This window comes from Pelmatolapia mariae, linkage group LG16_19 (assembly GCF_036321145.2).
Source record: "Pelmatolapia mariae isolate MD_Pm_ZW linkage group LG16_19, Pm_UMD_F_2, whole genome shotgun sequence".
Taxonomy (NCBI): domain Eukaryota; kingdom Metazoa; phylum Chordata; class Actinopteri; order Cichliformes; family Cichlidae; genus Pelmatolapia; species Pelmatolapia mariae.
In genome coordinates, this window is record NC_086241.1 from 16,852,790 (window position 1) to 16,924,878 (window position 72,089).

General features: G+C 37.8%; 2 protein-coding genes across 5 annotated transcripts; both read right to left on the reverse strand.

The window, feature by feature from the left end:
* Positions 1-39,158: 39,158 nt before the first annotated feature.
* Positions 39,159-49,378, reverse strand: lnpa (limb and neural patterns a). 4 transcript variants are annotated; one of them, XM_063498076.1, is made up of 13 exons: positions 49,284-49,378; positions 48,482-48,587; positions 48,012-48,053; positions 45,713-45,900; positions 45,570-45,628; positions 45,421-45,461; positions 43,339-43,422; positions 43,096-43,147; positions 42,766-42,987; positions 41,554-41,644; positions 40,848-40,918; positions 40,390-40,533; positions 39,159-40,142 (listed from the first exon to the last, which is right to left on the reverse strand). In XM_063498076.1, exons 2-13 carry the CDS (start codon positions 48,506-48,508, stop codon positions 39,970-39,972), a joined length of 1,194 nt encoding a protein of 397 aa, XP_063354146.1. In that variant the 5' UTR covers positions 48,509-48,587; positions 49,284-49,378; the 3' UTR covers positions 39,159-39,969. The 4 variants fall into 4 exon arrangements, with proteins under 4 accessions (XP_063354146.1, XP_063354144.1, XP_063354145.1 ...); XM_063498074.1 differs by having other exon boundaries at positions 41,554-41,659; XM_063498075.1 differs by having other exon boundaries at positions 43,090-43,147.
* A 15,562-nt stretch (positions 49,379-64,940) lies between these two features.
* Positions 64,941-67,097, reverse strand: evx2 (even-skipped homeobox 2). The gene is made up of 3 exons (XM_063499968.1): positions 66,704-67,097; positions 66,102-66,343; positions 64,941-65,555 (listed from the first exon to the last, which is right to left on the reverse strand). The coding sequence occupies exons 1-3, from the start codon at positions 67,095-67,097 to the stop codon at positions 64,941-64,943; spliced, it is 1,251 nt and encodes a 416-aa protein (XP_063356038.1).
* Positions 67,098-72,089: the final 4,992 nt, after the last annotated feature.

Here is a 72,089-nt window from a genome sequence, read left to right on the forward strand (position 1 = left end):
TCTCCAGACCTGAGATGGACGAGCAACCTTAAGACTACCCCACGCTGGGCTGCCCTTCACGATAATAAAAAGCCATTACCTTGACCGCTGACACGAGGCCAAGTGTGAGGGTCAGAGTGATATTTATTGATGAAACTCTGAGCTCCCAATCTGCTGCACTCAGTGCGCATCATACAGCTGTCAGCACAGACAGGGATCAGGCAGCATGATGGCCCTCGACATGGCCCATCTATAATTTATGAACTACACAGAAAACAACCAGGAGACAACAGAGAAGCCCTGGCTGCCCAGGGATTACCCTCCAGCCCAGCTAAAGAGATCTGAACGAGAACCATCTAAGGGCCACTGTGGGCCACGCTGATATGGGGCAGCAGGTAAGCACAATAGCTGGTGTTCCATATTCAGAGAGGCCTCACCGGGATCCATCTCTCTGGAGGACAGTGTTGTGAATAATAGACAGTGTTTACAGTGGGGATGTAAAGTGAGTGCGCTGGTGCATCACACACCCCAGCACACTTCAGCTGAGCCCTGTAAATGAGCTAACAGAGGGGCAGAGGATGTAAAGTTTCACAGTTTATTCTACAAAAAGCTCTGGGATCGCCCAGTACCACGGACAGTCAAAGATGACCCTCACAAGGTGAAGGTGTTTAGTTCGTTTTTCTCTTGATGATTATTATTTTGAATTATTATTATTATTGTCATTATTATTGCCGCTAATAAAACATAATTATAGATTAATATGCAGAGGGTTTTCTCCATGAATTGTTTCATAACTTTTTTCTTGATCATCAAACAGCAAAAGAAAGAAAAGCAAAGGGTGGAGAATGAAAGAAATATTGAGTTGATAATTAGTTGCAACTGGTTTAAAAATTGATCAGTTTTTTTTTAGTTGGAAGGTGGTATTCTGATATTAACAGGGGTATTTAGCAAATAGAAAAAATGTTAGTTAGTAATAAAACTGATGACAAAGTGGGAAAATTAAGCCTGAACTAATTTAAACGATTTCTGCTTCTGTTAGTTAAAAAAAACACAAACATTTTTTTTTACTTCTACAATAAAGTAAACACGGATTATAGTAGATGGATAGTATTTTTTTCTCTTTTTAGAAAGTTTTCCCGCTGGTTTATTTTGGTATTGTTATGTGTTTTTTCTTTCTCATTTTAAATCCCACTTGACAGTTCTTTGTTGAAAACTTTAATTGCAAATACACTCCTTGCCCATTTTTAACACCAGGGTATTCTGTCTCCATTCTTGAATTCCCACCCAGATCAAATGCAATCCTTCATCGGCCAATTTCACTGACACTTTCTTTTTATCTTCTGAATTCATCCTTACATGCGGCAGACAGACATATATTGTTTCTGATCAATAAATAACCATATAATTGAATACTGCTGCATCTCAAATGAAGCCCTCATTTACCAAGCTTCAGTAAACAGGCTAGATTCTTTGCCTATCTAACGCTGACATTTCAGAATTCAAACACATTCGGGGCAGTGTCAGTGCACAGTGCTTCTGTATCCCACTTAGGCTCTCTTTTCAATATGGAACTATCTCCACCCAATAAATTATTCTGGGCATCTCCAAAGTCATTACACATTTATTTTGATCTCGCATCATAATTCACAGCTTGGCGCACAATGCATTTTCTCAAAATGCATGGTAATTCCTTGGTGCAGAGCAAAGTTATGATTCATTTATACTGGAGTGACAACATAATGCAGAGACGTCAAAATCCATTAAACTGTTCAATGTCTTGGGGTTTATTTTTAGATTCAATTGAGATTTAACTGATGGTGAAAAATACACAGTCAGGTGTGTTTACCTCACCTTTAGAGAGAATGTGTTATGGTTCCAATTAATTTGTTATTCCTGTCACTAAAGGCATTGTCTATGTCAAAACTGTCACAGCGCTTTGGGCTTTGTTTTCTGGAGAATGGCATTTAATTTCGCTGTATACTTTCATAACTATACTCATTTAAAAGGTGTGCATTTTATTTGGAGACACTTAAATTTAATACGTGCTGATTTGATTGCTCATCACAATGGCAGATTGCGAAATTGCTAGCTGTTACCTTGACCACTGAGCTATGATCATCCACAGTTTAAAAGACATTCAATTATCCTATGTGTGCCTCTAGAGATGAGTGCTGAGAGGAGGATCCTACAGTCTGAGTGGATGCTAAATTGCATGACTGTGGATATAATGCTACCACTTAACATTGTTAGCTTTGTGAGCTTTGTTTCCAAAGTAAAACAGTGCATACGCCCATACTTTTCTGTGGCACTGCACACTGATATTTTTTAGTACAATGCATATTAATTCCCAGTTAAGTCGGTATATCTGCAATAAAATACAATCAAATACAAGCTTAGTTTGATTTTAACATTTAAGCGAATAAATGATTCACAATTTATTTTTGTACTATTTAAAAAAATAGTAAATATATATAGTCAATTAAAACAGATATTTTGCTGTGTAGCTGTGCACAGCTGCCCATGCAAATTCCACTGAACAGAGACTGTAAACTCCACATTTCTGCGGTACTTTATATCAAAGCCCAGAAGTGCACTGACTATAGCTAGCTGCTGTCTGATATGGGGAAAGGCAGGCAGGAGGGGATTTTTTTTTCTTCCTTCTACAAGGATTTTTTTGTGTGCAGTTATGGTCCATCATTATTAAATGTCTCTTGTTGGATGGGAGAGGCGCTTTATCAAAAACAGCCATTCATCAGGCGCTGTGCAAGACAGCTCACATCTGACCTCTGCGGCAATAATGCCGCATCAAGTAGGCCAACTACCTAGTTTAGCGGCAGAGCAGGGAGCAGGGGCCAGCTCCAAGATTAAGTGCGCTGTTTCAGGTTTTCATTCCCAGGGGTTCTGCTAGCTGATGTTGTATTGATTGCAAAAGTTTACCAGTAAGTATCACAAACAACAATAGCCAGGTCAACGATCGGTGATGCCTGAACTGCTATTCCCTGGCGGAGGACTACACGTTCAGGGCTAAAGCACTGCCATCATCATGGCTGTGTGCAGGGTGCAGAGAAGGCTCTCTTGAGTTGGGGGAAGAGAAGTGCATTGGCTGTTCCTACTGACATTTAGGAAAGCGATATGTCAGTGTGAAATGAGCGTGCGTGAGATAATTATAAGCCTTTGCATTATAAAAGGCTGCATCGACAAACTGTCGGATTGGCCTTCCACAGAGGCACCTAGCCCTGTTAGGTACTCCTACATAGGTTACCACTTATCCCATTTAATGGTTTCGTAATTTATTTTAACATCAACTGCAAAGCCTTTCTATGCACACATGTAGCAGATCCAAGCAAATGATTCAAAGTATCAGCCATTTCCAAACAGCTCTGTTCCTTTATTTACGATAGCATGTCCAAGAAAAGAACTGTTACCCCTAAACAATATTTTTTAGAAGGAAACTGCACTGCTACAGTCATAACATAAGTGAAAGGACTGAGCAGTAAAGAAGACGATTCACCCTGAGGCCATCTCCAGCAGGCTGAATGATGGTGCATCCTTGGCCCTGCATGGGGGACAGCACACAACCCTCCATCACAGTGCCACCGGACCATTACCCAGGGACTGTAACGGCCAGCCGCTCCAACCGGGCCTCCTCCACTGCCCCATGAAGCTAATCATGTGATTTGATGCAATGACAGAGTAATGACACAGATTGGTGGTGTGTTCAGCTTCCCCTCTGCTGGAGGCAACAGAGGAGATGGTAAACACACGAGACTGCCTGAGCCACAACCAGAGATACCACGTTGCAGAGCAAGTTACAGAAGATATCCAAGTGCTCTCACAAGTGAAATCAAGATTAATGGTGCTGCTGAGGGATTCTTTTATGTCCTTCAGTAACTATATTTCACTTAATGAGGGACATTAGCTGTAATAAAACTACTCAGAAGTACAAGCCGTTAATTAATGCATCCACATTACCACTGAATGAAAATAACTGAGTTGTGGGACCCATTGGACCAAATATTAAAGGTGCAATCTGTGGAGTCATAATTTCCACTGCTCTGTGCCTATTCATCATTTCAGCCTTTAAGTAAGATGCCTGTACTAAAAATTCTAAACCAGTATTGTGAAACTTACTGTGCTGCTCATCATTCCTTATTAGACTCAGGCTGGATTTAGCAAGGGTTTAAATTATCATATTGGTTTACCTTTTATTATTATGCATAGGTTGCTTTTAAGAGTGCATAAAGTTGAAAGTAAGTGAACAGCTAACGACCACTCCTGTTTGATTCCAGCTTTGTGCTGCTGTTTCTGTTCCTGCACAAGGCATTCAAAAAATTACTTCCAGATCTTCGCTTAACTTAACAACACAGAAATACATCTCACTAACCTCCCTCTAAGAGCACCTTTATCTGGGCTATAATCCTGGCTGTAATGTGCCCTCGTTAGGAAAGCACTGCTGGCCCACACCAGTAGTAACACAGGGAAGGCCTCAGGCACCACTGGAATTAATTACAGACAAAAGCGATGGTGTTTGCAATTGTCATGCCAAATTTATCACTAGCCACTTAATGTGCCTCATCTTAACTGATCCACACTAGCTGAATTGCCCCAGGGCATCTATTCTTCATCTTCCAGGGGTGAGGTGGTGTACTCAGAGACCGTGTGTCTGTGTGTGTGTGTACAGGGCAGTCTGCATCTGCTGGGGGCCTGCCTAAATCCTATGCTGGAGGCGGTGTGTGCTAACAATGCCCCCAGCAAATACAACATGTAGAAGTGTATAACAAATGTCAACACCCCCTAACCAGCCCCTCATTCTCTACCCACCCAGCTATGTCTCCAGAGGGAGGTTCAAAGCCAATCTTGACATCTTTAATTCTGTCATTTTTGTGATGATAATCCTTGATGTGCTTGGATGTGCTGTCTGCAGTCATTTGCTCCCCACCAAAGTACATCTTTACACAGGCTTGTGGTGCACAAAAAAATACTGTCGATTAATAAAAGATTAAATCTGTGTATGTTTTGTCAAAAAGTGCATGAAAAAAAAAACATTTTAGAGAAATAAGAAGACAACTAACAAATGTTTTCTGTTCAGCTTTTAGTCTATAAAATTTGATAAATTTCAACTGCGTTTGATGCAAAGTCATCACGTCTTTTGTGTCAGTGTGTTGGTTTACAAAAAAATCCCAAAATCTTTACATTTGAGAAGCTGGAAGACGTGATATTTTTGATATTTTTACTTATTAATTACTCAATTATAAAAAGTAGATAAAGTTAAACATTTAATCTCTGTGTGGATGCTGAAGATTGTCACTGTAATTTAGGCATATTAGAAAATCAAACTGTTAAACTGTTAAGTTAAACCTCTGTCTCCTGTTCAGTGAAATATTTTACAATGAATCCTGTGAAAATCTCAGCAGTAAACTACAGCGTTATTATTATTATTTTTTATCACTGAACTACTTTTTTTAATCTTGTCATTTAGGTGGTTGCTCATATCAAAAGCACAAAGACTGTCCCAAAAGCGTACTTACACATAAGCCACCATTATCTTTCTGCTTGTGCAGCTGAAAACCTAATACCTTAGTTCAATAATAATGCAGAGGGGACAGCTCATTGGTAGCCCAGTGGTACAACAGAATAATGGCTCCAAAGGAGTGCTGCCTCTCTAAAACAAATATGCAGGTGCTTCGGTTCAACTTGAAAAAATACACGAAAATATTGTATCCACAAGTGCATAATGCCTCATCAACACAAATCGGTTATCAATTAAAGCAAAAACCATCTCATTATATTAATGAATGGCCTCAGCCAGTAATAGCCTGTCTTATTGATGTTTGAACAAGGTAAGCACAAACCCCCTTACACAGCACCGGGATCCACAGCATCAGCAGCTGAGAGGAGATTTGCAAGGATGAAGAAAACAACAGCAAAAAAAAAAAAAAAGAAACGCAAAGAAGAATTGAAGGGCACAACAGGGTGCTCTCAGAGGGACTGCATTTATTCCAGCAATTGTCATGCAAGCCTTGTTGTAAGTAATAATGTGGCCTTTAATGACGGAATGATGGACCTGCCAAACACTGCCTCTGCTATATACTGTCTGCATGTCCCCGCCGTCCGCTTCTCACATACCCATCTGGGACATATTAGCATATCCTCGTCAATTCACAGCCCGCTTTAACATAATCCATATTTGTTGGGTAAAGTCCAACAGCAAGCCTCCCATACAGCGGTCATAGGATGCTATGACACACTTCAGGAGCCCGGCCCACATAAAGCATGCTTGGGCAGCTAAGCAATTCAGAAATGCAAAATAGTAGGGCACACCATCCCCTGCCTTGTACCGAGAGGGACAAATCCCTTTTGGCCAGACATCTCCAGACTGTTACCTTGGTATTCCTCCACAACAGTACTTCTGATTTTTATTCTAAGTGTTCAGGAAAAAGGAGAAAAAGAACAAAAAGCAGCCTGCTGTCATGGCTGGCAGTGAGTGTGTAGAATACATTGGGTTGCTGAGGCATGTCAAAGTAAGTATGCTTCACCTATCAGAGAATAATGCCATATTTTGATACACATTTGCTTGGTAAATATTCTTATTTTTACTCTTTATAAAATGGGTTTGACTGCAGAAAAGCACAGTTTAAAACAACCTCCAAATAATCTGTAAAATAAATGTATTTAATTACATTTCTCTAGCAAGACCCTCAGCTTCTGCAATCATGATATAGAACATTACTATATATAAGCATGCATATTAATGAATACATACCTGAGTGATGAATAATATAAGCAGTGTGAGACAAATGCAGTTGCAGTGCATTAGGTCACAGTAATGCCTATTATTTTTGGATCCATGTGGAAATAATTTACTTAGTGGCTCATCTCTTAGGAGCACAATAATCTTTATTGCTGAGAAGAAAAACACTTCTCAGAAGACCTGAAATTTATGTAAACACTGATTTTACTGAGTGAAGTCAGGAAATGGGTTTAAGCAAATGTAAACTTCAATTTTAATCAATACACCAATCCAATCATGCTTTAAAATAAAATAAAAAGTAAAAGAGAAACTGAATAACATATATGGTTTACTAATAATATATTCAACTGATGTAGTTCTTTGAAGTTCTCTGCAGTAAAGACATTCAGTAGTATTCCTTCACCCACTTGAAAGCAATACCTGTCATGAACCATCATCACAAAAGCCTTCTGAGATATAATCTCAGAGAACTTTTAACCCAAGAATTTCAAACCTTCCTGTCAAAGAGAAAGCAGAGATCTTGGGATCATGACACTCAGTCAGCAGCAGTCACACAGCTCTGGGCCGGGTGCTTCTCAAGTGCTGGACTATGTAGCAGCCAGCAGAGCCAGAAACTGAGTTTCACAAGTCCAGAGGAATCCTCTTAATGTACTGCAACAAACATGAAAGCTATGTTCATATAATCCAGTAATATCCATTTGTCATTTTAGTAATTATTAAGCAAGGATTCAATTCAAGTCCAAACATCTAGGCTTGCGGTGTCCTTTTTTTATACCAAAAGAAATCTACCACCACTGTTTGGAGGTAAACAGAGTGGAGCAAATTGTAAACATCACGAAAGCTATAAATATTTCAGCCGTGTCAGTTGTCAGACCCACCTAGTGTTCAGGCCCGAGACATCTAGTTATGGCTGAATTCAAACTGAGGTTGACTTATGATAATAAGATTCATTCACAGCACGATCTGCTGTATGTATACAGGATGCCCCCTTCATTTCATTAAGCTGAAACTTCCTCAACTTAGTGAAATGAAGGATGTAGTTTCCTTCTGTCTGTATAAGCATTTTTTTAAAAAGCGGATATCTGCTATGCATGGCTTCAGTGTGAAAAATTACATGAAGCAAACAATATTCCCCTTAAATCAAAGACCATTTTTATTTGTGTTCCAGAGAGGTCAGCAAGGGTTCCTAAGATTCACTCGCACCCCCACTATTGCTGCGAGTGGGACGCTTCTCTAAGGGATGTCATGCTGCATGTCATCAGCCTGGTTAAATTGCACTGCCAGTGGGTAAGCAGCAGGGGTCACATGAGGCTCAGTGTGGACTGCAACATGTAACGCATGGCAGACCACAGTCTGAAGACTGGCCTGTAATGACTCCAAAACATCCCGATAAAGATTGAGGGGCAGCTGTTTTCATCTAAAGTATCTCGTCTCACACACACACATGCACACTCACACACACAATGAAGGAAAGCTCTGTAGTAAAACATTAAAAGGACTATAAGGTTTTGCTTGTTTGCCCTGCAGAAATCAATATATCAATACTGCATCAATAGAATCCATATATAATAGAGTAGTTGTTTAGGGGGTAGTCTGCAAGATAATTCTCATTTTAGGAATGATTATACAATCCAATATATCAAGCAAAAAGAAAAATGTTTGTTTCAGGGGCGAGCCCGAGCATTTGCCCTTGTAAACACAAAGCCCACATGTGACTGGGAGAGGCCTCAGTTGGGCAGACAGCAGAGGGAGTTAACAAAGCTAATTAGGAGAGGCTGACATGTTAAAGTGAGCTGCGGCTCGGGAGTCAGCTCTATCACATATGTTTCCTTTGTGGCGGGTGAAGTGGCTCCTTTGTTTGTGAATTGATGGCGTTTCGCTCTGCCGTCCCTTTGGGTAGAGGCACTGACCTGCGGAGGCCCCGACAGTGTGAAGAGGCTCTTTCTCTATCTCCCCAACGCCTCCTGCTCCAGCTGTCCCACTCCCTCCCCAAACCTAAACCTTCCCAGAACCGTGGACTCACAGTGAGATGGGCAACACCTGTAAAGGAGCGAATACCCCCTCCGCCCAGGCACCTCAAAGCAGCCTGCCCACCTGCTACTGAGCTCTCTGGGCCCTGGAGCTTAAACGCTCATTTTGTGCCTCTCAGCACGGGACTTATTGATATAAATAGCTGTGCACAAAGTGCACACTCTGTTTTCTCTTGGTCTGATGCAGTAGGTGTGTATGTGATTATACTCAATGGCAGCCTCTTTCAGGTGGGGATGAAATATGAGCAGTTTGGACACTGGGTAAATGACAATCTCTGTTAAATTCACTGAAAATGATTATTGTACAATTGACATGTATCGAAATGGACAGCATGATTTGGGCCCCCGTCTTAAACAAGGATTCAATATCTAATATGTAGACACAATATGCTCTGTAATAAACCTTACAGATACTGCAATAGATTTAATGATGACCTTACCATTTGTCTTTATAAAGCCTGTCCTTCCTCACTGGTGAATCATAAGGTTTGTCCTTGAACAACACACTTTATGGTTACAATGAAAAAAACATTAAGTCTATATACTGCAAGTCTTCCATTTGTTATTATGTGCTAATTGTAGTTTAACATACACCAGACTATTTGCTATGAAGTGTATAAGGGATGCTTGTGTGTGGATCAAACAGAAACAACAAAAGGGAACTAAACACACTGTATAGCATGTCAAAGCCTGGTCGTTAAAGTGTTAACTTGCCCTATAAGCTCACAAAGTTTGAAAAAAGTCAATCTCTTTCATTCACCTAAGCCAGCATGGCAACAGATTAATCCTCACCCATTAAGATGACAAGACAATTTGTGGAGTAGTTGAGTGTAAATAAATATGTTGAGGAGGAGATAATACATTAGGCTGCTGACCGGGCTATTCCATTACGGCAGCACATTTGTTTCCCTACACGGAGGAAGCCATTCAGCGGATAGCGTCTTTCCTTCATGAGGTGAAAGTGGAATCTTGCCTCTGAGAGGAAAATAAGGACATCAGGACTCCCCAACATTAACTTTCATCACAAAAGTCATCTCATCCACCAGCGATAGAGGCTCTCTCAGGCTTGCTCATAAAAAGGAAAAGATATAATACACAGCCTTCAGTTTAAGAGGTAACAATAGTTTTGTCTCCATTAGGTGCTATAAAACAACAGCAGTGAGAAGTGCATCTGGTGCCTCCCCATTTCAGAGACATGACTGTAAAACACTACCTGCCACTGATGCTCCAGCATCACAAAACAATACTAGAAACTTTTTTAGATGTTTTATATGCATGTTTAGATTTACAAGCTTCTTTACGATTCCAGGTGGTAGTTCTGCTGGAAGACAAGAGGCAGTACAAGCCAAGTGGCTGCATTGATTTTGCAGTAATTGATCTGATGGTTCCTTGTGATAATTGACAATTATCCCTGATTACCAGACAGGGGCTTAAAATCAGTCTAAGAAAATGACCGGCATTATGGGATGTTGTACAATGGCTGAACAAAGATAAATCAATACACCTCAGAAACTGCTTACAAAACAAGACAAAAGAGAGTTACAATGGACCCCATGCTGCAATCCCTCATGATATACTACTACATATACACAGTGCTACACATAAAGTAATAAAAAAATAAAAGGAGACTAAAATTAACACAATAGTTGTGTAAGTGCATGAAAAAAGCTGCTAATAACTGTCAACACGCACACATGCGAACGTGCATATGTCTACACGTTTGCATGTGTATGCGTGCGTGCGTGTGTGTGTGTGTGTGTGTCCATAAAAAGCATGCATCAGTGTGTAGCTACATGTCTATATTTCTCTGTTACTATGTGTCTGACCTCGGTTGATTGGTCCTCTTGATTCAACCAGACAGATGCAACTCATTGCAGCTTAATAAATATAGGGGCCCAAGGGATCTGCGCTAAACAGTTCTATTAAGTTGGAAACATGTCAGCCAATATAAAAGCAGCCTGACCCCAGGAAAGGTCAACAGTGACACGCATGTTTACTCAGGAAAACAACCCGAGGCTGGAAGGTCTTGTTTTATCGGATGTCTTCAAAAGAGAGAGAGAAAGCAAGCACGTCTGGCTGGCCAATTGTTAGTTTTACGTGATTTTGGATCTTTGAACCCACAGAGGAAAGGGCTGTGTTGCCACTGAGCTGTCCTGTACACACATAAGGCAACATGCATGCAGCATAGATAGATAGATAGATAGATAGATAGATAGATAGATAGATAGATAGATAGATAGATAGATAGATAGATAGATAGATAGATAGATAGATAGATAGATAGATAGATAGATAGATAGATAGATAGATAGATAGATAGCACAATAAATCCTGTCACTCAAGAAAAGCAGAGGTGAGAGACCCACTTCCTGTCTCAAATAATCTGCCTCCACAATGTTTAATCAGCACATCAAAACATTGAGGGAGAGGAATTTCCGTGCTTGGTGAGCATATTAGGGATGCAGTCGCAGCGTTAACTAGCATTGATGAACTGTTTGCTTATGCAGTAATAATTAACTTCCATTACATTACTTTGTGTGATTACTTTCTTAATTGCCTGAATTATGCATCAATTTAATATCTAATAACCAGTCTTAGACATTAGACACCGTTCAGACACATTGCTTATAGTTTCCCAGCTTTAATTAAACACACTAGAATAAATGAAACCGTGTAGGATGGATGTCTTGCAGTGATTTCCTGGGTGCTTAAATATGCTATTTATTATAAAAGCATATACAATTCACTTTCTCCTCAGGAAAGCAAACCACAAGATGCCAATTATAGAATGAAAGTTGCTTTGCCATGGCTTTTTGAGGATCTACACTAATAAATTTGTTGAGTGGGACTCATTGTGTATTATGCAAATACAACACTGTGCCAATTTTTAAGTTTCAAATCTGCAGAGCAAAAGCATGTCCCCAAAGATGATTTTAATTATATAGCAGAATGGTCTCCTGTTTTGCATTGTTATTGTCCCACAGTAAGGAACCAGTTAACTGGAACAATAAATGAGAGTGTACACTGATATTCAAATTATTTTTTATATCATTTAAATGCAACATATCTCACACATACTCTTTGCATGAAATATGGTCATGTGCTTACTGGCTGAAGCTACAAATAGATGACCTAATCAGGAATATAAAAACACTATAAAGGTATTACAGACAGAGAGCAGCATAGGAAAGCTATTTTCCACAGAAAAGCCTTTCACTCGCCTTGTCTCTTCCAATGCAGCAGAAAAATAAACATTTTAGAATTAGGTCATCTTTCTCAATTGAACCTTCATGTTATCAGATGTAAATTTGATTTACAGGTACTGCATGTCATATGAGCTAAATATAATTAAAAAGCCAGCCCCTGGAAGCACCACGTCATTCAGTGAATTGATATTAACTTTTAGTCCCCTTGCATCATCATTTTAGCCTCACTAGAAAAGTGACATATCCACTTAAAAAGAAAAATGAATCCAATTTTCCTCATCAGCAGTAGTTTGGTAAACATTCGTGTAACAGTAAAAGCCACACTAGCCGCATCTTTCTTTTAAAACCCTTTAAAATAATAAGACTTAAAAACCACACTTTACATGAATTATTGTAAATTATATGATGGTAAATCAACGCAAAAGTCACTAGGTGGTAAGAAAAAAAAATCACCTATGGCTAAACTAGAAATCTATTTAGCTTATCTGAACTGATGCAAAGCCTTGTGACTGGTGTTAGGTCTGGCAGCATCGTTAGTCTGCCTTTTAAATGATTTCCAGAGCTGGTGAGCTGCTGGCAATGCAAGGTTAGACAGAAAATGATGGCAGCACGCGGATGCTTCACAGACCTCATGATAGTTTCCGTCTGTCATTATTTACGTCTGACTAGTCGCGTCATGTCAGCTACCTAGAGAGACACTTTTAATGTGAACCCCCCTTCGTTCTCCTATTGCTCTTCACAAGCAGTGTAGTATACCATTATTTCTTTGCTTCAGTACCTTTAGGTGAAGCTCGCCCTCCCATCAGCCAGAATCAAAGACAGATCCCCTGCTTGATATTGTACATGCCCGTGTTTTTACAGAGCTGGCACAGAAGCTACACAGCTACCACAGTGAGGAAGGCAATTCTGTATCTCATTTGACTAATTAAATAAAACGGGGGAAAAACACGGGGTGATATGGAGTTTGGGGATTTAAAGCTTGGATGTTAAAAGATTTTGGTGGGCACATCACATCTGCAGCAACAGTTCCATAATAAATATCTAAAATGATTTATAGCTACCTTTATACAGTACTGCTGCATAATCTACAGTTATTAGCTAACATAGTATCTTCTCCTGAGCAGGAGAGTGCATCATAGGATGCTATGAGCCGTTGAGACTAATCAATTAATGAAACACTGAAAGCAAAGCCAAAAGTATTATCGTATGAGGTCTCTTTCACGACATACAAATATTATTTCAAAACAGTTACCCTCAAGCTCGATACAATGGCCATTTATCACAGCAGTAGCCATGAATCAAGTCACGCAGTAAAATCGATCATTGATTCACCTTATTCCCTTGTTTTTCCATCTGAGCCACATAATGATCATTAAACTGACCACAGCATGTCCAAAAAATGGATTTATAATACTCTGAGCACAGCTTGAAACATCACAAGAGTGGTATCCTGAGGAAAAGTTGACACAGATACAGAATACAAAAAATAATATTAATTTGCAGTTTCTTATGGCTATGCAACTTCTTCCTGCAACTTTAGGTGCGGCACACTTGTGCTGTGGAACTATCTACTATAGGACCAAGACCTCTTGGCTAGAGTCCATCTCTACGCTTTGTGCACGTGATCCCAGCCTAGATGAGCATGCTTTAATGGGGCTGCTTAGCCCCATCATGACCCAATGAGTGCCGGCTGTGGAGTGGATGTGCTTGGTGTATGTGTGTGTGTTCCCAGCAGGGAGACAGTGCCTTATGAAGGTCAAAACTGCAGTAGTCTGGGGCTCTCTAAGTGAACCCTGGAGAGGATAACAAGCCACATCTAACACTCTCTTTGTGCTCTCACAGCCACTGATTCACCTGAGAATAGTAGAAGCTAAAAGATAACACACAGAAAAGCAAAATTCTCAGGACTCGGGATTCTAAGAAAAACATTTTCAATTACTACGCAGAATTATTGTCTCAACCCAGGAATAAAACGTATCAGTCTTGACCCAAAATGAGAAAAGCGGTGTTTTGCAAAACAATTCCTGTGTAGACTGTATATAAAAATGAAATAAATAACAAATACCGTTCGCCTCAAGGGAATTTCAGTTTAACCACAGCGTGTGACAGTATTGCCCTGTGTTATGGCCACCTAATGGACAATGTAGCATTAATTCAGCTTCAGATGAACAGGCAGGACAGCAGAATCAAAAATGAGGAGGGGGGCCCTAGGTGTATGAATTATGCATATTACATTACCATAACACTACAATACACTGTGCGACAAAACAATGCGGTGAAAATTGGGCTTCGACTGAGATATTGAACAATTTCCTGCATGGTTCTTGCCTACCTTCGAAGTGGAATTGTATTAAGCTTCCTCAATAACAGCAAAACCCATATGAGATTTGTATGTTCACATCTAGGCCAGTGAACAAAACACTATGTAAACAAGTCAGGGATAATTGAAAAGAAAGTCTCCTGACTGCTTTCCCTGGGACCTATCATTCAGGTAGATGGGAATTTGGTTAAATGGCAGGAGAGAAATTACTTCTTTCATTGATTTTCCTTTAGACTTCAAAGACAGATAAATGAAATGGAGCAATTTATTTTATCAGGCCCTGAAATGGTATTCAAGAAAACATGTCAGAAACTATTATTTGCAATCATGTTGCTCTTATTAATCCTGAAGAAAAATGGATAAATGAAAACGCACAAAGGGATTTACTGGGCTACAACACATTTTCAGTCTGTATTAGGCCGTAAACAGTGTTGAGAAACACGTGCAGTCACACAGAGTAAATGAAGGGAAAAAATTTTAAACAAAGTTCTTACATAAACATCACAGGAGAATTGGTTTCTGAGATCATTGTAAGTGAAAAAATTATTTAAGTGGCATGCCACTGAGATTAAGATTTTTTGTTTGGAAGACATCCCATTACACACCCAACACTAAGGATTTTAAACCATGTTTAAGTTTTTTATCGATGTCATTTAATTACAGTGTAGTCCTTAAAAACAAACAAACAAAAAAAACTACAAGTCCGATAATATAAGGCTGAGCCTCCATCACTGATTTGTAGATGAACCCTCTAAAGGAGACAGCCTTAAGCTGTACCACACACTTGCAGTGTGCTGTGTAAAACAGTATGTGGTATTGGTAACTGCTTCTGTTCAAGCCTTGTAATCATTACCTGGCATCTTATTGCCTCTGTGGCTTTTAAAGCTCTTGTCTCACGCCCAGAAAACAGGGAGTTATAGCTGATCTTTTATTAAAACTTTAGGAGAGCGTCCCTCTCTGGAGGGGGGCGGAGGAGGAGTGGGACAAATTAGTGTTGACAGTAGACACTTAAAGCAGGAAAATCACAGGCCCACTGGGAGGCAGGAGCCACATGGGGCTCCCCGCCTGTGTAAAGAACACTCCAGATTTCACTTGAGATGCAGTCGCCTTTTAACAGGGCAGGGGGAATGTCAACAGACTCTCTTGAATGAACCAATAAAGCCACTAAAAGGAGAGGATTAACCAGCTGATATCAGGGACAGCGGTTTGTTTTGAATGCCGCTCCTCCTCTGTGGAGCATGGCCTGAAACACACTGGGCGGAACATTTCCTTTGCCAAGCATGCGATTACACTGCCAAAATTGTGTAGTTAATTGTGCTAATACTTGATTGTGGTCACGCCAGATTTAACCACGTAATTTTACTGACATTACCGCTGCTTATTCGGAGCATAAAAATATAACTTTGCATTAATTTGTACGTGACACAAACTGAATTTCTTCTTTTTTCTTGACCTTAACTTTTGATACAAAAAGCACTCATTTCCAGATCAAATCCTTTGCATTATAGACACTCTATTGTTGCTTTTACTGCCCATTCATCAGAGAGCACGGCTGCTGGTAAGTGCGGCTACACAACATGAAACAGTAATTACAAGACATCAGGGGCTTTCAATCTCCTCTTAATTTCCCAACAGCTGTGACGAAAAGCCCTTAGTCCAATTAATGTGTCAAAATATCACCAAACAATGTCATGACCCTCTCACAACCCCCTAAGCATCAAATAAAGAAAAAAAAAACAAGTTAAATTTGATTTGTTTGAACTACAGTGACAGCGTTTTCATTTTTGTAAAACGAGTCAAGGTTGCTGCTGTTTTTGGTGACGTGTAACAGCTGCAGGTCACTAAGGCAGGTATGGGAGGGTTTAGACACGTTTAATTACAAAATATCTTGGCGAGTAAAATGTTTTAATGTTAGGGCCTGTTCAGGCTAAGAGAACAGTAACAGGTTGGGCCTTTGTGAAATTTGTTTCGACAAAACTTCATTGATATGTTAATGATCTTCTTCACATTTGCAGTTAAACTGTTTATTTAATTAAAATGTAAAAGCAAAAGTTGTTACCTAATATTGTGTCTTCTTTTTAAGTAAATGTAATTATTTAAATGATTTGTGACATTATTATTATAGATTTTTCAAATTAAATTAATTCACTCTGAATTAATTCACAGTTTCTAAACTACAGAAGTCGGTAATGCACAAGCACTTGTCAACACACAATCTTGTGTCTGTTCTTCTTTGCGTTATGTGGCAATGTTTGCATGTTGATTACTATCTAATGAAAAAAATGTTGAGGAAATGTTTTTTTACTCTGCAGATAATGTAAAGTATCAAAGTATCAGTACCTGTTAAGGTCTCGAAGGTCACAATGGCTCAACATAAAGTGCCTTTTTTTTGTCAACATAAAATCTACAATTCGAGTTGTGGAAAAATGTGGGCTAAATTACGATTAGTATTTCTGAGCACTGATACTGGAGACTTTCTTCCTAATGTCAAGCCAGGCACAGTAAGATGAATTTAGGTATTTGCAATGTGCAACTGATTTATTATGGAGAAGGTGAGGGTAAAACATTGAGGGATTTCCCTTTAATCAGATCTCTTAGGAGTCTATGTAGTAGACCAATACCCCAATGAGTTTGCTTTTAAAAAGCTCCGAATAGATTGGTTGCATGCTGCCACAGTCTTAGCCTCAATCAGAGGGAGTTGAGGAGGATTTTGTTAAATCTAAGAGCCTTTTACATCTCTGAAAAGTTCATTTCTCTTCATCTATTAACTCTGAATAAAAACCTACCATCATTTATGCATTTGTCCATTTAGGAATCCTCAAGCTCGTGAGCTACAGATCTGAGGCCAAATTTTGAGCTTACGGATGACCAATCAAAGAGTTGTATGCCTCAGAGCTGAACCACAAATGGATCCTTCACAGCATTGTAAATCAGGACCTCAAAGAGTATTATTTAGCCTCAAGCAAAGAGTGGTGGTTTATCAGATGGTGCCTGAGTCTAGGATAAAAACCTCCCCATAAATCTGGGTACCTTTTATGTGCTCATGGAGACTGGCTGGCTCATTCTGAGTTTAAGGCTTTCAAGAATGCAGAGGTAAGCATGGCATTCATGTCAAAGAGTAAACATTGTATTACGAGGTCCTGAGGGCAAGTTTACGAGATGTTCAAACATAATCTAATCGTCTTAATGTATTTTTAATGACACCTGTATCCCAGTGTAGCTTTGCTGTGACAAACAAATAAGAAACCACAAATCAGTGACAAATCCTAACACTTAAAGGGTGAATTCAAGGTGAATCTTCAGTCTGGCTAAAACCTTTGCATTCATGATTTAGTGTATGGAGTCAATATACAGGTTCAATAAGCACTGTCAGTAGGTGCTACACTATATCCAACTCTGTGCTAGATGTAAGTTATCACGATTGCGGCGCCCCGGAAGGTAATTTTCAGAACATTTTATTTCGTTATCTGATTTATTGAAGCTCAGACATGGCATTGCCAAGCCCCAGATGATAAATCAAACGTGCAGCGGCTGCCTCTGATAACTCAATAAGCACCTGGACTCCTCCTAACATGTCACACCTGCACTTCTACATATACCAGTTTCATTCTCGAGCCTCACTGGGGGGGCTTAATACACCTGCCTAGTGCATTTCAGCAGTCTAGCAGCTGGGAGAGAAACATCATGCATGCTTAATTAGGAGGATCGAGGAACCATGGGAGGAGGCAATTTTTTTAATGCATCTTATATATACTCTTAACAATTTGAAATGCAATGGGGACCATTTTGCTGGAATGACACTCACCCTCCCTTGTTGAGAAAAGAGGCACTGCAAATCAATAGAAAGTTGTTTTCATGGTTCGTCTTTATCCTGGGATGAATGATTTCTATCTTGATGGGAGTGGTTTCATCCAAGATGACAATGCTCCTATACACAGGACATAGGGGGTTACCAAATGATTTAAGAACAATGAGAATAAAATTTTAGGGCTGTTATGATCTCTGTCCAACTGAACACCTATAGAGGACCAGCGTGTTAGGCATTGCACCTCACCACGTAAGGGAATAACAGTTGGACTAATCATGTTTCTTCCCACAAGCAGAGCTCAAACGACTTGTAGCATCAATGCTATGGCACAGTGAAAGTGCTCTGGTAACACGTTTGCCTACAAACTTAAAACGATATGTTTTTTCCTTATTTTTTGTCCTTTTGTATGTAGTATTCCTCTCTCAATCGGCACTCTTTCTCCACCTTTTCCACTATTACTTTAAACAACCATGAAGGATTTAAAGCATATTCATATTTTATTTATTCAATTTTATTCACACTGCAGAGTATTAAAAAGACTTAATTTAATGAGCACATTTGAGCATATTTAAAAAGAGAATACCAAGGGGAGACTTTGTTGATCGATACTATTGCATATTTTCTGGCCAATCAATTTGGTGCCTGCTTAGGAGCCATTACCAAGAGTAATGAATAGGGGGTATTTATTAAATTTCATGGAGACTTTTCCAATGTCATATATGGGATAAAGCCTGTTCAATGGATAGATTGTTCACTCTTTGAGTGTCAACAAGCCAAAATTGACTTTCAAATCCTCCAGCTGAATAATAGGAACTATAAGAATTGTTTTTATTTCCTATAGTTCATATAGTGCTCTTTTTGAAGCACTTATTCCAATAAAATTTAAGAATTCACAGCCATATTTGTGCTGATCTGCACAGAGTTGATAAGTAAGAAAAGGTGAAAATAGAGGAGATTCAGTATACAAAGGTTGTTTGTCTGTAGGCAGATACCCGTGTTCTGAATTCAAAGATACGAACATATCCTTGAGCTGAGATTTTATGCCCTGTGGAATATCACTTGCTGTAGTTGTGTCTGTGGCAACATGCACAGAGGTAGTAGTATCTAAGAAGCCATTTCAGACAGGTGAAATTTCCAAATGAATTTTTAGTGTTTTACAAGGACAATCTTCTGCTTTAAGAGTACTGCTGTTGCAGAATGACTCTTATCAACACTTCACAAGCTATGTGTTTATCGCAGACTTACAATCATACACCCAAATCTGATGTGGGCTCCAGCATTGCTACAAATGCTACAAACCCTATAAGGGACTGAGGAGGGAAGACGCAGTATGATAACTCAGAATGTCCTGCTGTAATTATGGTATTCATGAAAAGATGAAAGTGAGTGCAGACTAAATCTCTAGCTGCGGGCAAAATCAACAGCTTGGCATTACTCCGTGACCCCTGCCTATCTTGAGGATACAGCAAACATACCAAAACTTTGCAGCTTTTTTTCATCAGTCAAGAGTGAGGGAATGAAGTGCATCGATTGCCTGTGATTATTAACTAGACTGAGATAAGCCCTCTCCTTATTATGCAGATTACTGAGGCTCCCCGCTCCAGCATATTGTACAGATGCAAGGGAGCAGCTGCTCTTACAGATGGTGGGTACACGGATCTATCATTATGCCTCCATTGTCTCCACTTCAATTGTTTGGGGGACAACAGAACTGCATCAAAGAGGAATCCGACTGCAATGAATTAAGAAAGAGAAACGAAAACCATCAAGTAAATTTATACACCGGAGGCCGTGGAATGGAGAGGAGCGTAAAGCTGAAGCTATTTCATATATACAACCATGGAGTCACCCAGTCATGTATACTGTACCCAAATCTGTTGGATGCAGCACTGTGCACCAAACATATGTTGTTTTTAGCAACAAACAGACATTAATTTAGGAGTCAGATATTAATTCAAATTTTAAAAAAAACTACAGCTAAGCAAATAAAAAAATCATTGAACTTAAGTTTTCAGAAATTTAAACAAAAATATGTAAACCTCCTCTTTGGAGTAATTTCAAGTAACTACTCAAATAAAATAAAAAAACTCAGATTATGCACTTTCATTTAGCACACAAGCAATAACTGATCACAGTTATTATTAGATCTATGAACTCATCCCGCAAAGGCCACCGCAGTGAAGGGAGAATATGCAGACAACATCAGTTTTGCCCTTAAGGGGAACCTCTGGTTGTCCATTTGACTCTCCACACCTCCTGCTGTGTGCTGCTCAGATCAGGACACTGGTACCTCCTCTGATCAAACATGACATTACACTGGAGGGAATTACATGCTCAGATTATACAGGAGAAGGTCACACCGAGTTGTAGATGATGACAGCAGTCACACTATTTCGCAGTTAGCGACGGGTAATATTACTTTAAACATTAATGCAGTGACATTAACCCTGGCACAAAACAGGGTTCCAAATCTTGTCAAGGAGGCTGGTAATTTAAGGTTGGATAAAAATGTCCCTGACATATAAAGAATTTACACCCTTAAGCGTAAGTAATTACAACCTTTTCCCTTACACATCCAGCAGCCACAATGGGTGACAAAGATAAAGCGTAGGATAATGCAGGCTCATAGAGAATGTCCAACACAACAGGAGCATATGAATGAAAAGCTATTTTAAACTAAGAAGTACAATAGGTATACTAAAATCAATAGATTAAACTAATCATGGTGCTTTTGATTTTTGAATATGGATTAGTTGAAGAAGAAGGTAACTGAATAACTGATATATTAAAGCGATAAATGTTGTACTGAATAGTCCACTCTTTCAACTAGAGTATAACATAGCATTATACATAATTTTCTGCCAGTACATTATCTATTTTTTAAACTGAAGTTTATGGGAATTTCTACAAAATTTCAAAATTCCATGCATAACAAATGCATAAAAATATAAGTAAAAATACATAAATAACACAGAAAGTGATTTCATTGTAAAGCAGTACATTGAAACTGATTTTAACAGATTGTTATTTATTTTCACTGTAGCAGACTTACAAGAGAAAACAATAAAATCCATACGATTACTGTATTTCTTCTTTGTTGGTTGTCATTTAATTCCAATATTAAGCTTCAATCTTTGATCTTTATTGGTTTTGATTCCATAATTCTCATAACAGCTGCTATTGAATACAAAGACAGGCTTAAACTATAAGCACAAAATTCCCGCTACCATCCATATATTACAGTAATATGCAGTTTAATTCCCATAAGATAGAGATAACGTACTCCTCCTTATGGGAATTAATTATTTGCTTCAAATAGAAAATCAATTCCTTAGCAGAATATATTCAATTTTCAATATCCCAGAGAAGCTTCTCTCAGTATCATTTAATAAATTCCACCTTAGCAACTTACTGCCTGTTTATTCAATATTAAAGCAGAATTCATCCTTCTAACAATAAAATTCATGCAAATATAATATGTGTGTGAGTAAAAGCACAGTGTATAGGAAAATATGCAGATATATCCCAGGAGGTCAAAAAGCTAACATTAATTCCTTAACTTGAATCTGCTATATTCCAATAAATAACAGTTTTCCTTTCTTGGGTCATGTGTCATGGGTGGATTGAGCTCCTGTCAGAGCACAAAGCTCCCCACACAAGTCCACGCTGCCTCGTCTGTTGTTAGGACCTGGTCCACATGGGGCCAAATTTGATTGGAAAGCCCAGAGGGAGGAGTTCCACCAGTCACAGGGGCATTGTTAGCGCCTCCAAAATGGCCAGAGAAGAATGACTGATTATGCAACCACAGCCAGGGTTACTAATAGGAATTCTATTTGAATTTCTAACATAACAGATGTTTGCTGGGCACCTCCATGGAGTGTGCATACACAGTTATGCTAATTCACCAGTGTTTCCCTTCAAGTTAGCTCAGAGTCATTAGAGCACACAGCTAGCTTGGATCCTTCTGTCAAAATAATAATTGGCCATTATTGATATTAATTAACATTTTTGCTCTCTATGTCCTTTTTGACCCACTATCTGTTAGTAAATCCAGTTACCGAGCCCTATTAGGGCAACAAAATCCACGGGACTCTATAGTCGGTGTGAGTTATTTATCAGAAACAGAACATAAAGCCAATTAGGAATGGGTGCAGACAGTTGTCTTCATTCTCCACTGACTACTTCTTGATCTCCATTATAAATTGCTAATAGAGCAGATACTGGTTAACAAAAGGGGGAAGAAGGGTAGGTTAGCATTTCTCACTCCCACCCCGATGACAGGTGAATAGCACCAATTACAGTATTTTTGCTTGATGAGGCTACACCATCAGCTGTTTTCTTTCCTTTTTTTTCCCCCTGTAGTTGAGGGGCACATGGTGCACCTTTCTCTGTTCTGCTGGTCAGCAGGGTTAATTGGCCCAAAACTTGAATATTACTGCAGGCCATTGAAGTGTTGATGGTTTGTCCTCCAAAAGTCATAGCTTTTGGTCTCTGTGCTATTATGACACAACGAGCAGGAGAAACGCTTTATAGGCTCAGATCAAGAAATCCTAATAGGTGTATATTGACTGGTTTATTTTCCACAAAGGGGTTGGTGGCTGCAAGAAAATATATCAAAAAGGCTATCAACAATGGTTGGGTCTTTTGTGTTGAATCAATAGTGAGCCATAGACGAGCTGAGTTTTCACCGTTCTCTCTCGTCATTTAAAAAGACTGTAGACTACATGATGGAAGGACTCACACGACTTTTTTTTAACATAGTATTCACACTAGACAGCAGGTTATTGTTACTCTAATGTGATGCTTGGGAACTATTTGTTTAGTATTGTACAACAAAAGGACTTAGTAGCATGAAAGATCATGAGTTGGTGTTGAAGCAGGTAGTCTAACATAACCTATGTGAATTAAAACTAATGTCCCTGCTCCCTGAATCCAGATGCTGCCATAGTAGCCCAGGTTTATGACAAGAGGTATTGCGGTCCCTTAAATGAGCAGTATTTAATAGCCTGGATTCAAGTGTAAAGGCTTTCTCCCTAGTGCATTACTCCGAGAACCTAATTACAAGTTTCATCATCAATCATGAGCATTATTTATTCAGTGAAATGAATTTCTAATTAATAACTGATGAGCATTATGGCCTCAAAGACTGTAAAGTAATTAATTATAGTTGGCAACAGGGAATATCCCTGTAAAGGACTATCTGGTGCACAGTCACAGCACAGCAGTGCCAACAGGCTAATGTCCACAAAGAAGATGCACTGATTTTTTTTTCTATCCCTTATTGAGATAATTACAGTCACGAATGTTGTCTCAGGCTGGCATACAATTGGTAATCTAATAAAAAAGTGATATTAAAATTTTGTTGCCTCCCTTCCATCATTCTCATAGATGGTTTTGGCTTCCATTTGCTTTAACTGTTAAGAAAATACAGAAAATATTTGGTCTATGTAGTTTCACAGAGTCAAAAGTAAATGGACAAAATAATAAAGATTAAATTTAAACACTGATGTAAATCTTTTGCCATCAGTGGCTGCCTGACGTTGGGAACCCATGAAATCTTCTTGTTGGGGTCCTTTGCTAGGCCTTTACTTTTTGTGGATTTTTGTGGATCTTTCTTCAGTTTTGTATTCAGTAAAAAAACAAAAAAACAAACTCATGCTCAGATTGGCCGTTGAAGAACATCCCCCTTCTTTCCATAAATAACCTCTACACTGTAAAATGTAATTCTAGCTGTTTGTTATTTCAACATATTATTCTATATCAGTTTGACGATAGAGGACTGAAGTTGTTGTTATAACATAGAATTACAAGTTAAAAACGTCCCAATTACACCAAAAAAAGCTAACTTGAAAACTCATGTCCAGCTAAATCAGAAACTTATGTGAACTTGACAATGCGGGTAAGTTGAGCACAGCAGGATTCAAAACTGCCTCACGTGACTGCTACCGAGGTGCATCATGGGGAATTGGCGGTTAACGACATGCTCACTTTACTTGGACGTTTTCTAATCGTCTTCTTTGGAATATGCTTTCAAGGTGAGTAACATTGGTTATAACTATAAGGAAAGAGAGCTACAAAAGTTGGAACATGTTTTGAATTTATGGCATGACGTGTGTTTTTCTCTTTTACCGAAATGTTTGCTTTAGCTAATGTAACTTTAGCCGACAAGGTCCAGCTTGTGTGTCATGACCAAACTTGACCTAATAAACTGACATATGGCCTTTTTTATGGGTTTAATGTGGCGCTGAGCAAATCACAAGTATTGTGCCGCTAGCTTTAAGGTTGTGCACTCACCCTGTTGCGATATTAGCAAGCTAACTCAGCTAATTAATAAAGCTTATTTCATATTGTCTCTGTACTTGTAAATTCCTTTCAAGTTCACAGGCTGTTGTATTTTGGTGGAAGTTCATTTTGGCAATATTTCCAATAACTGGCTGGGTTCAAAAAGACCTTTTTGGCAGGACTCGGATGCTTGTTGTCATCTGTTTATCCCTATGTAATCACTTAAGGTGTTATTAACTGCTGCATGCTAAGCTGCAAGAGTGCACTGAGGACAGAGACAAAATATGGTCTACAAACCAGCATTATATTAGTTTTTATCAGATAGTCCTCCAGTGTGCTTATTTTTTGCTTTAATTATATTGTGCAGTTATTTGTTACCCTGAAATGCTTTATGCTTAACAACAGTTCACTATTTTGACTTATTTTTGAACTCTTGTGGTGGCTGTAGCTCAGGTGGTAGAGCAGGTCATCCACTGATCGGAAGGTTGGTGGTTCGATTCCTGGCTTCCCCTAGTCTACATGCCAAATATCCTTGGGCAAGATACTAACCCCAAATTGCTCTCCGATGCATCCATCGGAGTATGAATGTGTGTGAATGTTAGCTATGAAGCACTTAAAAAGATGTGCTTGTGTGAATGGGTGAATGCACAAGTTGTGTAAAGCGCTTTGAGTGCTCAGATGAGTAGAAAAGCGCTATATAAGAACCAGTCCATTTTACCATTTTTTTTTTTTTACCATCAGTATGACTAGATTGTGTGAGTTTCCATACTAAACGAGCTGTAGTGATAAAATAATTGGCATCAGAGACACTGATTTTTGGCATGGTATACTGCAGAAGTTTTTTTTTTTTTTGCATAATTTACCTTTTAATTAAACTGCATTCTCTGTATTGTAACAAAACTAACATTGTTTATATGTCAGAAAATTAGCAAACATGAATAAATGGCGAAAACAATATAATTATAACATATATTTTTATTTTACTTATTTTAGGTCTGTGAAGCCAAACTTGATGCTGGGGATTTATTTTTGTCAGTGGAGTCAAATGGTAAGTTACAATTTGTGCATTTTGTCATACTGGAAACACCTCAGATTATATTGTAATTTAATAGCTCTGTAGAACAAATGATATAAAGATTGTAGTGTCAGGGTACTTCTTAAGAAGTAATATGGCACTATTGATGATCACATGCAGGTGGCATAAACTAAATATTCAGACGTGTTACCAACAAATGATTCATTAACAAAAGCAATGGAGCAGACTGTTTAGGTTCTTGTGGTTGTAATAACATCCATAACTGCAAGTTTGTCATTAATTTATTTTCACAGGTCTAGATGATCACATTTGACTTTGTCATTTAAATGAGGTGGACTTGCAAACTTTGCGCTCTTTGGGGTAAATTGCTGTCCACTACATATACACAGAATCTGCACAGTATTTCAGATCTAAAAAGGGAGTATGTAATGGACTTGCTGGCTTTAATGTAAAAAGCCTGTTGTGTAACTTTAATGAGGCAGTTGGACTAAAACAGTATTGCTCATCAAGGTAAACATCTGAGGAATAAGGAAACTGTTACTTGTCCTTTTACTCAGTGTTCTTTTAATCGCACGTTTACTAAAGTTTTACATCACATAAGTCATTTTCACAATCATTCTACTTTAAAAGATTTCAAGACAGAGCTTATTGTTCTCTGAACTTCCTTGTTTGCTGAACGGCAGGTAAAGTGCATCTTTTTGTTTGTTTGCTTTTGTGTGTTTGTGTTTTCTCTAATGGGCCTCAGATGACTGTTTGCTTAAATTTGGGTCTCAAAGAATCTTTTTTTAATTCTGCCTGTACTCTCCACCCCTCTTCTTCTATTGCTCAGGTTGAAGCAGAATTTGCCCGTCTTACATCTGTTGACCTGAAAGGGTTCCTTTTTGCTGTGCTTGACCATTATGGAGAGGTTCGTGGAGCTGTACAAAATCAAGAGCGGCATAGAAAGGCTAACTAGGCTCATAAGATGCTTCGGAGATGATGTAAGTGTTCAACTGCGAAATCTAATCCTTTGTTTAAGTTTTAGGTTATCCAGTTCAACTGATGAACTCATTGAAAGAAAGCTGATAAGTAAAGTCTGTCATCATATTTCACAACTGGACATTTAGTGTGGTAACTTTTACAGAATCTATGTATATTGGTGGTAGGTTGGATATCATATTCTACTTGAATGTCCTGATAAGCCTGATTCAAAATCTCCAATGATAATCATATATTGATGGAATTATGCATCAAAAAGTTGTGAATTTGGAGCTGTCTACATGCTTCATAAACACTGTTTAAAAAGTGTTTTTGTTTTCTTTTTGACTTCTTTGACCAGAGCCCTACACAAAGGAAGAGGACAGAGGACCTCATTTTCTAAAGGAAGATCCCTCACACACTTTCAAGACTGTGAAGGTTAGCATTGTTTCTTTTAGTAAATTTAATAATGACAGCACCACAGTGGATTTTAAATTAAAAAGTACATGTGTACTTTTTCCTCACCAAATGTATTATTACAAGATCTTTGACACTGGATTTGGTCTGGGTTTCAGAGAAACTAACTGGCAAGCTAGCATTGATATTATTAGTGTCTTGTGTTTATTCATGTCTTCACCAGGGTCTTTGACATTTCGCTGCTGTACTGTTCACTTCAGCTTTACGTTTGATTTCTCACATTGTATATTGTAATGGCAGAGATATTAGGATATTTAAGGGGCTGCAGTGGCTGCTACAGCTGTGGGGGGCAATACTTTGGTGAAATGTCCTGGACCCTGGAAAAGAGACTGTGTAGACTGGGTAAGCAATTAAAGGTTACTGGCCGAGAGTCATTGGGCAGCTGGGTAAAGGTGGATGTTGATATTCAGTGCCAATTATGCAACCTGTTCAGCCATGTCTATATGCTCTTTTTTCATGCTGTTAATATAGGGGGAAAAATAAACTTTAATCAATAAACTGATTAAAGAAGCATTGTCTATGGAGCCATAATCTGATCCTGTAGTGTAGCTGCAGTTTGCACATTTCATGTATTCTCAGCCAGATTTGGTTTAGAGCACAGCCAATATTTAGCATAAGTAGATTTAAATTCACACACTGGTGATGGCAAGCTACATTGTAGCCACAGCCACCCTGGGGCGCACTGACAGAGGCGAGGCTGCCGGACACTGGCACCACCGGGCCCTCTGACCACCACCAGTAGGCAACAGGTGAAGTGTCTTGCCCAAGGACACAACGACTGAAACTGTCGGAGCCAGGGCTCGAACCGGCAACCTTCCAATTATAAGACGAACTGTCAACTCTTGAGTCACGATTCAGTCATCCACCCATGTGTGTGAATGACTGAATGTGTAAAGCACTTTGGAGTCCTTAGGGGACTAGTAAAGCACTATACAAATACAGGCCATTTACCATTTAAATTGAAAATTTTGTTTGAATTCTGCAATTGAAGACATGTTCAGTTATTTATGAACATGGTCTTTGTTTAAAGCAAGAAATGGATTTGTAACATGGGGGTGCATATCTCATTCTGAAAAAACTTTAACAACTAATAAGTGTTACCCAAAGCCAATCACCATCATCCAAAGCATCAGTATGGCTCTTCTTTGGAAAGACATGAATTGTTAAGCACACGGGATATTGTGTAATTGTAATTGTGTAATTTTTTTTTTTTTTTTGTCTTTGAACCCTTTTATAGCCGACAGGTATTGAAGACACGTTTTCTAAGAGGATGAAAGTTGGCATTGCGATGGTGAAAGAAGAAGACATCGATGTGTTGGTTGTCCTTGAGGCAGCAGTAATCCTGTCTAATCTGAGGGATGTCTCAAGTGCCATTTCCATGCTGATGGGCCTTCTTTTTGCCCTCAACATAGACTATCCAAAGGAACTTAAGGACATCTTTGAAGTCATTCAGAACATCCTAATGAACATTGGTGGAAGACAGTGCATCTCACTAGTGCATGGTCTAAGAAACAGACTCTTGCAGAAAGCCATGCAGAACTGTAATTGTATGATCCTTAGTGTTAAGGACAGTTTTTATTTTACTGTTTGTTTTTTTATTCTTGCAAGTTCTCATTCTCACTTTTGTATGTCACTAAATGACTACACTTTACATTCCAGATTAGACAATTACTCATTTGTTCATGGTTTAAGAAACTTATGTGAACAACAATATAATGCTGGACTTTGCAGATGCTTATCTCATGCAAGTCAGTAGTTTTTCCTTTGTTTTGCAATTGAGCAGACTCAAACTAATGTTTCTGAAATATCCATATTATCAAATGTTTCAGAAGCATGCACTCATTTTCAGAGATATTGGTTCTGTGGAATTTGTTGCAATTGTAAACGAAGACAAATACAAGAGTTTGATGTCTTAGTTGTTATAAACTGATCTTTACTGTCACTTATCAAAGGTTTTGTACTATTTTAATATTTCAAGTTTTATGCTAACAGGTGTGACTGAGCACAATGAAGTTTAAAAATTTTGTAAATGTAAAGAATAACTTTTCTAAAATAGCAAGTGTCCCGTTGATACATTACATTAATGCAGACTTTATGTTGTTACTTCACAAGAATCACTACTGCTCCTAGAGTATTGGTCAGAATTTCATCTTCACCCAAACTGGGCTCAAGACCAAGTTCAAATTTATTGTTTCACAGGGAGCAGCCTTTGAGTTTTGATGGATTGTGAGCCTGATGAGCTACGTCACTGATTTTTCTGTTTCTCAGATGACTAAGATGGCACAATAAATGGTGAATGTTGGGTGCTCATGAGTAATTGTCTTGTCATGTTCTTAAAACAAACTTTCTGTATGAAATGATCAGATAGACTTTAATGGAATCTGTGGGGTTTTATTTTTTTTCTGTAAACAACAGAAAATTAATTTAAAGGAATGTAGATATTTAAACCTGAGATCTAAGATAAACCTAACAGGTAGTTTTGCTGAAATGGATGTTAGAAAGCCAAAAAAAAACAAAACAAAACTTAAGATGTTTAATACACATTTTTCTTTACATCCAGTCAATCAACTCTGATAATTAAAATGAAACTGATTTACAAGTTCACTCAGCTACCTTAAGGAGCTCAGTTAATTAATAAACTTAAATCAACTTAGCTAACAGATTATGTTAGTTAAGCTAAAATAGATTCCTAAGTTAAAAGAACTACTAAAGTATTTGAATTAACTAAAAAACCCAAGTCAACTGAACTAGGACAAGAGTTTAAACAATAGATTATTTTAATTTAGCTGAAAGGGTTTTCCCAAGTAAAGATGACAATTAAAGGAGTTGAACTGACTAATAAATCTCAGTCAACTAAACTAAGATGAAAGTTTAGACAACATGTGATTTTTCATTAAGATAACAATTGGTTGTGTTATAAGAACAAACTCTATTTCTTGACTTAACTTAAAATTTTAAGGCAGCCCTTTACCTCATATTTTTAAGTTGAAACAACAAGTTATATTTTACAGTGTAGGGTTGCTTTGCTGTGTGTGGTTTTTTAGGGTTTTTTGGGGGGCTATCCCATCTGTCACAGGGCTAACACAGAGAGACAGAGAACCATTTGCATTCACACCTACTGGCTGTTTAGAGTCACCAATTAATCTGATCACACTAACTGCATGTTTCTGAACCGTGTGGGATGCTGGAGTACCCGGACAGAACGCACACAGACACAGGGAGAACATGCAAACGCCACACTGAAGGGCCTTGGCCAGATGGTGGATTCAAACCCAAGATCTTCTTGCTATAGTGCTGACCACTGTGCTGCTAACATATCCAAACATTGTTTTTTTTTTTTCTAAAAATAACATTAAAAACCAAAACAAAAAGCAGTTTGGGGGGGGGGGGGTTACAAATCATTTCTGCACTTGTGCATCCAACATTTCAAAAGACAATGCACAATTGGGCTATGCATTCAAATATTGACTAAATATTTTGTCATTTTTTTAATCTCTTATCTTTACCTCTTATTACTTTTCATCATGTTTGAAATATTAGTATTCTCTTCTTCTTTCTTTTTTTACACAATTATTTTTTGGTAAATTTTACCAAGAACTAACTGCATTTTGTGATTACCAGACCAAATCTAAATTGAAATACCAACCAGTCTATGAACTGTACAAATTTAAAAACATCCATAACAATAAGAATGACAGAGCAGATAGAGATAATATACATAATACTGTTTCTATTGCATTTATTTACTATTAATATTAGCTCCTAACAATCAAAATGAATATTCCCCCTTTGTCATAAACTGATAGCTAATCAGCTGTTATTTGCTCAAAAGTAGATCTTTCATAGGTTTAATCTGTTCCAGACTTACAAAATGCAAAAGGTTTTAAAGTTTTTATGACTGTTTTAAAGAAAGGTCACAGTTGAGGAGATAACATTCACAAGAAAAAGAAGACACAACCGCTTTTGAAAAGAGAAACATGATTACATAAAAGCATGTTTGTGGAATACTATGGGTCGTGAGAAAAGATTCAGCACTGATTCCATTAGCTTGACCTCCTTCAAGAGGGTTTTACAAAGTGGATCACCTAGTGCCAAATGACCACACTCACTTAAGACAGAAATATATAAATAATTGCAGTACACGATTTAACTTGTTCAAGCAAATGCAAGTCTCTCTTTTGAGGTGAATTATGTGCATATAATAAACCCTGTGTACTGGTAGTTATTACATATTAATGACTCTTTTGTTGATACCATTAATGACTATTATTAGATTTCTCACTGCCACAAACATAACACTGGACATTTTTTTTCATCACTGCAATTTTGCCCAATTTATACACAGAATTGCATCCTCACATCACTGTAATCATGTTGTCCTGAACTAATCCTTTTCAAGGCTCATTTCAGCTGTAGTATATTTGGAATAACCACAGGTCAAACATAAGATTGGTTAAAATGAAAGTAGATGATTGTGCATCTTCCTCCAGACATTACAATGAAATAGAGACATTATGAAAAAGGCACAGACTGTCAAAATGATGATAAAGAACCATGAGAGGCTGTAATTCTGTCATTTAGAAAATGGAAATCACCGATGCAGCTCTTTAATTTATCTGTTGTTTCAATTCAGCACAAATTTTTGCACATTTGTGGCAGTTTCTTTTTTTTTTTTTTTTTACATATATTTATCTCACACAACTCCACCTGCAAAAAACAGAGATGGATTAAGTCATGCATGGCTGTTTAAGCTATTCAGAGTAAATGTAATGAATGTCCATGGCTATAATGCTGAACTGCAGCACCTTTAATATGCAGCATTGCATCCTTGCAGGTTAAAAGATGCTACAAGATAATGTTCATGCCTGCTCATAGGCAAAACATGACATAAAAATATAAACACGACAATGGATGCCACTTAAATAGACTTTAGCAATGGAGACATTTATAAATTTGACACCATCACATGAATTCGATAATACTCTCTAACCATAATTTTCATAGTTTTAAAGGCAGATAAGATCTTCCTTGTGTATGATAACAGTGTACACATTTGTAATTTAGATATTTTTACACAGGTCATTATGTAGTAACTAAACATCATGCTATAGTTAGTCTGGTCATACATTTGTACTTAATTTTTAAATCATTTTAGCAGAGCACGAATTATGATATCAATAAAATATTAAACACTTTTTCTTAGTGCATCACACATAGGGCCTCTGTACAAGCAGAGAACATTAAAAAGTAGGTGGAGTATTTGTAAGACGTGTATATAAGGATTACTTACACAGGGGAGAGAATTGGATCAAACACCACCCTACTATAAAACAGGCCTAAGACTTCTATAAGCATACTGCTAATGTGTCAACCGTGCAGTCAGTGACATTTAAACTAAATTTAACGTGTCACAATGTCCTTTTATATCCTTTTATAGGGTGTTAATTGTTTTTAAACACACGACAACAGAGCAGACTGGAAGATATAATTAAGGCACAAAGTTTTCATGCAGATGTTTGTTTAAAAATGTGGGTGCTTTGCTCAAGCATGATCTCATAAGATGATAAAACAGGAACACATCTGCTGCTGTTCAAGCGGATGTTCCAATCACTCTATTAAATCTAACTTTGGAGTATTGGATACTTTTTGCCTTTTAACTTTGACTTCAATTTTAAGTCATTGGGCATTGTTTCTATTTAAAAACAATAGATGAAAGTGAATGAATTATCTTGCTTTCATATTTTCAGTTTAGCTTGTTTCAAACTGTCACCCAAGGGACAAAGTATCTGAACTGAATTAAACTGGGAACCAAGTGAAACACATAAGAATGAGTGCACAAGTAAAACAGTAAAAACAGAAAACGTCTTCTTTATTTCACCCCTATTTTTTGTTTTCGTGGTCAATTAAAAAGCAGAGATAAAACTAACAGAAAAATGTATTTAGCAGGCTCGATTATATTTAATCTGCTGTGCACAGTGGTGCTGTGCAGATTGATAAAATGATAAAATAAAATAAAAAACAAATACCATGCAACGTTTTAGCAATCATTTGATAGTGAGGAGACATAATGAAGTAGCTGTACTCTACAAATACAGAACTTTATGCCAAATGTTTAGGCTACTGAACCCATTATACAGTTAATCTACATTAAAAACTGCTAAATATGGAGTTCCCATAGCTCCTTTATTAGCACACTTTTGTAGTACCAGATAGGACCCTCTTTTACCTTCACTGTGTTAATTCTTCGTAGCAAAGATTCAGCAAGGTGCTGGAAACACTGTACACTGTGGTGATAAAAGGATGGACGCGGTCAGCAACAAAAAGTATGCTGTGAATTTTAAATTATGTTCAGTTGATGATTGAGGCACAATGTATCAATGCTTTCATGTTGTTTATTACCAAATTCTGATCCTATAATCCAAATGTTGCAAAATAATGATTAAAATCAAATAAAGTTCAGCTGTTCTAGTAGGACTTTCTGGAGGTTTATTTAGTTGAATCTCATAGCAAAAGCCATGATCTGCAAAGAGCTTAGAAACCATTGAAAGGATATCATTGTTGAAAGGCAGCAGTCAGGTGAAGGGGACCATCCAAGTCATCAAAATGTACCAGGAAGCCCAATGAAGACAATCAACAACAATAATAAAAAAATATATCATATTATTAAAAATTTAGCAAAAACGTGGTTATTTAAGGTACGTTTGGCACCAACACAGCTCTGCACAACACCAAAAGAAGACCATACCTATGGAGAAGCATGCTGATGGCAACTTTGGGGTTCTTAAGCTTTAGTCAAGGTGGAGGGGATTATGAACAGCTCCAAATACCAGTCAACTCTGAGACAAAAAGACATCTGATAGAAAGCTGAACACTATAAATAAATTGAAGATAAATTTGTCTTTTCAGAACAACAATGATGACAAAAAATGGCTTCGGTAGAAGAAGATTAAAGTTTTGGAAGGGCCCAGTCAGAGCCCAGACTTTTCAAAAAATGTGAATGGTGCCCCAAAGAGGGCTGTACATACAAGATCCTCGCAATCTGACAAATTTGGAGTGAATTTACACAAAATAGTGGGCAAATATTGCCAGGCAAAGATGTGCAATGGAGATGAACTCCTACCCAATGAGACTAAATGCTGAATTACATTTTTTTTATTCATTTTTTCTGCCTTAAAGATATCCCTTTGTTTTTAGTATTTTCAGCTGTTATAGATCACATTAAAGATGGTAAGCTATAAAATTATACTTACTATTTAAAGAAAAAAAAATCACAAAATCCTGGCTCTTGTCCTCCAAATAAACAACTGACTTTATTGTTATTAATGAGACACATTCCTATATAAATGGCCAAAAAACATAGTAATACCTCTAGCAATAACTTTTAATTACTTAAATGACCTAATTTTATATTTGTCCAAGACTTAAGCAATTACTTTAGAAGCAGACTTTTTACCATAGTTACTATAAAGTGTACAAAATCCCCCACAGAGAGTACAACATACAAGACTCATTTTAAAAGCACTAACCTTTCTGTCTTTGAAGAGCTGCTCCAAAGGTTAGCTCATTTCGCTCCTTATGCTATTGTTAGCAAAGTAGTGATAGGAATTTTAAAACAGAGCTACATTTTTTCCCGACTAGAAAAATTTTTCAAATGCTATGTCTTTCAGCATTCTGTAATGTTGACATACATAACATAAATCCCTCACAGCTAAAAACTTGTTGCTAAGGCTAACACTATTGACTTTCACCTGGGTGTACGGGCCACCGAGCTGAAATCCAGTTTTCCTATTGGCTGAGACTATGCGTTTTTGTCTCCTGAGTGCTGTTGACAAATGGATAATTATACAAATAAAGCTAAACTGAATGTTGAACTTGCTCTACATTGATCATGCAGCCAAAATGAGCATTTAAGTTTGCGTTAGAGTATTTTTTGCAGATATGTACCGGTAGGTCTACATTTCTTCCACATTGTTCCTAAAAAAGGGAGCCTTTATATTTTCTGTAGCATTTAAGCTTAGTACTATGAAAGACAAATTGGGATACCAAGTACCTTCTTTCAGTGAACAGTGAGTTGTCTGTCATGTGTGAGATCACTGCATTAAAGGTTTTTTTTTCCCCCCGCCTATTGGATTACACATGATTGGTAATTCAATTAAGTAATTGTTTAAGAATCTAAAAGTTCAGGCGGGTCAGTTCATTATAGGGCACATTATTTCACTCTCACAGCACTGCCAGCTCAACACTGGATACAGATACACTATGTTATCCTTCAGTATGAGTGAGACATAACAGAGACAGGACTGCACATCCTATAACGGTCCTTCTCTGTGGGTCCACAAGACACCCACTCACACAAACACACACACACATGCACTGAAAGCCGTCTTTCCATCTGGTAAAGTGGGCTTTTGTGATTGATTTGTGGATTTGCTCCCTCTTTTTTTCTCTCCATTTAAGTGAAATAATGTATGGAAGCAATCTGGCGACAGACATTTTGGAAAATCTATTTGAAATCATTTCAGTTGAAGCCATGGCAGTTTGTCTTCTTAGGGGATAGGAGCAAAGTATAATTGTCTGCAGTCTAGTAAAACACAGTATAACTGCCATCACACTTGACTGAGCTTATAGCCAGCTAGTCCCATGGCCTCTAGAAGATAGAGCAGTTAATGTTCCCTTTTATTTTAGAGGATATGTCACTTGTATCGCAGATTTATACCATGATACAGCAATTTTGTCCAAACAGATGGATAATGGTGTCACCAGCAAAAAGCCCTGTTTTTATTGAGTTTAGAGCATATTGTTTAGATAGGGGACTGTGTTGAACAGCTCCGCCAGCCCTTTCTCTCTTTATCTCTCTAATCTTGCCAGTATTAGATTTGATCATTTTTGTTTGAAGGAGGAAAATGTGGCTGTAATGGCTTCCTAATAGCAAACACAGGGGATACAAATCCAGGGACCCTGTTCTGTAGTGCTTCCATAAGCACCACTGATTTATAGAGGTCTTTATGACAGAAAGGAAAATGATCTGCTGCAGGTATAAATCAGGTGAGGAGTAGGAAATTGAACTTAGATATCATCTTGTCAGATGCTTAATGCTCTTCCTCCTGTCACATTCGATAGGACCAATTTGGAGAATCCTGCAGAGGTAAAAAGAAGACAATTAACAATGACAGTGTGGTAATAGATGAAGCTATAAAATGAACCTGCTGCCTGCAGGATGCTTTGTATGATTTCCACATGAGATAGTGAAGGGCTATGTTGTCGTAGCCCTCCATTTCTTCTCCTCTCTCTTCTCTTTTTGGTTGTCCTTCCATGAAAATATGTTCTAAATGCATTACATACTAAACTATGTAATTTTTTGTGTGATTTGATTGTGCTCTATAGTTGCTGAAATGTTACCCAGCACACGACAGGATTTGTAAATTCAGGATAACCTTGTTTTTATGTTGTTGATTCCTGTGGCATGTTGGATCCTTACACTTCGTTAAATGAATCAATATATATACACATTTATACATACGTGTGTCCTCATGCACAAAATCATGCATGCATGGGAACATTAAAACCACTAAGTCTAAAATCAAAATAATGTACAGCACTATAATACAGCAGATTCTGATACTATCCACTTCACTTGCATGCACTCTTTCCAAAAGTTTACTTCTATATTATTCTTCCAGTATAGCATATATGTAGGAAAGTGGGTTGTTTGCTGTAATAACTGTCAAACTGTATCAGTGCTCGAACAGATGCCATCGTTCAAGTGGTATAATGAGTTCAAGATAGGACAGAGAATGACAATGCTCTCTGATCCCTGAATGTCACTCTGGTATAAACCACAACACAGCGGTTTATTGCTGGCATCATGCATTCAGCAGCATGCAATGATATGACAGATAGAATGTGGGGGGAAAAAATGGAAGCCCATCCATCTGGGTGTGAAAGTTTAATCTGACTTGAATTATTAATAAAAGAAAAACAAAAACCCTAATTTCTTGAAAGCTGATGACCTTTTGTGGAAAGCTTCATCAAGTGGCAATTCAAGCCCAAGCACCTGAAGAGCTTTACAGTAATAACAAGAGAGCCACTCTTTAGGAACCATCACCCCTCGCAGCTCATCAAGCCAAGCGCTTGTATAATCTAATTTGATTTTAATGCTTCTCTGAAGGAGATTGTGCTCTGTGTAATGATGCTGTTGTCAAGAGCCACTGGTAATGTCTAATATCACAACCAAGTTAACTACTTCTGTGACACTCATTGCAGCATTTTTTTCCCCCACATTGTCTCCAGTGCACAATGGCATGTGCTGCATATTTATGACTTTGTTGTTCTTCCTGTTGCTTTCTACTTCATGACTGACAGAAACATGGTAAATGCTTAAAACTCCCTTCCTTATTACCTTTGCCTGATATGGTACTTTTTTCGTATTCAGTACAGTAGATAGAGCATAACGATGAAGGTCTTAGCTGAGATGAGGAGAATTTTGAAGTGCTCACACTCGGGGGCAGCAAATGGAAAAGTGACAAGCCTGGTGCACTTGTCTATTTTACTTATTCTGTGCCTCTGTTTCATATTCTGCCTCGCACCGTGGGGTTATTTTCCTCCAGGGTTCAGGAGGGCACGCTCTTTCATTTCTTCAGAAAATTGTTTCGCAGGATTTCAATCTTTGGCTGCTAGATATGACAAAACACAATATCAAGAACACTTATGTTTCTTATCTGCCATTTTTTCTGGGTATAAATAAAAGATCAGTATAAATTTAAGTCAAGTGGCCTCGAATGCACATGTGAGAGATGAGTATGAAAAGAACTATGAACCTTGGGACAGCACCACTGTACATTTTCATCTCTTGCTCAAAATTACCTTGGCACTGGGGCTTTGTGTGTCATTTGTCATCCTTGAAAATCAATTAAGTGTTTCCATGATAGCAATCCAGATGTAATCTTTTGACTGGTTGGACAATCAAGCAGAAACCCCCCCCCCAAAAACAAAAACTAAGAGTGTGCCTTTGGATTTTGCATTATGTAAACAGTATTTCTTTGAAATACTCTTTGTTCATATAATAGATTTTGAGATGGTGGTCAATTAGGTGCGGACAATGATAACTACAGTATAAATCAGATAGCTGAAGGGCTATCCCAAGTATTGATTGTACTTAAATAGGCCTTCAATTTGCCACCCGATAAAAATCATCACACCACGCAAATGCTAGTACCAGCGTAACTGCAACACCTCTAAAGGCAAAGATGTTAAACAGTTGAGACCACAATTTTACTCTTCTCCCTGCGATCATTCATCTGTCTGTGAAAGTCTTCATGCATCAAAAACGACGAAAGAAAAACACAAAACTGAAAGCTGTTACGAAGATTTGATAACCCCACACACAATAATTTCACTGGCTGATATAATACAAACTGTCATGAAATGATTCAATGGTTTGGAATTAAAAAAAAAAAGAAAGAAAAAAAAGTATATATATATATATATACATATATATATATATATACACACATACACACACATACATACACGTAATTTTCAAACCACACAGCATCGAGATCTTTCATGAAATATTACTTGTGATGATTCACACACACACACACACACACACACGTGCAGGCTTTGTATACTGAACAACCTCCCAGTGGTGCGAAAACATCCAAACATCGTCCTATTGATGTCCCATTTTTTTCCCCCGTTTGGCTCTTGTCAGAGGTCAACCTCAAACAGCATGCGGTGGAATCAGGCGTTACTGTTGGTGTCAGATTGATGCATTACAAGGCCCGGGAGGTCACGTCTCTGTAAACATACATTATCAAAACCCAAAGAATATGTGGGATGTTGAACTCACCAATAGTTTACGGTGTATCTTCAGGGGAAAAGGGTCATGTAACGGTAGAAAACAACTTTGTAGCCGCAATGACTTTGCTGTTGCAAATGAAGAGGGTCAAGCAATCAAGACTGGTCAGGCTCTGTGTCAGCACCATTATCTTACACTGTCTGAAATGATCAATGAGCTAAAATAAAATGATCACAAGCTAAAACTGGCCTGCTAATGAAAACGGACTGCTTAAATTTGGGCCTGATTGAGAAGACGGCCAAAGAAGAAAATAGGTACCCATTTAAAATACAACATATACAAGAAGAAACAATACAGGTTAGAGAGATCCCGGGGAGTTGTTTCTCATGTTGTTGCTCAAATGTTAATTTAATGCTGATGTAGAATCACTTTTAAAATACAACAGAAATAAATGGTGCTTTCATAAATATAGCAATGAAGACAAAGTGGTTGTGATTGTGAACACAGATAAATAGATTTTCTCAAAAGTTTATTTAATATTATTTATACATACATACCGGGAACTTGTTTAGCAAACAGATGCTACCTTTTAAGACTTAAAACAGCTGAATGACTTCACTGTCTACATGTAAAAACATTTAATAGACAATGTTCTCAAATAGGGACTTGACATATAAAAAGGCACTTCCGTCAGTATAACAGGACTGACAAACCTGTTTTCCTCCTTTAGCAAAAAATACATAGTGCATGTGCATTATTATTATTATCATTATTATTATTATTATCATTCTGGTACAGTGGTAGTGTAAACATGTAAGCACCTCCAAGCTGCAAAGTATTCCATTCAACACTGTCAGAAAAGGGCGCAGCGATATAGAAAAAATATTTATAAATAATTTTCCATAAATAATTTTTTTCCACAAAATATTTCTGTTTCTGAAGTTGTACCTTGTTAGAATAAAGACAGAAATTCCTTCAAAACCCAGTTAAAAAAAAAAAGAGAGAGAGACTTTTCCTATGCAACACTGAGACAAGCTTAACCCTCATAGCTCTGTTATTGACCTGTAAACATGCTAAAAATATAAGAGTGTTTGGCAGTTACTATCAAATGCTACTGCTATGCAAGTTCAATGTTTACTTAATTACTATTGCAATTTTCAAAAGAAAGAACACTCTGTAAGCTGAAGATTGCATTAACATCTGGGCTGCTATTGTGCTCTTCAAACTTACGGCATTTACTTGGAAGCTAACCATTTCTACATTTCCTCAATGAAAACAAAAATGTTCCAGTCTGACTTGTGGTGAAATTACCGCTCCGCTGTTTTATTCCACTTCCATGGCAGACAAATCTTGCTCTCCGTCAGATTTCTCAGAGGGCAGGTCTTGCGACTCTGGGGTGTTTTGGCCATCTGATGCAGAACTGGGCTCTGTGGCTGTTGGTATAGCCGGCTCTTGGGTATTTGAACCAGCAGGGACATCAGTAAGCTTCGTGTTCTCTGATAATTAGAAACAGTTTGTTTTTTGTTTTTTTTTTTGTTTTTTTTAAGGTTTAGATTTGAAATGCATATGAAACAAGTATTTTTTTTTAAAAGGGTGAAGATAAGAAAATGACTACTACTGTATGTGTACAAAAGAATGCTATTTTATCCATTTTAGATCTGTAATCTGTATTAGATTAATTAATTTAACATTTTAGTATAATACACCTTAATAACTTGATTTACATTTGCATTTCATTATTACCTAAAACATTTTGGTCATCATCTGCATCAGTACCAGTCGCCTCTGGTGACATCTTATGGTTACCAGCGACCTCGGTGAGCCTGGGTGCCTGAGGCCTCGTCTTTCTCGCAGGGTTCAAGAAATAACAATACGCACATCGAAAGGCTGAAAAGAAACAAATAAAACCCCACGCATATATTTTATGTAACCATGCTAATACATTGTGAAACAGACATAGATTAATATACATGAATATGAACCAATGGGAAAAAAATGCCTCAGATGCATAAACATTTCAGATTGATGTGTAGCACTACTTTGCATATTCAATCTTGCTTTCTTTTTGCTTACAGGAGTTGGTAGTGGCAGAGGCATTTAAGAGCCATATGATATACTATGCTGCCAAATGCTAGAGGGCAAATGAAGGCACAGTGTTTGATGGAGACTGACAAAGTGTGCTGTGATTCTCAAAGTCTCACCAATATATTCAAATTCTTCTTTTAATGCCATGCCGTTATGGGACAGACACTGCTGACATATGAGAGCGTATCTATGAGGAAGGGAAAAAACAACAAACAAACAAACAATCTAGTAAGACATTACATAGCATGTGAACAGGCACTGGATAACTCGGTATTACCACTCCTAACACAAATCTACAAAGTAGATTTAAAATTTCCAGATAAAGTAATGTGCAACATAAAAAAAAAAACAATGACTTCAAACTGTAAAAAAGTTGTTTTAAAACAGAGACCATATGATTTTAGCTGATAAAGCTACAACTATTGCAGGCTACTACAAAAGAGTACTATATTTCAGTCAGTGTTGAGTAGCTGCAATGATGGACGAGTTTAAATTAATGTTTAAGGGAAGCATGATCATCATATATTAAAAAGGAGGATCGGTGCGAGAAGAATAAGAGAGTTGTTTTCAGTTCGCCTTTTTAAGAGCTCTTTCAAGGTTTAATAAACTTAACTTTAAATGGTTTGGCATTTAAAAAAAAAAAGAAGCAGATTCTGCCTAAAAAATTCATTTACACATTATTTCAACACAGCTATATTCCGATCATCTAATATTTATCAAATTAATGCACTTCAGATGTTTACAACTTTTTCATGACATGATACACAGGTTGCATTTACTTTACTGCATTACTGAAGAGACTCATTTTCCCATTTTATTTACCTGTTCTGAGGGCCATCTCCAACAAGATACTCTATGACTCTGTCCATAGCACCTCTCTCCCTTGGGATCACAGGTCTGGCCAGCGGTGGGCCTGGGGGGTGCATGCCTGTTAAACCATAGCATCTTTGCCTGTTAGATGCACTCTGCAGCTTGGAATACATACTTCAGTAAACAGGTGCTGCTTACCGTAATAAATCTGTGAAATAGTTTGGTGCACAAACCATGATTAATTTTACAAAAAGCTGCCTCTTTTTCTTAATGACTTAACACCGGATCGCACTTGCAAAGCACGTGCCGAATCCCTGCTGCGTTGGTGAGTAGTAATTAATATAATCCAACATCAAGAGCAATCATAGGAAGATGACTGGTCATTTCTGTGAGACTTGGCAGAGTCTCAGTATCCTGCTGGTTATTAATTTACCAACATATGGAAACTCTGTGGTGACTCTTTGTATCAAATTGCTTTTCACTTTCAATTTTCAGCAGAAGCAGGTGATAACATCAACTCATGTAAACCATTTGTGAGGTGTTCCCAATGCCAAAGGCAATTTCACTAAGCATTAAAAGACATTTAGTGAGATTCTACCACCATTGCCCAGAGCACAAATGCAGGTCTGGCTAATTAATCATAGTTAATGTAATACTGCATCGTGCATACCTCACAGTTGGCATTCCACATGGCAATTACAGCATACAGCTTCCACTACTCTAGGAGCACATTTTCCTTTACTGTTTGCAGTTATTTGCATTTTTTTTTCTATTGAGTGGTCAGTCCAGAAATTACTGATATTGAATATTCAATACCCCTATACCCCACAGATGTCTTCCATATAAAACAACTGCTTTATGAGAAATGTTTCATCTATTTTTCTGGTTGTTCCTTTTCAATCTTTAAAAGCAGCCAATTATGATAGATCATATCCTCTTGAGGTAAATATTATACAAATATTATGGTCATAGTAAGAAAAGTTATCAATTGCAATCTCAGGCCCGAGTAAGACACTTAGTGGAGAAAAGTTGGACCATATAGTTAGATATTGTTATCATACATTTCCACAATTATCCACTACCTTACTGTACAACATACTACAGCCTTTCTGACAACACACACCACAGAGCTTTGAACAACTGGGGACAAAGAGCCAGGAAAGAGTAAATCACACCTTAATCGACCACATTATGATCTGGTCCCCCTGTGTGCAGGTAACTCACCGACTCCTGGAACAGGTGTTCCAGGGGTCACAGGCTTCCTCATCAAGCTCTGCTGAGCAGCTATAGCTGACAGGCTCCTCTCTGGGGGTCCACCTGGAGCAGAGTGGGAAGATCTTCCAGGATAGGTGGGCCTGGAGGCAAGAGGAGGGCGGGCAGCAGCTTCGCTTGCAGGATTCACCACCACTGGGGGGGTCTTTGGGATGACATTCCGATGGCGGAGTTCTAACACAGAAAACATTGCAGGATGCTTTAATAGCATAATAGGAAATGCCAGAGTCGAAGTAGGGCAAATAGCATTGTCTCGTGAGAACGTTCAAAACTCACTGCTACCTTGTCCTGGTTTTGGAGTTATCTGAGGAGCAACTGGAGTAGATTCAAGCTCCTTCATACAGAACAGAGGAGTGAACAAGAACATGCTTTAATATAAATATATATATATATATATATATATATATATATATATATATATATATATATATATATATATATATATATATATATATATATATATATATATAACCAAACGCAATCAGACAATTTATACAGCAGAGAAAAAAGCAAAATAGAACTCACAATATTTTTCTTGGAATCAGGATCAAATCTCTCCAGAATCATTTTTGCATTTTTATATGTTTCGGTTTCCATAACTTCTTCAAGCTGGAAAAAAAATGCAAAAACATTAAGGAATAAACTTAAATTATCTTTTAATTTGTTGCCTGAAAGTATTTATCACTGTTAACATACCAGAGTAATCATTTGCTGATCATGTGTGTCATAAACTGGCATTTATAAATACACACAAATATCTTAGAATCACCTTCAATAACATCGCATGTCAAAGTGACTGAGAAAAGAGCCCTTAAAGCAACTTCACTACATTGTACATCTTCATTTAGAGTAAGTACAGAACATTTCTTAATGTTTACATATAATATGAGGAATAATTACATTCACTACTTCGATAATGGAGAGTGTGAAAATCCATCAGCCCTAATTATTGAAAGTTATTAGACTTGACAGAGGATGACAAGCAATTTCTCAGATTTATTTCTTTCCTGTAGTAAATGCAATTAATTAAAGTGACATTAGAAGAGTAGTTTACTGGATCAAGGTTTTGTACCAATCAAATGTTGTCTTCACAGAGCTTAGAGTATCTTACAGCAAATTGCTGAGAAGATAACCAAAACTAATTTTATAAGGCATTAAATGTCAATACTGACTTTACGAGTGAACCGTTAGGAATCAAAATTACAATTTTTTTTTAAGTGGACTTCAGGCTACAAGTAAAAAATGCCAGACTATATTTAACTCATTCATTGTTTATGTCATATCAAGGATGTAGCAGCACAGGACAAGACCAACTAGGTTGTTGTATTCAATTTCAACTCATATGTTCATAGCAGACTTAAGTTTCTTAACATTGACAAATACACCCACCAGCCACTTTACAAACTTGTTCAGCTGATCTTTAACACAAGTATCTAATCAGTTAATCCCATGGCAACACCCCAGTTTATTTAGTCATGTAGATATGAAAACCTGCTGAATTTCAAACTGAGCATTAGAATGAGGAAGAAAAGGGACTTTGAATGCAGCACGGTTGTTAGTGCCAGAGGGGCTGGTCTGAGTATGTCAGAAACTGCTGATATATTGAAATTTTCCCATGCATTCACCTCTAGGACTTACAGCGCAGCGCATGATCCCAAAAACAAAACAAAAAAAACAACGAGTGAAGGGCGAAGTTTAAATCATCTCCACAGTCACCAGATTTCAATTCAATGGAGTATCTTTGGGAATTGGCTGGAACAAGAGATCACGGTTCTGCAGCCAACAAATCTGCAGTGTGTGATGTTATCATATAAAGATGAATATAAATCTCTGAGAAATATCTCCAGCACCTTGTTGAATCTGTGCCATGAAGAAATGAGGTAGTTCGAAAAGCAAAAGAGGGTCCAAACCAATACTAACAAGATGTACCTAATGAAATGGTTGGTGGGTAAACACTAAGTGTAAGGAATGTAAAAGCCATTTCACTTATAGTTAAAACTCTAAACCACTGCAAAGATTATAATTACCAATATAAATCACCATCCCCTAAACAGAAAAAAATAAAACACTAACAACAAATACTTGATCACACATTTTCTGTGGCTTTCAATGATCAAGCCTTTGAAACCTTACATTACACACTTAGGTAAAGTCACAGACCATTGTGCAAAGATGCATGACAATATCTTTTTTGAATTTACATAACTGATTGTTGACACTTTTGTTAGATTTTTGGGATATCACCCAAAGTTCATAGATATAATCTTAGAGGCTTTATAACTACTTGAAACAATCAAACACAAAAAGCAAATATAAAAATAAATCATCTTCAAAGACAAGCACAGGGAGCCTTGTAATAGATGGTGTAGCACAGGTTCTCTATTGTGCCAAGCCTATCTTCAAAAGCTCCCAAAGAAAAAAGGTCATATTCAACCTCCAAAACCTTTTATGAATCATTGACATTATGAAAGAATTCACGTTCAATTTGAGTCAAATAAGATTTAGCACAATAGCATCAGTAAACATAAATCATCCAACAGTGTCTCAATTCTGCACAGCACTGCACATAAAAGTATTTCTGTATTATAAATAAAAAACATAACTTACTAGTTTCCTCTTTTGTGCTTTAAGATCCTCTAACTTTTCATCTGAAAAAAAAAACGTTAGGAAATCCAACATCCGTTTAAACACAAATTTATATAAAAAAAAAAAACAACAACAACAACAACTTGCACAACAGAGGAAAAAAATCTTACTATTTTTTTCAGTTCTTCGGGAAAAAAATTTTATCAGCAATTTTCGAAGTAACCACACTCTAAACAGAAGAGCAAAAACAGCCATTTCAATAAATCACAATTACAGTTTAGTGAAAATATGATAGATTATCTCTTATACTTACAATAACGGAACTATTAGAAAGGGAAGAGACAATATGAGCCGTCCCATTAACTGTTCGGGCAGATACCAGAAATACACAACTACACAAGTGATCAAGTAGAGAAGCGACGAGTAGAGAAGCAGTCGTCCAACCCATATCTTCAGCTGCCTTTGATTTTTCTCACTATATTCTTCAAGAACCTGTATGTCCTGTGGAGAAAAATGAAAGGATCATGAAAGGATCAATAATAAAAAATAAAAAAAACAAAACAAACAAAACTGGAGTTTGAACTTACATTTTATATTCAAACTTCTATTGACATATTTATAAAAATAACCATTAATGTTTTGAACATATTTTAACCTCAGTCTCATGTAATGCAGGTCATTCAAGTGCAGTTTATATATTTACCAGGAAAATTATTAATATTTTGTTAACACCATTTCACCTATTTTGGATCATTACTGAAACTGGTTTTCTACATGCCATCAAGTTTAAGTTTCAAGCTTTATTTGTCACATACAGATAACATTGGCACATCATTACTGGCAATGAAATTCTTAGGCTCAGAGCCCCCTCAATGTTGTACGCAAACTGCTGTTTTTACAACTTTTTGCAGAGATGGATGTGAAGAAAAAAAAATGTTGCTATTTGTGTGTTAATGTTATGACAATACAAGGACACTGTAAAGTCCACTTGTGTCCTAAGAAGGAAGTCATTGTAAATCAGTATCAAGTTATTCTGAGTTGTTGTTGTGGGGTTTTTTTTGACGTGGGGTTTCATTTACGCAAAACATACATTTTGGTTTATCGTCAGCCAGAAAAAACAGCATAAAGCTCACTCTTCAGTTAGCTCATGTAACAGACCCTTTGACTAGAAACCCCTCAAAGGCCCACTATGAGCCAGCTATGGCCTTGATTATATATTAACTAGTTCACAACCCAATTTAACATGTACTGAACATTTGGAACCAAGCCCCATCGCCACCATACCAAATAAATATTTTGGAAAACTTGTGCCAAGTTTCCTAGACTTTTAGAATCAATGCAAATACACACTGACTCTGTCTCTCTGTGGCCTGCTTTTTTTATTTTCCTCACACCCCAACCAGTAGACAGATTGCCTCCCTGAGTCTGGTTTATCCTGTTAAAAGGTAGTCGTTTTCTTTTTTTTTTTCCTCTCCACTGCAGCCAAGTGCTTGCTCACAAGTGATCACTGCATTTCTGCCTTTATAGTGATAAAATAAAAGGCCTCAAATGCCCTTTTGGTTTGGTCTAATATAAATAAAATTGTATTGAAAATTTCACAACAGGCTTTTCCATTACGACTTGGGCATGATCCTGCATTATCTTAATTTAATTTAATAGAAGGTAATATAAATGCAGTAAGATGCTGTGGAAAAACAGCTAGATGCAATCTTGCAGTGGGGAACCATTAGGGTTATAAATACTGGAACAGTTTTATTTTTCTTAGATGCAAACTTTAAGTGCAGAATTTCATCCAACATTCAGCATTTGCATCACTCCCTTTACGATATTTCTCTCACTACATTTTAGCAAATAACCTAAGCTCACCAGACTAAAGAGATGTGTAATCTAACATAGGGATTAACTGGAAATGAATCATTTGGTCAGAACATGAGTTTTCTCTCACCTCAACCATTATTACTTCACACATAAACAGGTACTTTATGCTTTTTTAAACTGAAATGTGACACCACTGCTTCAGGCTGCTGACTACCTATTCTAAAAATAGCTACTGGACAAAAATGGGACCACTCTTGGCCACTATGGTTGCACTGTAACATGTGTGTGTGCCACTCTAAGCACGAGCTGGTCTCACATTTAACCTTACAGTGGTCTGTTCGTGTTTGCGTTTGTGCTGTGTGCTATAAGTCACACATACACATGCGCACAACATATATATTATTTCACAGGTGAAGAATTGAAGCTAAAGAAAAAGCACTAACACCCATTGCATTGCAACTTCAATGTCATTGATGTCTTTGTGACAGGAAGATGTCATCATGTCCGTGCTCCAAGGACAGGATCTTTAAATAGTCTGACACTGGCTGCAATGCAGAAGAGCAGTAAAGCTCTATCACTTAGCAAATAAGGAGCTGCTATGGCAGTCACTGAAGGTCGGTGCTTATACAAGACATTTAAGTCATTTTTTTCTGCATCAAAAACTGGCTTGATTGATCATAAAAACCAATTGTGCAATAACCAATATTTATCATAGATTTGCATTAATAAAAGACAGGAAGTTCATATTGTAGCTTGAAAGGGTTTTTTGGGGGGTTTTTTTAGGTTAAGCGTACCTTGTCAATTCCTTCCAAAATCTCCACAGTGGATGGTTTCGCCTATAAGACAAACAGTTTGAATAAGAGGTATTGTACAATTACGATTTCCAAAACAATAGCGCTCTTTGTAAGGAACTTTAAAAAAAAAAAAAACTTCCCTTTTCTTCTTCCTACTTTTGTACGTGTATTATGTGTGTTCTTCTATTACTAACAGGCTACCCTGATAATGCAAATGTGCATTATGTCATGCCAACTAGAACACAGAGGTACTGTTTAGACATACAAAATTTATGTAAATCTATCCAACCATGAGATCATTGCTTGTGTATTAAGTTTGGTGTGGTAGAAATGGTGCCTGTTAAAGTCATGCTTCCAAAGTAAGAGTTTACTGAAAATGATTCAAAACTATCAAAAAGCAGAAGTAACACTAACTAACTGCAGTGTAATTTGTTTCACATGACATGGTTAATAAAGGTTTGAATACAAACCCTCCACCGTGAGACCACAGCCCCCATGTTGATGAAGAGGAAGGAGTGTAGGTTACTCTATTACTGGGACCCTCCTCTGATGCTGTTTCACAAATTACCTCTCCACCTGTTGACAGCAGTAATGAGTTGTGAATACACACTCGGTTGCCAATGCATTAGGTACATTGTGGTACAACTGCCGCAGTATAATACAGCATTCCCGAAATAAATCCAGCAGTTTTAATAATACTTTTTCTGCGAGGCTCATTTGTAGTTAAACTGTAGAGCTATAAAGCATGTACTTCTGTATATGTACGTGCAACAGCAGCTCCAAACAATCACAGAGGACCGTTCACAGCTTCAGCGGCTAGCTAACAGCTATAGGTACATGTTTTGACTGACGTTTAGAAAACACATAATTTAACGCTTTTTATTAAACTTCATCAGTGACTAAGCTGAAGTAGGTTGTCCTTGCTAGCTCAAATTAGCAAACCTAAACAACTTTCCGGAGGCGTCAACAAGAACCGAGCTGACGTTAATAGTTATCTCACAGGTTTTTTTATATCGCTTTTTTCAGCCAACATGTACTAAATAGCCTATAATAAATGAATGCACATATACATTAGCTTTGAGGTGTTGCAGCTAAGTTTGGGTAATCGCTAGCTTGCAGGGCTAACACTACTGCACCCTGCAGTTCACCGAGATAACTAAAGCAAGGTCGCCAAGTTTCGCCAGAGTTTGTACACACAAGCGAGGCCAAATTATAGAAGTTGTAAGTGAATGAATAACAGCTCCGTGTTTTGACAGAGACTGGCGTATTTACCTTGAAAGTTGTGTTGTCCTGTTTCAACAGCCTGTGGCAGTCGCTCCTGTCTTTGCACGGAGGGTGTGTAAGCCAAGATGGGGGAGTGTCTACTCGAAGAGCCAGCATGGAGCATGAGCACACCGGGGCCTTCACGGGAGTTTGGTCAGTGGCTCATGAAGCCTGGTACAAAGCTGTGAGAAACTCAAACTAATTTTAATTTTAGACAAATATAACACGAGTTAATACAGAAATTAAGTTCTTAAATAATGATTTCATTTATTAACACGCGGGGGAAGGGGTTAGTAAAATCTACCTGGTCTTATGGGAAAATGTAATTGCCCCCTAAACCTACACTAAGTGGTTGTTCCAGTCAAGTGTTTATGATAACTAGCAATGAGTCTTTCACATGGCTGTGGAGGAATTTTGGTTAACTATCTTTTGCATAATTTTTTTGTAATTCAGCCACATTACAGGGTTTTCGAACATCAACGACCTGTTTGAGGCCATGCCAAGCATCTCAATCTGACTTGAGTTAGGACTTCGACTAGGCCGCTCCAAAACCTTCATTTTGAGGCGGTTCAGATCATTGTCCTACTGCACAACCAAAGGGTGCTTGGGATTCAGGACTTTTTTCTTCAGGATTTTCTGGTGGAGAGCAGAAATCATGGTTCTGTCAATCACAGCAAGTTGTTTAGGTCCTGAAACAGCAAAGCAGCCCCAGACCATCACAAAACCATTACCATGTTTGATTGTTGGTGTGTTAGTTTTGGTCACATGTAACAGGACATAAACTTTCCAGAAAGTTAAAGATTTGTCTCATCAGTCCACAGAATAATTTCTCAAAAGTCTTAGTCTTATGTTGGTCATCTGTGAATTCCTGGGAAGGTTCCCTGCTGCTCCAAGAATTCTTCATTTGTGGATAATAGTTCTCGCTGTGGTTCTGTGGAGTCCCAAGTCCTTAGAAATTGCTTTGTAATTACTTTTTCACATAGGACCAAGTAGGTTTAAATAAGTTTCCCCCGTAATAAATAACCATTTAAAAACTGCATTTTGTATTTATTCTGGTTATCTTTTGCTAATATAAAAAATATGTTTTTTTGTTGATCTGAGACATCTAAGTGTGAGAAGATCAAGCAAAAAAAGAAATTAGGAAGGGGACAAATAGGTTTTCATAGCACTGTACATTTTACTGTTACCCTTATAACTAAGCTATGTACACCCTGTAGACATATGCAAGAGAGAATTAATTCCCCCTCAAATGATTTCTTGATTTCAGTGACAGGCTGAATGGTAAAAACTGAGCGTGTGATCCAACAAATGAACTAACCCGTCTGACATGCACACGACATGAGCATAATGCTGATACTGGATAGTGTATCGACATTAGTAGTACTTGCTGGTCAGTAATTGCAACGTTAAATACAAAATGGTTATTGTGCATGCACTGTTACATTTTTATGCCATAAATATATATCTCCAGGTAAACGTGTCTGCCAAATTAATGAAATGTGCTAGTGGTTCTCATGCTATTATAAAGTACAGATTTTATAGTAGGTGTTAACAGTTTTTACAGTGTTTCACTGTGCAACAAATGATTTTACAAATGCAAAACAAGCATTATATTTATTTGGTTTGTGCAATATGTTCCCATATACCCCTCAACAAACATTACAAACTGCCAATAGCTGAAATTTCCCATGTTTATATTTTCATTTGTGGTTGCACATAAAATTACCAATATAGCTAACAATATAGCTGTGATATTCATTAGTGGGAATGTGAACACAGCACTAGCCTGAGGGTGCTCAATAGAAACGAGAGTGGATAAAGAAATGCCCGTTATTTGCTGGAAACAAAGATGAAAAAGTGGAATTAAAGAAAAAAAACATGTTCCAGTACTTCCAGTAAGTACATTATAAATTGCTTTGATGGCAGACACCATGCCGTTTCTGTTTAATTCATGAAAAAAAAAAACTGCTTTGAAAATCATCTGTAATTCATTCACTGGGGGGAAAAAAGAGGTAAAAATGTTTATGATTTTTCATTATTAAACTTTGTTTTTTCCATCCTTAAGCAGCCTGTACACAGAGCATGTGAAAAAATATGAAAAATATAAGTTTGCTTTCACTAATTGCTATATAAATACTAATTTAGTTCCAATGAAAGGAATGTGCACCCAAGTTTATTTTAATGTCAAGTTTATCTTGAATGCCAGTTAGATTGCTGAAGCACCACAATTAATGCACCACAATTAATGCATGAAGAATTTATTGGAAAGCCATCCAAGAGTTTTTGAGACATTTCAATCAAAGTCAAGTGTATGGTGGTTTCAAAGAAAGAGAAAGAAGAGAAATTTTTACTGATATAAAGATTTATCTAAAACAAAGGAAAATGTTGCCATCATTCAACAGTTGATGAGTTCACTTTGGAGTGAAGTAATGGGCAGTAAGTAATCACGTGGCCAAGCTGTTGTCACTGGAGTTAATTATTTATTTATTTGTATATATAGGTGCATGTTTGTCAGAGTGCCCATATGGACAGGATATATATAAATCTTATAAAGTTTGTATCTGTCTTGTGTGAAACTTGTATGAAAAGCATACAAGAGTGAAAACAGATATAAGATCCCTTGAAAAATTATATAAATGAAACTTGTATGTTTTGGATACTTACTAAAACAATACATGAAAGTAATGAGAAAGTGGCTACTTTCATGAGTAAATCAAATAAGCCTTATATGATTCACTATATGAAGTAGGCCACATCTTATGCAAGTCTTTTATAAGTTTTTTCTATTTCTTTTCCATATGGGTGAAAAAGAAGAAAGAAAAGCTGGTGGCCAAAATGGCTGAAAGTCAATTACACATCTCCCAGGCCACTGCCTGACCAAAGAGACTTTCAGCATTGCATTTTGGGTCTTCAGTCTCTTTCCCTGCTGGAGATTCATTAGTTGTCCAAACTGTGGCATTCACTCATTCTGGATGATGTCCTTTTCACCTTTTGGACAAATGTGATAAAACTAACAGATATGTGCTTAGACTAACATGATGGAAGAGTTGATAACTACAATGGTGTCTTAAAATCAGCGTCTCGTGCAGTGCTTTCAGAGATCTTTTGGGGGAGATAATAATGGTGCTGCATGTAGATGAGCTACAAAATGATGGAAATTAAATTTAAATGGCTCACGTTTTCCATTAACCGTGCTCTAATTAAACTTTGATGTGATGCACTGGTTTCCAACACAATGTGACCTGAAAGTTCTGTATACACTTGTATGCCCACTTTCCAATAAATGGATTAGGCACAGAGGCTTGTCATTTGTGGGGCTTCTAGGATCCTCTGTCTAGACCGAGGAACAAGTACACTGTATGCATGTTAGATTTATGTATTTATTTTAAATATATTTATTTTTTAAATATTCATTTAGCTTTCCAGTCTTTAATGAGATTATATAGAATGTCTATAAAAAATGACATGCCACCATGTTTTCACCAGCTGGTTTGTGAGCTACCATTTTTGAAGCTTTGACCTGAGCAGTTACATATATACACAATCTAAATTTAAAACTGAGGGACATTAAACACTCATATGGTAGTGATTTGTCCGACATAAAGTATAACTTCTTCAGTAAAACCTGACATTGGTGACAGATCCCTCATCAGGAGTGTTAGAATGGCCAATAGTGGTTGAATTAAAGTAGCAGGCCTGAGGCAGAGATAAGGTGCAGTCAAACCAAGTATTGGTCTGCACCAGTAAAGAACACAGAAAATAATAACTAAATAAAATAAAGCGATGCTGTGCACAGGTGGCACTTGTTTTCTGCAGCCTCTGATGTTAACTGGCAGCCTTTAATAGACTGCTACTAATTGAACCCCAAGCCATACCACTGTGTATTGTTACATGCTGAACTAAATCAATCAAATGGCCTAACCAAACTTGCCATGCTAATCTATATTTCAGTTCCTAGACCAGAACTTCACCAGTACAAGCTGGGAAGCTACCAACAAGAAAACACGTACAGAAAATCTCAATCAATAAAACATAAAAAAAATTCCTTTGTGTGACTGTATTCTTTTTTACAAATAGTATCAAAGTCACCCATGTGTAAATATATGCTTTTTATCTAACTGATGAAACTTACATCAGTTAGATAAAACCCCTTCCTGCAGAGGGGTGGACTTCATTCTGCTCTTTGTTTGCCTTTCTTTATTACATGGAGAAAGGCAAACAAAGGGTTGTTTTGTCATACACTTCTGTGCAGTCAGAGTTCCATTTGCAACTTTAGAGGTTACCCACTGCTAGCCATTAAAAGTAATTACAGTTCTTATAGGCATATTGTATACATGTACTTGTGATATAAAGTCTTGTCTGGTAGTAACTCTGCTGAGGTACTTTCTATAGACCCTCTAGCCAAGACTGTGGCAAAATTTGACTTAAGACTTCTATATAGACTAGACTATATACAGTGTTGGGAAGGTTACTTTTAAAATGTATTCCATTACAGAATACTGAATACATGCCCCAAAATGTATTCTGTAACGTATTCCGTTACGTTACTCAATGAGAGTAACGTATTCTGAATACTTTGGATTACTTAATATATTATCATGCTGTTTACAACTACGTGAATGTACTATTGCTGTGATTTATTACTGTTACTGAAGGTCCGCGGCTCCGAACCGTAGTAAAGGGACCTCTGGCTAATACGTCGGGTTCCGTGTCGGGCTGGTAGCCGAAAAATAGCTTTACTTTGTTGTCTGGGTCAACTTTGCTTGCCAGAGACAGAGAGGGGCGTTGAAAGGCTGCTCCAACGGAACTTATTGTTTCGGAGGAAAACACGAATACAGCGTACAGTCGAGTCTTAATAGCTTACTTACAGCTGGGCTCGTCAGGCACTCTTCTTGGCTGCTGTGGTTATTATTATATTTACATGCTTCCAGCTCCCGTTTTTGCTCCGTAACAGCTCGGACTTTCCTTTCTCTCCCTCCCTCGCTCACAGACACATAACGTGTATGGCAGTCCATTCTCGCTGCAGCACGGACTACACTGCCCATGAGGCTACATTCTTTAGGGCCATGCCTGTAGCATTCTGCCTTTTAGCTTAGCACAACAACAACAACAACAAAAAAGCGCTCTCTCACCCAGGAAACACGCAGCGAGAGAGCGTCACCCTGTAACCATGGCAACCGTAACGCTGCCGCCTGGAACAACAGAACGTAGCTGTCAAACAAACCCAAACAGTCCTGACCCGCGAGAATATGAAACAGGAAAGTACCGCCGTGTAATCCATTTATTTCACCAAAGTAACTGTATTCTGAATACCACCTTTTTAAACGGTAACTGTAACGGAATACAGTTACTCATATTTTGTATTCTAAATACGTAACGGCGGTACATGTATTCCGTTACTCCCCAACACTGACTATATATTCTAGACTTCTATAATGATGATGACAGCAGTCAAGAAACCTCACGTGGACCAGGGATACCGGGTCTTACCCTGCAGCCAGTTCTGGGGCAGGGGCTTGTTTGAGAGTGTCCGATGCTTTGTTGACTGGGCAGAAGTTGAAGGTGGAGGCCTTGGTGGTTCAACTCCCCTGCTGCTTAAACTGGTTTTGGTGACATTGAACATCACTTCTCTGTTGGAGAAGGATCAAGTAGACAGCGGGGTCACCTCAATGCACATCATGAGTTTCCTGTAGAGGGGTGGACTTCATTCTGCTCTGGAGTACGCCATGGTTAAAGGTTCTGAGCAGGATGAGTATGCTTACATCCCACAAACACAGAGCAAACCCCTGTATACTGAGGTTTTCCACAGTAGATGGAAAAGTTTTTTCCTTGTGCCTTCAAGTCAGAAAACAGTTCGTCACTGTTGTTAGTGCTTGTTTCTATGAACAACAGTTCAGTTGGATACTCAGTTGGAGTCCACTGGGGAGCTGGACAGTGCACCAGAAGGGACGCCATTGTTCTACTGGGGGACAACAATTTTGTGACAATAACAGTGTAACCTAGAGGGGTATGACTGGTAGGAATGGGCTGCTTGATAAGAAACTGAAAGCGTTCATATGTGCACTTGGCTGCAGGTTAATAACAGATTTTGCCATTTTTATCATCAGAACTGTGATCACATGTCTTGAAAAATTGAGGTGGAGAGAGGAGCTGAGCTGTCAACTGATGAGAAGTATCAGGTGGTGGGGAAACTGGACATTCCTTGTGTGCCAAAACATGTAGTGAGGGTATGGTGGGATCATCTTGAAGAGGCCCTGGTCAGGAGATCTTTAGCTCATATATCCAGTAGTGCTTTGACAGCATACTGAGAGGTAAGCTGTCAACACTGAGTCCAAGTGGACAATGTTCCATACCTCCTTTGCTGTAGTGGTGGGAAATAGAGATAACCCACGTAAACATGTGGAGAACATGCAAACTTAGGAACCTTCTTGCTGGGAGGCAACAGTGCTAACCACTACATCACCGTGATGCTCTGCACTGGCACTGAATTGTAAAACATTTAATGCTGTGAGGAGGCATAAATAGTATATTGATATCAATCTGTTTTGGTTTCAAAGTAAAAATCTCCTAACTCCAACATGAACAATGGATTTGAAAACTGAGCCCCATTCCATTTATTTGACATTTAGTCAGGAATATCCTTTCCACTCTAGTTTGTCATACATTTGTGGTGCATTCCATTTACCTTGGACGTTGGCTGCCAGAGCTGGGAATAATGTCACCCTAGAGTTGACCATGTTCCAGTAGTAGTAGTAAGAAAAGCAAGCAAAATTGGATTTATTTTGGTCTTTAACCAGGTACCATTCCTCTATCACTATCAATACAATGCAATGTCTGTTTTTTCTGCAGTAACTTCATAGATAGAGCCTGGTCAGTGCCCTGTGCATGGCTTGGTTTGGGAAATCAGCTATGCAGGTCAAAGAAACCTTTTTGTACCATGCTAGCAGTAAAAATGTTAATTTCTGACTGGTAGGTATGTTAACATACAATTCTTAAACACTGTTATTCTTTTGGACTCTTTTGGCCTTAAATGTCATTTTGGCTAATTGCAGATTTTGACACTCAGATTTCAATCTTAGTTACTGCACTTATAATATACTAGCTAAAGTAACTGTAATTTAAATTCATGACATAATCATAGCTGTAACACACACTTTTAAATGATGTAGCATTAAGTGTATTTATTGCCATGTTAAGGTAAGATAATTTGTTCTGGGCAGTGTTTCACGATTATCTAAGGCAGACCTTCCCAAAGTGTGGGGCCCGCCCCCTAGGGGGGGCGCAGAGCCATTGCAGGGGGGGCGCGGTATGAAAAGGGAGAAAAAAAACCAAACAATGCTTGGACACTGCTAGCACGGGGCTCCCACACAAACGCAAAGCAGGAGATGAAGCATAGCTGAATATGTTTCCAAACCAACTTCATTCTAAGCCAAAGACTAGAAAATATGGTGAAGCATATCTTCCCTTTGGTTTCACCTGCACAAGTGCCAAGGTAGGTCTCCCCTGCATAATTGGTTTTCCCTTCGTCCGGGAGCACGCACTGGGCTCTCCAAATCATGGACAAACAGTATCCCACATTCTTGATTTTTAGTTCACAAACACTTGTTGTAATGACTAACTACTCCTGACATTTTGGAGATGTTAGCTCTTTATACAGTAAAGTTACAGCGGGATACAAATAATATCAGGCTGATCCTGCCACGATTTGTTCCCCCTGTCTAAATCACGGACAAACAACATCCAACAGTTGTTTATGTTTTTGAACCCATTTTGTACAGAGAGCATTTTTTTTTTGATATAATGTATTGATAGCAATGTTGAATATTATTACACAGGAAAAAAACTACACGTAAAATAATCACACCGTGATGCCTCTGACTTTCTAAATGGAGGGACAGTAACTGCGTGTGTATATATAAACCTGTAAAACCTGAAGATAGTCAGATTAACAGTATTTTGTCTCTATCTGCCATTCTGCAATTCATCTCATGTAAACAATAACGTGGTGCACAGCGTGATGTGTAAAAAGGCACATATCTTTGACGTTGCCTGATGAACTCTGTATTCCTTGTCCACACGTAAACGCAAAAAAGGAGTTTTAAAAAATCTTCGTTTTCGGTGATTCGAAACGCCGTTTACGTGTGGACGAAACAGCTGCGTTTTCAAAAATACCCGTGTAGGTGTGGACGTAGCGTAAAAGAGTTAGTAGTTTATTTTATTACTACCTGTAATTTATTGCAGTTTACTTGTATTTGCTTAATTTTTTACTAAATGTTTGAGGTGGGCCCAGCAAAAAAAGTTTGGGAACCACTGATCTAAGGTATTGCATCACATAGGCAAATAGTTTGTTATATTCAGAAGTCACAGCAGTAACCAAAGCCACAGTTAAAGCTAAAACTACAACTGTTGTTGGAGCAGCAAGTTGTTTTTTTGTGCCAGTTGCTCAGCAAGCTATAAGTTAATAATAAGTGCTGACAAAGTGACAAGAAGTGTCCCTTTTAAGACTTTTTCCATTTGCAAGCCACAAATAGTGTATTCTTTGCAACCATTGGCACCTGTAGCTGAATTACTGGCAGACATCCATTACCTGAATGGTCAAGACAGATATCATATGCTATAGCTGCAAATTTCCCAAACTGTGCATCAAAAGAAAAGTTGACATCTTGTCTATAGCTTTTATATCAGGTTATCTTTCATTAAGTTAATGTTGTGTAAGACTTACCTTCCCTTAAGTTACTTAATTCCAATAATTTAATTCCCAATAAGATATTGTATCTCTGTCTTTGTATTCGCTTATTGTCTCTCTATATCAGTCAGTATTTTATTTACCAGAAGAACAGCTAAAATAACATGTGAGGAACTAACAACAAAGGCTCAGTATCCTGATATGCCAGCAACTCTTTTATTATCTTCACTTCATCGGTCTCTTGTCTGCTCCACTCTGTGTGTGCATTTTTATCAGATTGTATTTTTTATTATTTAAATCAAGCCTGATGTTGTCCACAAATAAGAATGATCTGCTGTCTTTTGTTCACAGTAAACAATATAGCTTATAATTTTTCCAGTGGCATTGGATTGGTACTTACTACTGGCTTATAGCCAAAGACAAGGTGACTGTATCGATATCGGGACTAAAATGTTGGATCCATGCTTCCCTGATAGTGGGATTTAGTGCATCACAGTGTATTTTGTATTTTGAGGGTACCAGTAACATGTTCCTTTTTAATAGGTCACAAAAGAGCAGGTGTCGGGATCAAATGTGAAATGAAGTTAATCAGATCTGTGACTAGCATAGACATACTGTATATACTGGATCTGGCTAAGTGTGAGCAAAATCCATTCTGTGTTTTTATATGAATATCTGAACAGGACCTCATTATACCTCTGACCCATCCTTAACCTGTCTGATATGGAAGAGTACAGACACTGCTATACGTCTTGAAAGGTTTGTTCCACTTGCCATTTATTCAGTTCATTTCTTCAGACATGGTCAGTGTGATGACTATTCATTTAAAGAGTAAGCATTTGACTGGCATATAATGATGTGAAGGAAACAATTAAGGAATCATCAGAAATATTATTATTTGCGTAACTAATTTCATTACAATCTGTGAAAGATGCAACACGTACATGTCACACAGAGCCTCAGATTTTTTATGGTACTCTATATAATAATAGGATTACCAAGGACATAAGATATTTAGCTTGATACACTGGTTTAATGTTACTCAGAAAAATTAGAGGGAATTAAAGCTGACCACTGCTGTTTGTTGTTAAAGATAATTGTAGGGGTAATTCCTGGATTATCTAAATGTGATGGCACAATCCGCACTAAAACCAGTTGTATGGGGCCAATAGTTAATAATAAAATTAATCAGAAATAAATACAGTGTTGAAAATTATCTTAGATAACATTGGCCAGAATTTTTGAGCATTTAGTCAGTGGCTTGTGCTGTATATAGAGGGAATTATGTGCAAAGTTTTACTGCACAAGTCCAAAAATAATTACATTTTTGAAAAACAAAACAAAAAACTCCTGCATACTGACTGAAGATCCATGTAGATTCAGTTCTAATTCAAAAGTAGCAATTCTACAGTGTAATAATAATCTTCTAGAAAGTTTCCACTTAACAAAATCATAAATACAATAATATAAGCGTTGAAAATGTTGAAAATAGGTATTTACAGTAAAGACGCTCATTATGCAGAACAGCTATATAAAAATCATTTATATGATATTATTAAGTCATCTACTAATACATTACATATACATTAATGCCCTTATGTTCCACTTTTATGTTGAAACTGGAGCAATTTTGTATTACTTTATGCCTTTTTGTCTTTAATCTTTAGTAACATTGCATCAGTTATATACAGCAAAAAAAATATAAGTAATAATTTTACAGCAAAGTATAGTGGAGTATCAGAATATTTATACACTTAAAAATGGAAAAACGTTCACTGATTCAGTGGCTTTGGGATGGAGGGAGCACTCTATATTCCTGGAAGTGTGGGCTGGGTGGGGGTTAAAGGGCACCCCCAGCCCCTTTTAAGACACGCCCCTGGAGAAAGCTATCAATTTACAGACGTTTAATGACTACATGTATATGACACTAGAACCACTGTGGGTAAAGTATCTCCCCAAATACACTTTCTCTGGTGCTGAGTCTTCATTGTTGTGTTAAACAACAGCTAACCCCGTCTTTTACTGAAAACAGTTTGAGGTTTTTATCTTCCATCTACTTTTTCTGTGGCACTCTTTAAAATTGTAGCCAATTCATTTAAATTTCTGCTTTGTATTCCTGCCTCTAAGTAAGTACAAACTGACGGGTCACTCTGTAATCAACTCAAAAAATAAAATAATACAGTGTATTTTATACATTCACGCAGAATGTTTTTTAGAATACGCGCGTCCTCTTTCACCTTTTATTTTGGCTTTAACCTGCTCGGGTTTCAGGGGAGAAGTTATCAGCGCAGAGAGCAATTTTCCCATGCAAAAAAGCCCAAAAATTAAATGTACACTTTTTTTTATTATCTTCGTGTATAGATGTTCCAATGATGGAACTATACCGCCAGTCAAAAATTTCATGCACTCAGGACGTTTTTTGTTTTTTTTAAATATTTGTTGCATACTGTTCTATCCCCGGAGACTTTCAATATATCTTGTTGCTTCATGTTTGGTCACTCCAAAAAGTAAGTTTTGGAGAGGCATACTTATTTGAGTATTGCAGCAGAAACAAATCTACAACACGTTGTCTATACTGAAAACACTTGAAAATAACTGGTCTGCTCAAAAGAATATTAATAATCTGACTCCGGTCAAATAGACCTGAAACTAGTCTAGATTAGCTAGGGAACTAATATTGGTACCAAGGCAGCAATTTCAGTGAGTGGAAATTCCGTCGTGTGCTACTTAAAACACTGGGACTCTTTCCCACAGAACATTACAAAAACAGGGGGGCAGTGTAAATCTCAGTGAGGCTAAGATGGAACAAATTTGAAAATCGTGGAAATGATGTTAACTCTGTATTTACTCTTAGAACCATATTTTTAACAGTATTTAATACAATTTTTAATACAGCATTCGCTTGATTTTATGAACTACTTTGGGACTCCTGACAACAATATAACCATTTTAGTTCGCAAACAATTTTAATCCATTGTAATTTTATCTTAACCTGTCTATTTCTTGCTCTTTACGTTGACCTTGCCCCACTTTAACCCAGCTCCTTTACCCAGATAAACAAATAAATAAATAAGTGATGAATTTGTGACTAATTTGATGAGATGTCATACTTTTTCAGTACCAGGAAAAGGGGGTTAAAATTAAACACCGAATTTCTTTTCCTAACAAATCGTGTTATCCAGACATGGTTAAAAAAAACAAACAAAAAAAAAAAGCCACACTACAGGCTTAACAGACGTTTCAGAAAAAAAGACTGGCAATTTGGAGTACCACCTTAACTAGAACCAGAGTGAAGAACCACTGAAAGAATCACTCTAAAACCTATAAAAGCAATTTCCAAAAATAATTGAGAACATGTTTCAATACATATGCATGAAAAGGGGATTTTCCATACGACCGACTCATATGCTCATGTAATTGATTGAGGGGATGACCCGCTATATTAAATGTTATTTGAGAACCATCAAAACGCGCAAAATTGCAAATTACCCAGCTTGTATCTGAATTAATACCCCATTCATCATCATTATGAGTTGATAAGTTAATTTAACCATTTCATTCTGTCTTAATGAGCTATAGTTGAATTAATGTCATGTAATATATGAAAGTAACATTTGAACAGAGGCAATGATTTGAGACAAACAGAGCAGAGACTACTTTAGAAGCATAATGGTGGCATAAATCTCATCAGGCTCCCGTTTGTGGTGTGCGTTTAATCCAACAGTTTGGAGAAATATTTTAGCTAAATATGAAAACGTCTACCTCAAAGATGCTTTTTTGTTGTTGTTGTCTTGATAGGTTTCGCCACCATTTTAAATAATAACTGGGAAGTCACTTTTACTGTATCACATGTTTTATATACGCTCAGCTGGAGTGCACGCTACAATGGACTCGGGTTTATGCTTTTAAACCTACAATAGTAACAAAATAGCTGTTTTAGTTCCCAGTTGGCTCACTGAAGACCCAGCTGAGCTGCCAGTCCGTCATGTGGCGTTGAACGACTATTTGACCACAGGGCCGTGTGTTGTCTTCTAGTTCCACCTTAAATGCGTTTTGGCCCCGCTTGCTCCCTGTAGTTTAGGTTTTTTGTCCTCCCGCAGCAGCTGTCACCCTGCATTACTCGCAGTCAGCTAAATGAAACATTATTCTAAACATATGCATCGTAATCAGTCCGGTCACACTTACAAGAACACGCGTTAATAAGGCAATCAATCACTCTGGAACAAGCAAGTTGTTCTGTAACAGCTCATAAACAGTGTGTAATGAAGAATTGGAGGTTAGCATGACACGGCGCTGATCAGATAATCAATGTCAAAGATGCGATGAATGTCAGTAAATGTAGTTTTCATGTCGTTTCTATAAAATCCTCAATTTACAACAAGCAGTTCAATTACCCTGAAAATACAGTCAATTAAATAGGGGTGATTGGACAGTAGCTGCAGGATCATCGATCTTTGCATTTCTATTTCGCTGGTGGACATTTTAATTTGGTTTTTCTATTAGCACTGAAATAAAGAAAATATAAAATATATTAAACAACCCAAAAGATTTATTTTCTTGTCAAAAACCATTCAGTGAAGGTGACAGACAGTCCTCTGGATTATGATGAATTCTCTTTTTCTGTCTTGCACATTGGATACAAAACTAATCGTGTTATTGTGGGCAGTGTTTTTCTGGCCTCTGTCTTTTCCTTTTTACACCTCCATCTATCTCAGTGCCTTTGTTGCATGGGTTGCAGCCCTCTCTTTAGTAAAGAGCAAGTAAACCTGGTGATATATCACGCCCATATTTGCTCCCCTAATCCTATTTCTTTAATGGGGACGTTCAAAAAAGCAACTTATCTTGAAGTCCCCTGGGGGCATTCTGGTGTAGGCTATATTTAACCAAGTGCAATTAACGACAGTATCAGCTTGTATCATTTAGAGGTAATGTAAAAATAATGGTAAATTATAGGGCCGGAATGACCCGTGATGGCAGGCCTCATATTCCCTGTAGCTTTCCACGTATTTTTAATTAATGTTAGACTGGGTATAGATATGGTGCAGCGGCACCTAAATAAGCCTGTGCCTTCAATGTCGCTATAAGCATACGCAGAAAAAATGTTTACATTATTTTAAGCAGTTAAATTCAAAATTAATCATAATAATTTGTAGCATACAGGGTTACATTTATTTTTAAAAAATGTGTCATTCATGTGAGGAAACGGAAATGTGTAAAGACTTTTTTTTATTTACTTTCCAAGAACAAACACGATCAATAAATAACATGATTTACATTTCATATTGCACATTTTTTTCAAGTTAAAATATTTAAATTCATACAGTCATTGATATTTTAAATACAGAGATATAGAGTTATAACAGAGACCATGGGGACAAAGGCCAGTAGATTTTTCCATTTAATTTCAGTGCCCGTTTATCAGCCCTTCCAAGCCTCTTTTGAGTGGATCATAAGACTTTTTCTCCATCTCTATAGTAAATGTATAAATTTGCACGAAAAAACAAACAAACAAACCCCCAAAACAGGTCATGAGTTTGGACCATTGGTGAATTTACAAGCCAGTTTGTTGGCTATGGGATCCAGTGTTTTAACATTTAAAAAGAAACATTCAACAAGTCACAAAATAAATTAAAAAAAAGTTTTAAAAATAGCCTACCGTCCACATTTCGTGGTACATTTTCCGGATCAATATTTCAGTTTTAAGCTATCAGTAGGACTATTTGGAAAATATTTAACGATTTACAGTTCACATGTTTTATAATTAACATATTGGTGATGTCCCAACAGGAACAACTAAAATGCACATAGCCATTTTACAGGCGCAGACAGATTGTAAAGCCAGGCTATTTTATCTGAACTCTCGCCTTGCTCAGTCCCGTCATTGTGGGTGAAGAGGTCCTATAGGGATTAGATAGCCCACGTATGAAAATACTGGATTGATATAATGAGGTGCAGCAATGCAAATAAAAGAGACTGATATATCGAGGTATCTGCCATTATCAGAAAAAAAAATCAAAGGGTCCTGGAAAGCTACTTTGTGTGTAATATTTTATAACCGTCCATGTGTCAGATACAGCATCCTCATACAGTGCGTTCTGTGTGCCAGGACTGTCGCTTTGTTCCAGGTCTTTTGTATGTCTAATGACTTCCCTCCGCGGGTTGTTAGCACTTGACAGCGGGTCTCAAAACGAGGAACTTTCTTACAGTCATGTATTCAAAGGAGCTCCATCTAGGTACATGATTGGCAATTTTTGTCATGATCCTCTCATTATTAACATAAAACTTGACGCGAAAGACGCGGTGCAAAATTATATGCACCTTCTAGCTGATTAGAGGTGTCCCCATAGAGCCGAAGCTGGGTGTTGGAGAAGCTATTGCTGCCAAAATCTCAGTCTATTAGACCTATAGTGAAGAAAGATATGCTGCTGGGCAGAAAAGTAGACCGTCTGCTATATCTAAATTTAGATAAGCATGATTAGTTCACATTTTTATCCGAAAACTAAGGGAGCCGAGATAGCCAAGGCTGGGTTTGTCACACAGAGTATTGGACATTTAAGTTGAAGTTTATGTTTTCATTTGGGGAAAAAATATAAATAAACTATTTTAAATGATACATTTATTGAGGCAGTGGGACATTGTTAAATAAAAAAGCTAAAACGTTTTTTTCTCCCCTCAAATGTGTACATTAATCCAGTAGCTCCCGTAAAAATGGTTCAACACACGACCATGAGCCTTTAAAAAAGTTACTAGCTGCAAAATTTTCAGTGTTGGGTATCAGTGTTTGTTTTAATAAAAACAGTCTCTTCCAGTTGAATCACTTTTAGACTTTTAATCTTCGAGTCTCGGTGTGTTTATGATACCGCCTAATGCATCGCCCAGGTGGGACTCCCCATTTAAAGTAGTAGGCCTAATCCCCCACCCCACCCCTAAAAGTAGGACTGGAGCAAAATAGGAAACGGTCGCGTTGGCTGCGTGATCAGTTATCTGTTAAGTGAAGTTTCTTCTCGCTGGTCTGGTGACGGGACTGAAGTCTTGCTTAGAACCGCAGCAGAATACGGCAAAAATCCACTCTCGGATCTTTGCCCGGAAGCTGTGCAGGTAAAGTCAGCGCTGGCGCTCCTGGAGCCCAATGCGCTTGCCGCCTGGCTGCTGTGGCAGCTCAGGCACGAACAGGGCCCGGTGGCTGACGGAGCGCTGACCGCAGCCGCCGCAGCCGCGGCCGCCGCCGCCGCGGATGCAGCGGCCGAGCTATTCAGGCCTGCAGGCGACTGGTAGAGTCCCGGGTGCCTGAAGCTGCATAGGAGCTCTGGCCGTGAGTATGGGTGGGAGAGCGCTCGGAAGGTATCGAGGGGGCGGATGGAAGTGGCGAAAGGTGACGAGGCGGCACCGGTGGCGGCGGCGGCCGCTGCTGCTGCCGTGACACCGACGTGCGGGTAGTAATGTAGAGGCATGTGCGAGTGGAAAGGGTAAGGTAGACTTCCTGTAGCTGCCGCGTGCGTCATCATGTAAGTGTAGAAGCTAGGGTCTGCTGGATGGGGCCAGGACATCGCCAAACGCTGCCTTTTATCCTTCATCCGCCTGTTCTGGAACCACACCTGCACACAGAGTCAAAACAAGCCCCATATTGAAGCTGCCATGTTGTTTTCAAGCTCAGACCTCTGAAGAGCTGAGCTGGACAGACACGTTACCTGCGCTGATTTCAAATGTTTCATGCAAATGTTCTCGTGCTGCTTTGAAGTAATGATCGGCTTATTGCAGTATTTTCAATCCGTTAAAGTAAAGGGGGGTATATTGTTTTGCACTTATTCTTGTTTTAATGGATTAATGTACAAATTACTTGGATCCATAACGTAAAATTTGTCACTATCCACATCTTTAGCTGTTTAGTAAAATCGCATTTTGTGTGAGTGTGTGCAAGATAAAATAAATTTAAAAAAATGTCTGCACCATTTTATGCGCACGAATAAAGATAACACGGCCTCTGTTTTTAACTGCAGAGTATTTTCACTGTTGCTATTAATGTGTTTGCTTTTAAATAGTCACATCATTGCTTTCCATGCACAAAAACACGTGCACGTCACACACAGCGCGCGCGCGCACACACAGAGGAATATTTATTCAAGCTTAATTTTGCAACGTACCTTAATTGTAGTTTCGGGCAAATTTAGCGTCGCCGCTAACTCACATCTTCTCGGTCTCGAAACATAATTTTCCCTGTAAAACTCTTTTTCCAGTCTTGCGATTTGTTCTCTGGTGAAAGCAGTCCGATACCTTCTGACTTGATCGGTATTTGAATTGTTTGATCCCCCCGTTGAATTACCGTTCATGTTCTGGAGGGAGTTTGAGCTTGTGTTGGAAGATCCAGAGCTACTGTCTGAAAAACCTGAAAATTAAAAAACAATAAAAATAAACATTTCGCAGTAATAATAATAAGCTTAATACTAATACTAAAAATAGTAATTCAGCTTTACTTGTGAGTGGGCCTACCGGATTTCACAGTGTAGTAGAAAAACAAGACGTTTGTGTAACAAAATCGTACATATAATAATAATAATAATAATAATAATGATAATAACAACAATAATAATAATAATAATAATAATATATTAGAATTTAGGGTTTTGGTTTGGAATTTTTTGTCCTTGGATAAAATAAATAGTCGACAATAACAACAATAATAGTAATGTTCATGTCCAGATAAAAATAATTGCCGAGAGAAAAACTGATGAAAATAAAATCTTACCTTTATTGTTTTCCTTGTGCTGGCTCGGGGAGCGATGCGCAGGGCATCCCACTTCCACATCACTGTTAATATCTGATTCTTGCGAAACTTCGGAGTAAAGGCTCATTTTCTTCCTGCTTTCTGACGAGGAAATCTCCGCCGAGGAAGAATTTTCACTGCCGTGGTGTGTACCGAAAAGACTGTCAATTTCAAATTTGCTTTTCGTCGGGATGTCCCCAAGATTTCCATGGAGGGAAGCGGAAGTTATTCTCGGGCTTAGTCGTCCGCCGTGCTGGGAGTTTTCCAGGGCCTCCAGCACTGAATTTCCAGGCGTGTCTGCGAGCCTCTTCCCGGCGACAGGACTGTGGAGACCTCTCTCCATCAATATCATCTCTTTTCTTATCCTCTCCATCATTAAGCCGTGGAAGACGACGACGACGACGACGAAGAAAAAAAAAGCACACACACACACACAGACACACACAACACTTGTCCAGGGGGCTGGAGCACCAATGAGTTGTGTCGGAGCTAAATCCGCATGCAACTCCTGCAACTGTGTCTAAATAACTGTCTCTAAACCTTTTTATAAGCAAGACGCAAAAATGAAAGAATCTAAACGCAATCGACGAGCGACTGCTCAAAATGAGCTGTGCATCCTCCCCACAGCAGCAAAATGTCATTCATCAAAAGTGGCTGCTGTTCGTTGTTAAAATGCTGGGCTGACGTTGCTCCAATGATCATTTATTGTAACAGGTTTATAAGCAAATAAATAGGAGAGGGCTGTCACTTGATGATGGAGGCGGCCTTCGGTCAGACGAATAATATCCAAGTGGAGAGGAAGAGAGAAGTGAGGAGCGAGGTGCTTGTCCCTGGGTTGATCTCTGAGTCTGTTGTAGATCGCTCTTGGGTTTGGCCTCTTGGGTGAAATTGACAGTCTGATTAATAAAATGAGCGAGGCAACATTTCCCTCTTCATTTAGGAATATTATTATGCTTTGATTCTCCATTGTTTGCCTCCTCTCTTTCCGCCCTCCCCCTCCCTAATCATTGTTCTTTTATTTATTCCTTTTATTCCCCTTTTTTCTTTTATATATATATTTTTTGCCATTTTTGCGACTTCAATCAGATTAAGGTGGAAAGCAGTGACGTGAGAGTAAAAGTGTTATTCTTCAGATAGTGTTACGTTGATGATTTGTTTTTTTTATTATTATTTTATTTTATGAAGTATGTGTTTTTCTCCGTTTTGGGGGGGACTTGCACCCAGCTCTTTAATCGTGAACGACACATTTCGTTGCGATAATCGCACCTGGATTTTCTATTTTTTATTTTTTTTATTTTTTTTTTACAGCAGCACACACAAACAGTTATCAGTACACATAGTATAAAGCCTGCTTGTTAACACAAGGCCACTTTTAAAATTAATTTAGCCTAATATAAGCTTTTATGATTTGACGATCGAAACGTCGCTGTTGTAATAACAGCCGTTTCGTTACAGCTAATTCTCGTTACGTTTCCCTCGTTCATTTTGATTGACTTATGCATTAAATTCATCTGAATTACTCAGATTTCACATCTTACACAGCCATTTCTGGCATTTTAGGATGTCTTATCTAATTGAGGTATTATATCCAGTTTTTAGTCCGTTTCAATCGTTTCTGTTGAAAGGTAGTTAGGGTGTATTCATAAGACAATTACAGAAAAGTATTTAACATATTAACTCGGTATGTGAGCACATAACACCCGTGCTTGGACTAGTTTGTCGACGTGAAAACACTATAAAGGCGCCCTCAGATAATCCTATGTGCGTCCTCTGGCGCCCCCTGCAGGTTTTAATTTTAATTGCATTGAAATGAGACGTTGAATGGATGTGTTTGTCTGTAGTTTAAGTCCTGACTTGTGTCTGGCCAGCCAATACTAGTGTCTATGACAATGGTTTAATAGATCAATACTGTAATGAGCCTACCACAAGAGTATTATAAAACAGCTGCAAGCAGCTGGAAACTGAAAGAGCTTTATTCCTAATTTACAGTGTCCTCTCTATTATCAAGAATATAATGGAGTTAATCAGCTGACTGTGGGCTATAATGTATTTGTATCACTTGCATTGTGTTGCAGTTTGAAAAAGAAATCATTAACTCAACCCATGTTTTATTTTGTTATTATTATTTTTCAGTTGCTACCAGTGAAAGCGTGACTAAGTGTCAACATGGCAGCATCAGCACCCCCTTTTTTGTTTGTTTTATCCACACAAGTCATAATCATTTAATCAGGGACCCAGCCCACTGTTTAACTGCTGTTGATTTTATTTTTATGTTTTACAACCTGCAGTAAAAGACCAACTAATTAAATTTACACAACTCTAAAGCAAGTTACATGCATTTGTTATACCGTCTGAGAACACAATATGTTTTTTTAAAAAAAGATACAAATACTGTTAAACTAAAATAAGACACTGAAATGCATTGTTCTCCCAGAGCTTTGGGAATTTACATGTAATATAATTAGATAATTTGCATATGCACTGCTTTAATTCTGCAGCTGATGGATCTTTTTATGAATTTTTTTTTAAGTGTGTGTGTTGGTTGGAGGTTGGGCATAAAAAATGATATGCTTAATATGTGCATGAATACAAATGACATGTAGAAGACAGGAAAGGTTTGGATGTGCAGCTACTGCAGTGCGACTCTTCCACAGGCACCATCCAACAAAAGAGAGCTAGTCCTACAGTGCAAAAGTTTATGTACTATAAAAATGTAATCTGTAATCTGTAATTTTGGCAAATTTCAGAGTAATAGACCGAATCTTTTTCTTCTGTACATTAAAAAAACAAAATCTGCAACAGAAAATAAATCTTGCCACTGATTTGTTTGATTAAATCTTCCTTTGAAGTTCAATCTTATTAAGTCACAGTCATCTTGTTGCGAGAGTGCAATTACATATATAATATATACATATAAAAGTTATACACCTTTACCTTCGTTTATGACAGGAGTTAGTGTTAATACTATCCAACCATGCACAGTGTGGAGGAATAAGCATTCCCTCACTTTTCTGCTACATTTACACTCGGACATGAAGGCTTTAATGTGGATGACTTGAAGTGACTCTGAAGGTTTTCCTCAGCAGTTGATGCATTGCACAGATGCATATGTGTTGAGTTACCACATTTCATGACTTAAAGTGTGCAGCTGCACTGAGAACCAGAGCTGTTCACACAGAATTTACCTATGTACATATGTTGGGAACATTTGGAGCCTATAAATATAAACCTGCAGCTTTCATAGTATTAGCCAAATCACTGGGTGGAAAGCAAGGCTGCAGTTGTTCTGATGAAAGGTTATATGTTGTTTCTCCCCTTTTTTTGTACTTAACAGTTACATTTCTCTGTCATGTGGAGTCACCGGGCACACAATTTCTGTGTGTTTTTATGTGCAAGGGACAGCTGGAGTTTGTTTGGACAAAGAGTTTCTTCAGGTATTTATCAATTACTTCTCTCTTCATTGATAGATAATTAGGGCAGTGAAGGTGAGGTCTGGTAGAAAATATGTGTAATCAAAGATTTTGCTATCATTGTGTGTGACGATATCTACTCGCAATTTCATTGTAGTAGCAAAGGTGTCCTTTGTTCTTATGTGAATGAAATTTTCAGACATTGTGATTGCTAAGAAGATTTTCCATTTGTGAACATAATTAACTTTTTTTTTTATTGTAAAGTAAGGTAAAAACAGATAATCTGGAATCTGGAAAAAGTATAAGAAACAGTATCTTATAGAATGGGATAAAATGCAATCAGGTGAATAAAAAAAGTTCATATTGCTTGACTTATAAGTTATTTATTTATTCCGGAGAGCAAACATTGATTAAATGTGCCATTTTTTTTTGCCTATTACAGTAGACAGAGATGACATTGATGCAATAATATCATATCAAAGTATGCATTTTGGAGTGTGAAGCAATAAAAAGCACAAATGAGTTTAACAGCTAATAAATTGTTCACGTTTAGTGTCGATGAGTCACAAGACACAGAAAAAGCATAAGATCAGATTTAATTCATGTACAGTTAAACTCAAATAAACTAGGGACTCGGGACGTGACCATCCTGCACTGGGGTCACACAGTGGTGCTTAAGAGTTGTAGAACATCAGTCTTCAAACTTTACACCTGCAAAGGTTGCTACACTACGCAATGCACAATTGGAGTGTTAACACATTAGAAACCTGTTTCCAAAGAGATGGACAGATATATAAACACCTGCCCAAGCACACAAAACCACCTTTGTGGTAGTTACTCTTCAGTGGTGTCACCACACAAACATACAAAGATAAACAGACATTAGAAACACAAAACGAACATTTACTTTCACATTGTGCTAAGACTTTAGAAAAACGTGTCTGTTTTAATAAGTCAGAAAATACAAGTGTGGGCGGAGAGGAAGAGTCTGGTGGAACGGACATGGGACAAGCTGTCATTTCTTAACTAAGACACCTGCCAATTAAGCCTACATGCTTTGAATATTTCCCCGTAATCTCTAATATCAATTTTGTGAGATGATGGATTTCAAACTGGATAATGAACCACAGACCATAAAACATGGGAGAAGTTTGGGGAGTTTCCCAGTTAACCTCAGTAGATTTGTATGTATCAGTATTCCTCTAGTGACCATTAGTGGAACTGCAGTTTCACGGCTCTTGAGTAGCTTCAGTTGGCCCCCTGATCAGTGGACATTACCTTCTAAAAAGTCTTCTTATACCTCAAACATCTGTTAATTGTTTTTGCAGTAAAGCAGAATTTATTCAATGAAGAGTGAAAAATAAATACATGATGACACACACATAAAGTGTAAAAAATGTACACAACAAACCTATAAAAAACAAAGGTTAGTTGGATATTAAAATATGATCCACAGTGACAAAACTTAAATTTCACATCTGCAGTTATAGGTAAAGTGCAATAGATGAAGAATGAGTATTTTTTCCATTACATTCAGACTGAGCAAATGCACTCGGAATTGGAAAATTATTGATCCATCCTGGCACCACAGTCTAGGTAGTTATCTTGATCCATGGTAAAACAATGTCTAGGTGAAGAATACAAAAAGAGCACCCAGGTTATTGCTAAGAACAATTCCCACAACTGAATAAATGTTAAAAAATGCTAGCAAAGATTTACTGGTTCTTGTTTTCTCCTCATCACATCTCAAGCTCTTGCACAAAAAATAATATGTGAAACACACAAATGTGATAGTAGAATATTAAGTTAATAAATCCTAAATATCGTTTTGATAACCAGGGAGAGTAAATCCGAGGCAACTGTAGGATTACTAATAGCCTATATTAGAGGTGAACAATAACACGAGGCTGTAAAATAATGTACCTCCATCAATGATCAAAGATGCTGAACTTACTTGA

Excerpts from the sequence above, each read along its gene's own strand:
- lnpa (XM_063498073.1), bottom strand. The coding sequence starts at position 48,508 with ATGGGGGCTGTGGTCTCACGGTGGAGG. Across the intron at positions 45,901-48,011 it reads TTTTGGAAGGAATTGACAAG|GACATACAGGTTCTTGAAGA; the intron begins GTACGCTTAACC and ends TTTTCTCCACAG. Across the intron at positions 45,629-45,712 it reads TTTCTAATAGTTCCGTTATT|AGTGTGGTTACTTCGAAAAT; the intron begins GTAAGTATAAGA and ends TCTTCTGTTTAG.
- evx2 (XM_063499968.1), bottom strand. The coding sequence starts at position 67,097 with ATGATGGAGAGGATAAGAAAAGAGATGATATTGATGGAGAGAGGTCTC. Across the intron at positions 66,344-66,703 it reads GCACAAGGAAAACAATAAAG|GTTTTTCAGACAGTAGCTCT; the intron begins GTAAGATTTTAT and ends TTTAATTTTCAG. Across the intron at positions 65,556-66,101 it reads TGCCCGAAACTACAATTAAG|GTGTGGTTCCAGAACAGGCG; the intron begins GTACGTTGCAAA and ends CTCTGTGTGCAG.